Below are 71,283 nucleotides of genomic sequence, written 5' to 3'. Positions count from 1 at the left end.
CATAATGTAGTTGTTTCTGTTTCCACTTTACCATTTAGCTCGTCTTTCTGTGGCTCTAGACTGTTCACTGAAATCAGCTGACTGTAGTGCGAGTGGAAAAACTGATTAGTGGGCTGCTCCCATGATTCAGATTAGCAGGCAGACTAACGATTTCAAGGAATTGGACTACTGGGAACCAGTTTTTGATTTACATCCCTGGGTGCTTGATTTTATACACCTGTGACTGGAACACTTGAATTCTTGCCCAAGAATACTCTGACATGCAGACTGGATTGAGCCACCCACCTCCCAGTTAGTAGATGATCTGCTCTATGTCCTGAGCCAGTTTAGATAAGCAACAACCTTACTCTAGCCCCTTTATCAAAGCCTTATCAAAAGCCATGAGCAGGTATTCATAGTGTCTAATAGGTGAATTAAAGGCTGTTTCCACTCATCTTACTGCTTCACTTGAACCAGATGCTATACAATCCCCAAGTCCAATTAAGTACAGCTGGAGGATGATGAGAAAGTGCTCGTAGTGCTTCTAAAGCTGAACTGAAGTCTTGTTCTTTTTAGTCTCCACCCAAGGGAGAGTGTCAAGTGTTCTCTGACTGTGAGGTGTCCACACTTGAAAAAGACCAGACTTTGAATTTCACTCAACTTTATTTAGACCAGCTAGTTTGATAGCTGGTAGGTAGCAGCAGGTAAAAAACCTTTCAACACAAAAATAAAGAACATTTCATTAACCAGTAACCATTCAGATAAATTACATGCATTACACAGAAGATGGATGAAATAACAAAATACACTTCAGTAAAGCCATTTACCATGTGGTTAACTGTGTTAATTTAACTGTGGTTCTTAAATATACAAAATGTGTCTTCTTTGCATTTAACACTTTTTATAAACAATTGTATTTTAAAGTATACATTTTAGAGTTCACAAACATTTTAATAGACTTTAACTAAGGATTTGCTTTACAAAGAATTATTTTCTTTAAATCAAAACCTAACATTTATTCACTAGTTTTACGATCCACCCAAGGATTTGGGCGTAACTATTTTTAATATTAAGTAACATAAATATGTGGGAACACTAACTGCACAAACAATTTATTCAAACTTATACATTTTTTTTTGTCAATATAATTTTTTAAACTTAAATGCAGCAACTATTTCCCCAAGCGTAAAACATTTGCACAACTGAGCTTCCATAGTTCCAAATATATGTGCAGCAAATGTGAGCTCAAGAGCTTACCGATAGCCCGTCTTGTTCAAAGTCTTCCTCACAGTGGAAAAGTGGATCGTACTTTGTTTGCTGTCCTCTCAGTATGTCGCACCCGGGTCAAATGACTGCTGCATGCATTTTATGGTCTACTAGGCACGCCAGCCCTTGATTGCTCTAATTCAGCTCACCTGGCGGAGCGGCGCGCACCAGGCCGCGCTTAGTTGTAGATTGCACACAAGGTCTAATCAGCGGCCACGCGCAAGCAGCAGCACAGAGCAGGTAGTGGGCAGGAGGAGGAAGAGAGGAGTAACAGCCACACCTACTAGGTCAGTGCGACAGAGAGGATTACTCCAGCTGAAAGATATTAAGATATGTTTCCATGGCTTCTCTTTAGTGTAGCGAGTAAAAGCCACAGAGTAACCGCTAAGGGCCTCTATACTACTTGTGCAAACTTTCAGGCCCAAAGCTCTTACAGGAACGAGCCCAGAATAAATGGGACAAGAGGGTCAATATCAGTCAGATATGTTAAAAATTATTATTTTAAAAGAACACAAAGGGTTTGCAAAAGGCGTAAAACATCAAAATGGGAAGGGTCACTAATGACCACAAGAGTCTTATTGGTGCCAGCAATGCAGCTATCACCTGAGGGCTTGCTCTACCCCGGTGGTCCCAGATGCTCGTTGCTTTAAAAGAAACAAATCCACCCCAAATAAATACGAGCCCAGCAGAACACTAATCGCATGCACTAAGTGTTTTAGTTCAGGCAATAATCGGTGGCACTAAAATCACTCTTAATAAAACATGTTCACTGCAAATCCACACGGAGCACCTCTAAAAGTCCTAATTCCCCTAAGGAAAGAGCCCATCTCAGGGATTGCACATTGCCCGACTAATATTGCACCAGCCCAGTCGAAAATAAAAAAACAAACCCGGCATAAAAAAGTTTTAAAAGGTGACCCTGCTAAAACCAAAAACGCAACAAGGAGGAAAAAACAGTGACAAATTCACATGTGCAGCCTGCCCTGCAGGAGGCAATACAATATAAATTAGATTATAGTGCATAAATACATTTTTTTTTAATGTCAAATATATTAAGTTAACATACCTCCAGCAGACAACTGTATTTGCTGCACACCTGGCTTATCTTGGCTTATCTTCTAAAATCACTACTAAAAACATAAAATACAATAAACATCAAATACATTTCAACAAATTTAAACAAAACACTAAAAGAAAAACAGCCTGTACCTTGAACCTCTGCTGTAGAGGTTTAAAACAACAGTTTGTGTAGCAGACAATTAAAACTTCTCAGGCTCTTCACCTACTCACACAACCATTGTTCACAGCCGCTCGTCAGTGGAAATAAAGAGCACCTGCTGCTACTTCCTCTTTTATACCCTCCATTGGGTCCCCTGGGTCCTAAAGCCTTCCCCATTACATTAGGAATTAGGTTGTACGATCAACTACTGGGAAGCAAATCAGTAGATCAGTCATGTGGCTGATGTGGAGGTAAAGAGACTGTTTTGTTTTACTGAACACCTCTCCCAACCTGGAACCACTGTGAGGTCTGGTCGAGGGGTTTTAGGAAGAGTGGGATCCATGGGAGACTCTTGTCAAGGTTCAGACACAGGACTTGATTAACAGTTGTGCGATGTCGGATTTGCAAAGTATGCAGACAGACGAGTAAGTAACCAAAACTCTTTGCAGACACATGTTCACAGGTTCATAAGCAGGCACTGGACACTGAATCGTTATGAGGCAAAAAGGGTGTTAGATTTGTATTGTTTATTGTCATTTATGCTTAGAAATATTTACTCATACATGCTTAGAAGTATATAATCATTTGTAGATTGAAAGAATGTCTCATCCTAGGAGGTCTGTAGCAACTCTGTGTAGCATGAAGAGGGGGGTGCGTTCACTCCTCTGCAGAGTGTTCTGGCATAGATCAACACCTCCTAGGAGAGGTCGTATCTTCTCTGGCTGATATATGGTATAGCAAACACACGGAACAAAAGGCTCTGACTGTTTGAGTGTCAGAGCCTTTTGTTCAGATGGACCGCTAGACTCCTGGCACCAGCTTTGGGGAGTCTTCACAGGGTCACATCTTGACCCCCCCCCCCCACACACACACACACACATACTTACACAACGCTTACTTACTTATGGTAAATGGCCTGTATTTATATAGCGCTTTACTAGTCCCTAAGGACCCCAAAGCGCTTTACATATCCAGTCATTCACCCATTCACACACACATTCACACACTGGTGATGGCAGCTACATTGTAGCCACAGCCACCCTGGGGCGCGCTGACAGAGGAGAGGCTGCCAGACACTGGCGCCACCGGGCCCTCTGACCACCACCAGTAGGCAACGGGTGAAGTGTCTTGCCCAAGGACACAACGACCGAGACTGTCCAAGCCGGGGCTCGAACCGGCATCCTTCCGATTACAAGGCAAACTCCCAACTCTTGAGCCACGATCGCCCCGTGGCTTAGACTTAGTTCCTCCTACGCCGGGCGGCGCATCGGGCAGCTAGTGATCTCCATCGATGTCGGTCAGCAGCGACTGCTTCAGCTTTGTCCCAGGCAATGTCGACAGTTCTCAGATTGTCCATGAATGTTTGACGCCATGTAGTCTTTGGTCGGCCTTGCTTTCGGTTGCCAGTGCGTGGACGCCATGTCATGGCAATCTTAGCTGGGCAATGAGGGGGTAGGCGTAAAATATGGCCCGCAGAGCGGAAGCGCCTTTCTGCAACAACATCGGTTAATGGGCGGGTGCCTGCTCTTCGTAGGACCTCCTCATTTGTTATTCGGTCCCGGTAGGAAATTCTCAGGATTCGCCGCAGGCCACGTTGTTGAAGCACGTTCAGGTGTTGAATAATTGCACTTGTTGAGCGCCAGGTTTCACTAGCGTAAAGTGCAGTAGGGAAGAAAGGGAGGCTGTTTTTTGCTTGTTTACGTTATTGTATTTTGCACAACTCTGTTGCTTGTGAAGCTCGCACACAAGAATTTCACTCACATGTACTGTACCAATGTACCTGCACATGTGATGTGACAATAAAAGTGATTTGATTTGATTTGATTTGGAAGACGATAGAGTTCAGTAGTCTGATCTTGACCCTTACATTCAGGGAGGTCGAGTTCCAAATAGGTTGGAAAGGTCGCAGGACACCAACTGCCTTCCCTACTCTGGCGTCGACATCCCGATCAGAGACCCCGTCATTCGAGATGATGCTGCCAAGATATGTAAAATTCTCCACCTCTTCAGCACGTTGTTGGTTGATCATGACAGGAATGCGGGCACGTGCATAGCCAACTCGGAGTACCTTGTTTTTTTTGGCGATGATTCTTAATCCAACTTTCGTCGCCTCCCTCTGCAGGGCCGCGGTCAACTTTTGGAGGTCTTCCTGAGTTGAGCCCAGCAGGGCGATGTCATCTGCGAAGTCCAAGTCAGTGAGAGTACGTGCTTCGTGCCAGGGCACACCGATGCCAGCTTGGTCAACTGATCGTCGCATGATGAAGTCAGTTACCAACAGGAAGAGGAAAGGGGATAGCACGCATCCTTGTCGGACGCCAGTATTGATCTTGAAGAAATCTGTGCAGCCGTCATCCGTCCGGACGCAGCAACGGGAGTTGGAGTAGAGACAACGAAAGGCATCTACAAACTGCTGAGGGACTCCACAACGCACAGGCAAGGTACTCTTTGTGTGTATGTAGACGTCATATGTTAATGAACCTCAATAAAAGAGCAGTGTTATCTGGGAGCGGACGAGAGCAACTGGGATCAATCGAAGGAACGGCGTTTGTCCAGTTCTCTCCCGTGCACGAGAAACTACTACTGCCTACTTGTGTCTTGCTTTTGCTGTGTAGTAAATTGTCTTGAACGTTCCAGCGAATAGGTTTAAGCTACAAACCTATCAAAGGGCACTTGGGGAAAAACGCTTCAGAGTCTCTGAGCTGGGTTCTCTGCAGCTTGAGGTCAGTAAAGAGCATTAACGTTCTCATCATCCTCCTTTTTCCTTTGCTGTGACTTGGCTTGGCTTCTGTGAGCAAACAGGTGAGCGTGTGCAGGGCATGGAAGTTTGTGGACACATTCGTAGAGAGCTTAAACTGTCCGTGGTGTTGACAGTCTGGCCCTTCGTGTTGATACGTGGATTCTGCCAGGTGAAGGCTGATGCAGTACTTATGTTTGATGTTAATGGTGAGGCTGAAGCTGTCATCTGATTTGGAGAATTTTTCAATGCTGGACTGAAGCTCACAGTTGTAAGTGTCAGTAAAAGTGTGGTGCTGCATGGACAGAAACATTAAGATCTGGACAATTATGGAAAAGGGATCCAAGAGCTGTCCTTTGTCCTGAACCCGAGCTACCATACTATCCTGAAACAAGTATACTCATCCAGGATCTGCCGCAGTCCATCATGACTCCCTGTAACAAACAGATTGACAAAGATATGTAGGACTCTGTTTATTTCACTTTTCTTCTATCTGACAGAAAAGGTCATATCCAACATTTCTTGTTTTACTTTCAGCAGGTCATGTTCAGGACATCCATCCATCCTCTGCACAGGGTCGCAGGAGGGCTGAGGGTTCACCATAGCAACACAGGGCTAACACAAAGAGCCAGACAACCACTCATACTCACATACACACCTAGTTTACAATCAGTGATTAACCTAACCCCACTAGCAGCATGTCTTTGGACTGTGGGGACTTTGCTGAGCTTCCAAGATCAGACTAGATCAGGCCTGCTCAGGAAGGTTTGGCCATAAGCTGGGGACCACAGACACCATTTAGGGAGTCAAAGAAAGATTTTGATCATGTGTATCAGCATATTTCTGCATTGGTCCACTTTGTGACTAAGCACAGAGTCCAGCATTTGCTGACGCTGGCACAAACTGCTGTTTGGCAGTAGAAGAGGGGTAACTTTGATGATGTTTCTCAGTCATGATAACCAGAGAGTAATAATAAAATTGATGGTAGACTGTGGAGAAGTCCAAGATTCAACTGAGTTTGCCAAAATAGGACCTGTTGTAATTTATCAGTTAACACTCGTTAAATGATGTTAATCAGGCGGATTCATATTCTCTGATGTGTGTTCATGGGTTCAGGTCTCTCTTTACTCCCAGGGGACTTTCTGCTTAAATAAAAGTTAAATGAATGAATAAATAATCACTATTATTAAAGCTAAATAATTTCCTAATTGAGCATAACATTATTCTTTTGATTTCCAACATTAATATAAATATATTTTAATGTCTAATGTCACTGATGATAAGAAATAGTTTTGATGTGACCAAAGACTGATGTGTTATTTTCTTCTTTTTTTTTCAAATATGATGACAACAGTTACACGTGTTAGCATCCAGAAAGAGTCAGGAAGGTAAGGGCATACTCAAAAATATCCGATGGTTCATTAGACTCTTTATTACTGGCACAAATTCAGTCTCCTGAAATGCTCTTCAAATCTACAGCACGTACTTGTTGCTTCACAGCAAATCGGCAGCACTTCCTCCTTATCAGCATGTGAAAGGTAGGTTAGAGAACTGTCACATTCTCAGCTTTGTTTCTGTGGGTGTGATTACAGAGGATTTCAGCAGCTGTGGAGACAGATTGAGTGATGCGAGAGCTGACATTTATCAAATATTTGCAGATGCTTTAACTGGTGAAGCCACAAGCTGAACTTAATTGATTTTGCCGTCTGGCTCACTGCACCGTGGAGCTCAAAAGACTAATCCCCACCATCCTGTGGAATGTGTGTGTGTGTGTGTGTACTTTTGTTTTATCCCTTTAGTTTTTTAGCTGCAGTTTGGTTACACATTTGCACCAAAACATCTTGGTTTGGCTTTAAACACACCACAACCTTCTCTGCATGTTACAAGCTTCTCCTCGGGGTCCCCTTAAATCATCAACTCAACAAAAGCAAAATGAATCCATAGATGATAAGCTGGAAGGTGAAACATGTTTGCTATTATTCCCAAGTAACAGGGTTGAGAACTGTGTGTGTAAAACTGACAAGTCTGCACATCAGTTAATTGTCACAATAATCTGATGGTGCAGCAGCAGGTGTGTATGATTCTGGAGAAATCCACCGTTGCTAGTTTGTTGCAGAGCATGGCCGGAGGTTTTGGAGAAGCGAGAGCGAGATGAGCTACAGGAAGCACCTGCCGTGGAGACGGAGACAATATTCTTTTCAAACTGTGTTAAAAGTCATTGTGGTTTTGATTTGACGTATGCATGTATTGTATCAGATGACACATGAGGGGGCGTTAACCCTGATGAATCAAAAGCAATCTGAAGTGTCTTTTTGGGCGGAGATCTACAGCTGATGTTATGCAGTGTACATCTCTCCACGCGTGTTCATTAAAATCATCGTTTGACTCCACCCGGCCGTATCAGTATTGTTATTTGGATTACCTCCTGTATCCCTCCTCAGTATTTGAACCCTTAACAGTAGATAACACTGTAAATAAAAACACTGTCTTGTAAATATTAACATCATCTAAAACACAAATCAGTAACAGTACCTCACAACATTTTTATGCAGCATTTCTGTGGAGCAAGTGACTGCTGGGGAGTGTAAATGCAGACAGACCAGCTCTATTGGTCATCTTGTGCTTCTTGGTATCTTATAAAACACACGACTTTAAAAAGTCTTTAAAAAAAACTAAAATCAGAACTTTCTGATCACGTTTGGTTTTTGTACTCTTTGTCACACAGTCCCATAAAACATCTGAGGTCTGATCCACGCTCATTCATTTTCCTTTCTAAAGGTCTGTGTCATGTTTCTCTGACCGCTAAGAGACAAACAGCTCAGGTTATTTGTTGTGATTGCCTCGAGTTACAGAGGAAGTCAGTAATGACAGAGGAGGACGAAGAGCAGGCAGACCTACAATAAAGCAAACATAAGCTGAGACGTCACACCTGGTGCTAATAAGTAACTGTGAGAAATGTTCATATCTGCACTGATATCTGTCTCTCCTGCTCTTTAAAGTTTTACTGTTTCCGCTGCAGTGTTGGCATTGTCATGTAAAAAGTGTTGCATGTTACTGGTTATTGTCTGAAAAAGCTGCGTTCTTTGAATCATCCCCAGAGAAAGTCATTAGTTACTTTTGGCTTATTCTGTTACACAGCTTGTCACACACAGTCACAGAACACACAAACTCCTGGGTACAGTCGCATAAACTGACACAAGTCTTCATCATCATGAGGACACACGCCACCCCAACCCGGTGCTGTTACGCTGAAGCAGAAAGCACACACAGTGACTTCTGCTGGGCGCTCACACTTACAGCCTTTCTTGCCTCCATGCTACTAGCTGCATGTTAGCATGGTGTCCACAGATGCCTGCAGAGAGCCAGTGTTGTGTTAGCCACCATGGGGCATTCTTTGTGGTCGTGGTACAGTTTGTCTCACATTCATTCATTTTTCCTCCACGTGAGAAACAGACTACTCCAAGCACACTGTTTCTTTGATATAAACAATGTGACAAGTTTCAGTATGCTTTAAACACCAGGGCACTTTTTATACCTATTCTGCACAAGAAGAAGGAGAAGGAGCTCTTTACACCTTTTATATAGGGTTGATTACGTGAAGGTTCAAAGCTGGTTCAGACTGGTGTGTGTGTGCAGGGTCCAGACTACAAGGCTACTAATAATTAGTCCCTCTTAGGGTTGAACTGCAGAGCCTTAGCAGGGGTGGGCAACTCCAGGCCTCGAGGGCTGCTGTCCTGCAGGTTTTAGATAACACCCTGGGTCAACACACCTGAATCAGATGATTAGTTCATTCCCAGGCCTCTGGAGAACTGCAAGACACGTTGCAAAGGTAATTTATCCATTTGAATCAGCTGTGATGGATCAGGGACACATCTAAAACCTGCAGGACACCAGCCCTCGGGGCTTGGAGTTCGACACCTGTTCCTTAGAGGGTAAAGGTGCAGTAAGGTACTTTATGTTTTTGTATGTGAGTGTATGTTCTGACTCCTCTTCACAACCCCACCCCCCGGGTCCTTGTGATTTTGAAAAGATAACAGTCGTTTATTATATGACTTGATGATTTTGGGACTTGGTAAGTATAAGGAAACAGAAACTGTGTGCAGGTTCTCAGTGCATGTCTTTGATCCTATGTCAAGTTTAATCAGCATCGTCCTTGAGTAATTAGAAGCAATCAGCTCCAGTGGAGTTAATCACACACGGCTGAGAAGATAGTGGATTTACAAGAAGAAGGAGGGACTGAGGAGGGGAACAGAGAAGAAACACAGCTTAGATCATTACCCATTAGTGATTTTGATGTTTATATCCCTGAATTGGGTAAATTCTACTTCATAGAAAGGCTTCCACATCACACCATCAGGTGTGGTTGTTGGTTATAAAGTAAAACATGACAATGCAGAGAAAAACCTGGTGCTGCTGGACAAACACGTGGTGCTAATTCTGTGTGGGCATGTAAACATCACTGTCTGTGTTTGCTTCTCCAATTCCAAAAAAGCTGCCATGTCATGTAAAATGTAAATTAAATCAATATGCTGGGATTTCCAAATGTCCACATTTGATTCACAACAGAACGTAAAAACCATTTTGAAAAGCCCCACCACCTGGCTCTTCTGGACTCTTCTTCTGTGAAGACAAGCAGTTGTTATAGGTGTAATATCATCCTGCTGAAATACCTGTGAAAGATGTGGATGGCAGCAGAAGTTCAGACATACAGGAACAGGTATTTCCCAAATGTTATCATACCCCAAAGAGACAAAAATCAAATCAAACATACTCCATACTCCACCTGGGTTGGCTGGCAGACTGTTTACTTAGCCTGATAGGGCGAAGGACACTGTCTCAGCTGAACTCTGGACACACACACACATACACTTACACTGAAAAGCACGCACTCATCCCCCTCCCTTTCCAAACGCCTTCGATGCTTGTTTCCTGCGGGGGAAGACGGCGGGTCTGCGTGCCGCGCTGAAATGGTAGCGCTGTGTAGGACGACTGCTGTGTTCCTTCGGATTACCCCCCCACCCCCCTATCCACCCCTGTGGCTTGTCACGTGCTCTAATGTTGTGATGTGGACATTAATGTGCTCTCTGTGCAGAGGAGTTTTTTTTGTTTCCTGTTCTCATGCTGTCCTCCCATAGGTGCCCAGCGTGAGAAGAGGTCTCTTTTTTTCCTCTTGTACTTTTTCCCATTGTTGTGTAATTTTTCAGTGTTTTCTCTGCAACGCTGCCGATCTCCGACTGTATTCCCATGTGATGTCTTTGTTGTGTGTGTAAGTCGGGGGGGGGGGTCCTATTCCTCTGCGGGGCAACCTGCATATGGCCAATAAAGCATTCATTCAATTCAATTCAATTCAATAATGTTGTCAGTCCAAGCTCGTTATGTATTAATGATTTTTCATATAAGGTTTATGGTTTATGTTGTGGAGTTGGGTGTTGATACTGGAGTGCAAACTGACCGATGGAAGATGGACAAGAAAAGGTCAAAGCCATCAGGTCCTCGGTTTGGACAACAGAGAAAAGAGGAGGAGAAACGAGCAAAAGACTCAGGTGAGCAGATGTGTCTTTGGATAACGGCAGGTATTATGCATCCTGAAACAAGATAACATTCATTAGCAGGGATAGTGATACACTTCTGTTTACCTTTATTTGCCACTTAGCTATGATACTAAACAGTAGACAGACAGTAGACACTGATGTGGCTTATTGAATCTTTTGGACTGAGTGCATTTACAATTTGTGCATGTAAATGGAGAGTCCTCTTCACACACTGAGGTCAATTATGGAGTTCCACAGGGTTCAGTGCTAGGACCAATTCTGTTTACATTGTACATGCTTCCCTTAGGCAGCATCATTAGAAGACATAGCATACATTTACACCGCTATGCAGATGACACCCAGCTCTATCTGTCCATGAAGCCAGATAACACACACCAATGAGGTAAATTGCAGGAATGTCTTAAAGACATAAAGACCTGGATGGCCACTAACTTTCTGCTTCTTCATTCAGATCAAACTGAGGTTATTGTACTCGGCCCTGAAAATCTTAGAAATATGGTATCTAACCAGATTCTTACCCTGGATGGCATTACCTTGGCCTCCAGTAACTCTGTGAGGAACCTTGGAGTCATTTTTGACCAGGACATGTCCTTCAACGCACATATTAAACAAATATGTAAGACTGCTTTCTTCCATTTGTGCAACATCTCTAAAATTAGAAATATCCTGTCTCAGAGTGACGCTGAAAAACTAGTTCATGCATTAATTACTTCCAGGCTGGACGACTGTAATTCATTATTATCAGGAAGTCCTAAAAACTCCCTGAAAAGCCTTCAGCTGATCCAAAATGCTGCAGCAAGAGTACTGACAGGGACTAGAAAGAGAGAGCAGATTTCTACTGTTTTGGCTTCCTGTTAAATCCAGAATTCAAAATCCTGCTCCTCACATACAAGATCGTAAATAATCAGGCCCCATCATATCTTAATGACCTTGTAGTACCATATCACCCTATTAGAGCACTTCGCTCTCGCTCTGCAGGCCTACTTGTTGTTCCTAGAGTATTTAAAAGTAGAATGTGAGGCAGAGCCTTCAGTTTTCAGGCCCCTCTTCTGTGGAACCAGCTTCCAGTGTGGATTCAGGAGACAGACACTATCTCTACTTTTAAGATTAGGCTTCAAACTTTCCTTTTTGCTAAAGCATATAGTTAGGGCTGGACCAGGTGACCCTGAATCCTCCCTTAGTTATGCTGCAATAGACGTAGGCTGCCGGGGATTCCCATGATTTATTGAGATTTTCCTTTCCAGTCACCTTTCTCACTCACTATGTATTAACAGACCTCTCTACATTGAATCATATCTGTTATTAATCTCTGTCTCTCTTCCACAGCATGTCTTTTATCCTGTCTTCCTTCTCTCACCCCAGCCAGTCGCTAGGGATGGGTACCGATATCCGGTGGCATTGTTCTGACATAACCAGACCGGTAGTAACCAGACCGAAAAGCAGCGCACATTTCGGTGCTTTATTTTGGTGCTTTTTTCCTGAGAAGTCACACACTTTGGATTCTAGCCAATCATTTTACCTTTCCAAGGATAGTAGGCGGGCCCAGGTACGTACGTTCTTTTAGAGCAGAGCTACAGATTAAAAATGCCCAAGGCGAAGCGGTCAAAAGTCTGGCTGTACTTCACAGCAAAAGATGCAAACTCAGCAGCCTACAACAAGTGCTTTAAGGTGATACTTTTTAAAATGAGGTAACACCTCGAATCTGATGAAACACCTGGTGACGTATAGCTTTTTTTTAAAAGTTGAGAAATGCACCGTATTTGATACCTTGCTGCGAGACCTCACACCGAGCACATCTACTGCGGTTGTGGTGCCTGTTATCGGACCCGGAGTTAGCAACATCTCCCAAGAACCCGAAGAGGAGAGTCCTGGCCCCTAGCCCTGCCAGTGAGAGTACATTCCAGAGTCTTTTTCACTTTTAGTTCAAGTAAATAAGTTGGAGTATATTTTAACACGAGTATCTATACTTCTGTATTTCTGCCACCTCTGCTTAGGGGCAAAGACAAGCCACTGCGACTCTACACCACCCTGGTAGTGTTTTTGTGTTTTTTAATGGATGCTGGGTGAAAGTAATAACAGCTCATATTGAATTTAGTTTACATTTTTGCTTGGCAGTGAAAGTTTGCTGGTTCAATTCCAGTTGGAGACATAAATCTCCTTTGGGGTTGCAACAAGAAGGGCATCCAGCATAAAGATCTGCCAAAACAAAAATGCAGAGCTACCTGATGTGGCGCACCCTCGTGACAAGCGATTAGCCAAAAGTACCTAGATAAGTTGCTAGATCGAGCTAATATTGGTGATGTCTCACTGTTACCACTGCTGGAAAACTAAAAGAGAGACAATGATCCAGACCTGTCATTGCCAAAGTGATATGATGGTCATATGGCTACAAAACATACAAATGAACAAAACTGTATAACCATGTGGAGAAAAATGGAGCACAAGGTTAGCTCAAGCAGGCCAAGTTTTTATGATAAGGCCAATCTAAAAGCCAGTTCACCTCAGCTGCTGGTAAATCCATGTTTTTGCATCTCTGTTTTCTGTTTCACTGTTTTGCCTGTTTAGCTTTGGGCTTTGTTTCTTTTTGATGCTTGATGACAAAAAGTAAAAGACAGATAAAACAGAGTGGTGATGAAAAGCAGTGTGGCACCATTTTTGCAGTTTGTAAGTGTCTTCAGTGATGGAGCTGAAACTAAGCCAGTTTAGAAAAGTGTCGGAGCAATGTTTGCATGCACATTTTTATTAGTTACAAGTGATCCCAACATGAAGACAAGGTCGACCTAACAACAAGTGATAAAGTGCACTTGTGTGCAAACAGGTGCACTGTTACAAAGTGATTATTTAGAACTATAACTTTATTAATTGTCACTTTTATTTGCAAACGTTTGTATTGTTACAATTGTAACACCTGGAACAAGCTAGCTCTTAGCTTATAAGCTAGTTCTGTTTCAGGCCTCATTCTTAAACAACATGTTGAATACAATCTTCTTTCCACTGCACACGTCTTTACAAAATGATCCACACATTTGATCAGGCAGATTTCATGACATAACCCTCACAGAGATTTCTGTCTCATTCTCTTAATCATGTGAGACAAATGATTTAACCACTATGCTATAAGTTAACAAATTCACTTTCTCAATTGTTTATTTAAGCTGAAAATTTTTAGCCTGTATGTGCTGTGAGCCTATCGTCTTCATTCCCCAATTTAACTTATATTTTTGTGGGCTGTCATGCCAAACTGTATCTTATTCTTATCTTAAGTTTACCAAAATGCCAACACACACACACACAGACCGGTACCTACACACTGACTCTGGACCCTGCAAAACCGCAGAAAACATGAAAAACATGTACAGAAAGTCCTTAAACATGAGGTTATCCCAGCTGGGTCCCTTTCCCCTACCAGGCACCTCAAATCCACTCTCACACAGACTCAGGTGACCTCAGAGGCCACATCTTGGTGGAGTGGGGCAATGTCTCACAGAGTTCCCAGTGATGGTAACAGCATTTTTCTCATCCTGACTCACACGATGAAGCAAGGGTTAAAAAACCCTTATGGCCACCTTCTATTGCAAATGGGGTTTAATATGTGGGAATGCCCAGCAGTCAAAGTGTTCACACTGTACACAGCTGTATAAGCACCAGACACACTGCACAGTAAAGCCAAATACACCCAAAATGCTGGTTGGGACTCCCCACGGGAGGGGTCACATCGCTATTTGCCAAGAGCATTGTTGCAATCAAGCAAAAAAAAAAAAACACCTAAAGAAACAGCTGAAAATGAAACTGGTAAATGAAAAAAACCTGGAAGAATGGTGAAATAACAACATGCAAACTAAACAATAAGACACACTACCGGTTCTTCCCCAAGGAGGAGACACCTGAAGTGTAGCGGCCTCACAGATTGTACTGCAGCCACACTGAGCACATCCCACTGTAGTGTAACCGTGAGGGCAGAGACCTACAGATGGACACCTGAGGAACATGCAGCCAGAATCAGCCTGCCACAAACTGAAGGCCCTCTGTCAGGAACAGCAGACACTTTCAGCTGTGATACAGACTCCATACTAGCAGGGTGTGCGCTGAACACAACATGCAGCCTACCTTACTGTTGCTTCGGAAAACCCAGCTTCAGGATGGAAACTGGCAGATCATCGCCAAGAGAGTGCCACCCAGTGGTCGACCTGCAGGTGAGAGAGAGAGAGAGAGAAGGCACACAACCTGATTGGCTCTATTGTCGACGAGACTTGTGCTTCTCCTGCACAGGTCAAAGTGTCTGCTCTGGAACATCTCCATAATTCCTGTGGTGTTTGGCTCAGAACAGGACTGTGTAAGCATTTACAGTAACACATCGTTTTTGTTGCTGATGCAACTGTTACACAGCGTTTGAGTGCCAGAACGTTGCTCCTGTCAGTGAAAGGGAGCAGAGAGAGCGTGTAACTGCAGCTCTCGGTCTGAGCTCCTCTTTCTGCAGCGCCATCGATGTGAAAAAGGAAAATGACAACAGATGTGTACAGCAGTGTGTAGAGACATTTGGTGGAGAGAGAAATCCAATTTAAGTGTGTATACTGGAGATGCATTTTAACACCAGGTGTAAGTGTAATCCGGCTAAATCGGAGCAGAAATACTTGCCAGATATGACACACATGCTGGTGCCAGTTGGAAAGGAGGCTGAAGTTGGAGAAAGAGGGGATATCGAGGGATCATATCCATCCTTTTGTTATTCTGCAGCTGATCCATTTTCTGCTTTAGTCAGAGAGCTGGCAGCCACAAGCACAGGAGGGAAGGCTCCAAAGGAGAAGGAAGAGCTCCACCTACTGGTGGGAAATGTGTGAGCTTTTGCAAACACATGTACACACACATACACACACCTAGACACTTATAAATACAGCACTATCTTCCTCTCTTGACTATTTTGCATTTTAATTGCACTTGCTCACCATTTTCCACACAAACATCTTTGTGGGTGCACACACTCGACTCGCCCTCACTCACAGCTGTGCAGCAGGGGTCAGGCTTCCACCCGCTCCGTGACAAACATCCGAGCAGCTCTGTTACAGGAACGGCTCCACAGCAGACACAGCGCTCAGGTGCTGCTGATGCAGCGCTGCATACACACACGCACACACATGCTGCAAAGACACACACAGACACAGACACACACGCTACATACACAGACACACAGATCCTGCACAGACACGCACATGCTAGACGGACACACATGCTACACAGACAAACACACACACTGCATTGTAGGTCCAAAGGTGCCGAGCTAGAGTTTGTGTTACTGTAGCTTAAAGGAATGTTTCTTGGCAAACAGCATGACACTGTAACTCAGGTGGGAGGTGTTGACGTACACACACACACACACACACACACACACAGTGTGTGAAACAGATCAGTCATGCTGCTCGTGCAAGAGCTGCACAGCACACAGTATTGCTGTTAAAGACGCAGGGATCAGTCCTATTCAGCCGTCCTCTCTTCATGGAGAGGCGATAGCTTCCAGATTTCTGCTGCGGCCACCACAACATGGATCCAGATTGGTCTGCTCTCATTCCCAGAATGTCCAAGCCAGTGCATCGTCACGTTTATGCAGAAGCTGACAGTTGGTGGCAGTGCATGAGTCACTGGGTCACAGCATTAGTGAGACAGGTCTGGGATCCAGCCTGCCATTTCTGAACATGCAGGGTTGTTCTTGTGATCTCTGACCAATTGTGACCAAGCTTCTGTAACCCCACACAGCAGGTGAAAAGCATCAGAATGGAAGAAGTGGCTCTGCATCCCCCAAGAGGAACTGTTGCTCACAAACTATATGTATCTATACAGAGATTTATTTTCTACGAGACCAGAAATACCACAAGGTATGAAAAAAGATTTAAAAGGAATACAGAGCACACACTCAAAAATGGAAAAAAGGTGTTTAGACCAGAAGATATACGGTCACAAGGACTCTGTGGAGTCCTATAACTAACCAAGTCCACCTCATGGGTCTATAGCTTCTAAAAACTAGCTACAGTAATGTGCATCACTCATTTAAGAGATGGAATTGTGCTCATGAGTGAAGATAGAGTCCTAAGAAGATGAAAGGAGCACTTTAAGGTGCTGCTGAATGAAGAATATGAGAGGGAGAAGAATGGATGGATGGTATGATGGACGGTGTAGCACAAGGACAGCTGTCCTAAGTACGAGGGATAGTTGATGATCCACACCATGGAGGTATGAGAAAGAGCTGCTGAAGCTGGGCTACGATGATGCTCACCATGGCTTCATGCTGAGAGAGAGCAGATGTGATGTTTTCTATGAGAGTGTTTATGGAGGTTAGAATTTGAAGCCTTTTATTGTCATTAATTTAATGAATAATGAAATTGCAGAGCAGCTCCACCTTCAGATCCGCGATAAGTTCAGATGTCTTAAAAGGAGCGATAGAGGACAGAACCTGGCATCTCAGTGCCACGAGGGTTCGTTGGTGCTTTGCAAAGGCTGGATAGATGGCAGAGAAACTGGCATCCCGGTGCCGGAAGGGTTTGCTCCTGCATTTTGCAGAGAGAACAAAACTGTGAAACTGGCATCCTGGTGCAAGGAATGTTTACTGCTGTGTTTGCAAATGATCGATATGGAGAAGAAGACTGGCAGCACGGTGCCAGGAACGTGCACTGGTATATTTTGTGAAATACGTTTATATATGCAGGGAAATTGGTATCGACACCTAGTGGCTGGCATGGATCAGTAGTCAGCAACATCAAGGAACACAGGAAAACAGAGAAGTGCCAGAGACTGAAAGAACAACTGGAGCAGATGTGGAAGATGCCAAAGCCCAAAGTTGTGTCAGTGGTGACAGGAGGTGTCCCGATTCGTGATTGGGGTGTGAGACAAACGATGGTTGTCTGGCTCCTCCAGATGCTTCCTGTAAACTTATTCATGGCCTGCATCATTAGTTGCTAAGCAGAGACAAAGCAAGATGTGTTTCACCTTTACCCTAGAAATTATACTTAATGTCTATGTGTATGTAAGCATGTTATGCATTCATTCACAGCACTCCAAGTCATTTATTCAATATATCAGTTCAGACCATAACGCTGAACGAAGCTTTTAACCTTCACAGGACTGAGTGCTTAACTCTATCATGAGCACAGATGCAATGTGTGTAATAACATGATTGAAACTATATGCGTAATATATTGAATAAATGTTTTCATCAACTGCCACTGCTCAAAGCTTAATAAAAGGATATAAAAGAAAAAAACATATTACAGAAATGGGTCTATTATGGTATGTTACAATGTACACGGTATGAAGTATGTTATGAATATGCTATAACTATAAGTATGTACAGGCTGTAGTGAGTACAAGCTATGAACAGGATATAAATATGAAATAAATAACTTTACAGAATCTGAGATATACAGCTATACAGAAATGGGAACTATGCAAGTTGTAAACAGTTGTAGGATTAAAAATTATCGAATGTACAGAATGATTATTTACACAGAGCTATACAGTAGTGCAGTTAAGATAAGTGAGGGTGTAGATAGTTTCTACAGAGGCTATATAAAGTGCTGGTGGTTGTGAGTGGTGGTTCAGTCCATGTTATTATTGTGTGTTTGAGGGTACAGTTGTCCATTGTGGGTGTGTGTATGTTCAGTCCATGTGTTAACGTGGGTCAGATGTCAGGAGGCAGAGTTCAGGAGTCTGACAGCTGTGGGGAAGAAGCTGTTCCGGTACCTGGTGGTCTTAGTCCGGAGGCTCCTGTAGCGCCTCCCAGAGGGCAGGAGGGTGAAGAGTCCATGTGATGGGTGACTGGGGTCTTTGATGATTTTCCCAGCCCCTTTCAGACACCGCTTCCTGTAGATGTCCTTTATGGCAGGAAGTGGTGCTCTGGCGATGCGCTGGGCAGTTTTAACTTCTCAACCATGCAACACATCCCTGTGGCCAGTGATGTGGAAAAGCTTTTGCAGCTGGTCGTGTTGTTTTAGTCTCATCACTGTTTCTGAAACTGATGCAGACAGAGCTCAGGAAAGCTGCTGGTCGCCATACGTCTGTGTGCCAGAGGCATGGCTGTTCTGTAACTGTGTCACACTCCTACAGGACCAGTGGAACTACATATACTGTGTCTTTCAGTTGTCTCATGTATAGTATCAGTGAAATGTCCCTTTATGCCCAAACATGCATGTCTGTAAAGCTTACATTTTAATAGCTTACTGCAAATGTATGCAATAAACACGCTCAGTTTGAGCAGAATCATAATCAGAATCATAATCAGAATCAGAATACTTTATTGATCCCTGGGGGAAATTATTTTTTGTTACAGTGCTCCATTTTAAACCAACATTAAGACAAGACAGACAATACGCTAACTAAGAATAGTACAATATATACATATATATACATACATACATACATAAGTCACTTATAAATAAATAGTTGGAAAAGAAACATGTGTAGCTGTAGCAGCAAACAGTGTGTTAAGTGGATGCGTTGTACAGGGAGATGGCCACAGGCAGGAAAGATTTCCTGTGTCGTTCAGTGGTGCTTTTCGGTAATCTCAGTCTCTCACTGAACGAGCTCCTGTGACTGACCAACATGTCATGGAGTGGGTGGGAGGTGTTATCCAACATTGATGATGAGCCTGCCCCCCACCCACCGTTCACAGGCAGCAACCCAACAAGGTGCTCATGCTGCATACACAGAGATTACACTAGCTTATCGAGTCCTAAAACACACACACACTTTCAACACTGTTTGGATGTATCAGGCAGATATTTACTGGGCAGATACTACCCACAGTCACACACACACACATCATTACACAAAATGTGTTTCACAAAAAATCGAGAAATCAAAAGTGTTCAAAGTGGAGACACAAAGAGATAAAGACACACACAGATACCACTCTGCTGTTATTATTTAGCTGATGGTCCATTATCTAACCCTGTGTGTGTGTGTGTGTGTGTGTGTGTGTGTGTGTGTGTGTGTGTGTGTGTGTGTGTATAAGTGCTCCTTCACATTACAGTGCTGCTACATTTCCTGCACACACAGAAAAGACAAACCCACAGATAAAGCAGCTATTGTCGCAGCCGTAATCCAAGTGAAAAACATGTTGTGGTGTTGCTGTGATACAAACAGGAGCATATTGTCTTGACAACAAAAGGCAGCCTTGTGAGCGGTGGAAAGAAAAGGGAAGCAGAGCAGCGATCCACAATAACATTATTGTAATGTAGGAGTTATATCAACAGTGTTTTTCTTCCAAAGCCTCTTCAACAACATACTCATTGCAGTAACCTAGATAAGTGGCCGTTCTGTTCCTTTAATACTATCAATACATAAACAGACGTGTTTGTAAGACACAAAGAACTGTTTAGCACCATGGCTAAATGCAGCCTAAGCCCACAGCACCATGGATGCCCTCCATGGACCAGTGTCACGAGCATCCCTGCACACCTTTCTTTCCCTGGCCACTCCCACCAGCCCCGACCATGTGACCTTATCAAAGTGGCTGATAACACTAAAACTTAACAAGAAAAAAGAGCTGTTTACTTTCCATCCGATGTATCCCAGACTATGAAGTGAGCATTGTTAGAACATTATCACTTATGAGTGGCCATAATGTGTTGACTCATGTAAGTGAGAAGACAGTACAGATATTTTTTCACACACATGCAGTCAAGCAGTTGGCAGTTACTGAAAATATGTAAAACAAGTATGTGATTACTTGCAGTTATCACAAATGTGGGAGTGAGAACAGACCTGCAACCGAAGACCAAAGTAAGAGACAAACCTGTTGTGTGTGGGAAAGTTAAAGTTGAAAAATGGATCGGTATGGAGAGTAAACCGAACATCACTCAACAACAAGGCTGAAGTTCATTCTCACTGGCAGTCATTCTGTGGTGTTTCGGGTCTGGTCAACACGTTTGCTTAAAAGGCCTACATCACACACTAAGTACCTGCTTTTTCATTGACAAACAACCGCACTGTGTCTTTATCCACTGCTAACACTGCAGACTCGTGCTGGCTGCTGCAGGCTTTTCTATAACCTCCCTTTTTCTTCCACTCAATCAATGGGTACATTTTTGGATACTGACAAATCTTTCCACTGGGTTTAAACCAAACAATCAGTGTGAGATTGGAGTGCAGACTTTTACCTTTACCTTCAGGTAAAGCATCAACATTTTAGGATTTACAATCATTTTTACACACAGTTCCTATTTTCAGGGAACAAGCAGTTTAATGACCTCGTGATTTAATTAGAAACACAGCATTTAGAGTTTGTTTGAGGCAGTCAGTGACACCAAAGCACTTCCAAGTATTAGAAACACTTCCTAAAATGGGTTTACATAAAAATGGCTGTAGTTTCTAAACACTTTGTGCACTAACTTTGTTTAATCCCTTAAATTAAAGCTCAAAGTCTGCTCTTTAATCACAATTAGATTCTGTTATGTAGAATCCACTGGTGTGGGGCACGGATACAAAACTCAACAAAAAACTGTCATTGTCTTCAGACCTAACCACCTAACTGTACGCCTTTGTAGTAGTTCAGCACAGAGCTATTATCATAAGTTTTCACTCTTAGCCTCACAGGCTGCTTATGGTTCTGTAACTCGTGCACATGTGAGGGGAACCGCAAATAAACCGCATCTCAGATTAGTGCTGAGCAACTGCTGATTGTCTCTTATTTGTCAGATATGTCCGTTGCAGTGGTAAATGGACTACTTTTCTACTCTCCCAGAGTACTCAAAGCGCTCTATACAGCGTAGATGGACTGGATGGATTGATGAATGGCAGTGTTTGTAGTTAGTTTGTCACTGTAACAGTAACTGTTGCCGTTTTCAGTCCTGAACTGTTAGTTAATAAGTCTGAGTTTCTGTTTTGCTCTCTTGTTGTTTCTGTGTATGGACTTTTTCTGTGATTGTATTTTCAGAGTCCTTTCCCCTCTGTCTTTGTACCACACTTGAGTGTCTGCTTGTTACCTACAAAGCACAGGAAAACCTTAGAAATGCTTGTAGAAATGGACTGTTAGATGATAACAGATAACAAATGGGTAGTATTATTATGAGGAGTAGTATGTAAGATCACTTTCCCTGTGACTGAGAACTAAAATGGTAAATGGACTGGTTCTTATAAAGCGCTTTTCTACTGAGTGCTCAAAGGGCTTTACACAACTTGCATCATTCACCCATTCACATCCATTCATACAAGCATTTCTAAGGTTTTCCTGTGCTTTGTAGGTAACATTCATATACGTACATTCATACTCTGATAGATGCATCGAAGAGCAACTTGGAGTTAGCATATTGCCCATGAATACCCACCTTGTGATTAGTAGATCACATACTCTACAGCCACAACTGTGCAGAATGTAGAATTACCAACATGCCTGTGTCTGTTTGAGTGTGGAGAGGAAAGAGGAGCCCCTAGAGAAAACCACATTCACTGTCCTCAAAGAAGAGAAGCTCATGGTGATTGTTAGAATCAGCTCTCACTTAAGAGCTGCTTTTAATGTGCCAGACGTCTTTGCACTCCTGTGAGCGTGGGTAGAGGGAGACGACCCTGGGCTGGGTAGTTCTTCATCTGATGAAAAAAAGGTCAGGAGCCACTGCTCGTGTGATAATATATATATATAATACTATGTAAAGGTTTTGAGCCTGCCCATATCTTTTATATGCTGCTATAACAAATCGGTCCAAGATTTACTGAAATATGTAAACATGCACAGAAACACAGCTAGTATCATTCTTATTCAGTTTCCTTATATATTATAAAGAGTTTGAAAGTGAATATTTGGTGTGAGCAGCTTTGTTGTCCGGCACAGTCTGAACTCCTGACTCCAATCTTGTCTCAATTCTTTTACCGGCTTCTAAAAGGACATTTAAAGCTCTTTGTTAGATGTTTCTGCTTTTTGTTTTCTTCTCTGTCCGGGTGATTCCACGCTGCTTCAATAATGCTGAGGTCTGGGCTCCAGGGAGGTCAATCCATGACTCATGGTGTTGTTATTGTCTTTCTTGGAGCCTATCCAGCAGTCATAGGGTGAGAGGCAGGGCACAGCAGGGTACAACAACGGGCTGTCGTGCTGTTGCAAGGCTAACACAGAGAGGCAGATATGCATTCACACAGGTAGCTGCAGTACTCAGAGAGGACTCAGAGGGAGAACATGCACACGGTGTACAGGAAGGCTTCGGCTGACTGCTGGCTTTAAATACACGATCTTCTTATTGGACCCTTTTTGCAGTCATTTGTCAGCAAACACAATGAAACATAACTTGAGGCTCTTTGTAGTTTGAATCCACGTTTGCTGATTTATGGCCTCCTTACTAATCATATATAATGTTTTCCTTTTTTATGTTCTGATGCTGTGTTGGGCTGCAACCTGGTTTTCCTTACAGATACATGCTGTAAAAGCTGCAGTGTGGCCATATCTCCTCCAGGGGGCTCTGTGTGGTTGCCTTCCATATCAGGGCTCATTACTGCTGTGGTTAGCTGCAGTAATGTGGTAAGAGCTGGAGCCTACAGTGCACACGGTGAACCTCTAGGTGTCACCCATTGTCTAGTTGTCAAGGCAGAGGGGAGGGAGGTGTCTGTAATCTACCCCCCCCCCCCCCCCCCCCATGAAAATTCAACCATTTGGGGGTTTTAGCAGCACCTAGTTCCACGTGCGTCTCCAGCACATTTCTGCCTGCCACCACATCTAAGCTCGGTCTCTTTTTGTTGTGAACTCGAGTGGCTCTGAGACTGATGACAGACGGGCTTCTCTGTTTCTCTGAGCTCAGACTAAATTAATCCTAAATGCTTCCAGACATTTTATTAGCAGAAATGCTTCTAATATGAATAATAAAAAGTGAAGTTTCCTGATGCTAGGATCAGTAACTGAGGAGAGCAGGTGGCTTTACCCTTCATGAAATCCATTTTCAGTGTATTCTCTGTGTTCAGAGCCTTTAGAATGTGTGCTTTGTCACTGTGCTGACATGTTGCGTATGATTTTTCTAATCACTAAGACTGAAGCTCATTCTTTCACTGATTATCAGCTGATGTTGATGCCATGTGAGCAAAAAATAATTGCTAACTAGTACCTGAAATACTCCATAATCCATACTAATAAAATGATAATGCACTGCTGCGTGTGCATTTGTTCTGCTGGTATTTGACGACGCTCCACTGCAGAGGTGAGATACATACATACATACCAGCGTTTCTGATGCTGTGTCCTCATGAAGACCGGCTGTTAGCTTTATTAACATAACATTTTTTAAGAAAATGTTTGAAACACAAAAACTTGGGTAAGGAGTGGAGTGAGATAAGGGCAAGAATTAAAAGAAAAGTAGAGGTCTGCTTGGTTTTACTCAGACAAGTCAAGGTTACACAAAAGCTGAACGAGGAAGAGTAAAAATGAGTTAGTTCTGAAGTCTGCCAACAAATCTGCTGCCTATAAACTGAAGTTATGAACTTGACACATGAAACAAACTCAAAATAACCAACCTAGCATACAGAGCACAACTAGCTGGCTCATCAGACAAGTGACAGACTAACAACCTGATTACCCCACATAGAATCAGAATCAGAATCAGAATCAGAAAGGGTTTTATTGCCAAATGTTGAGCAGGTTTACAACATTAGGAAATTGCTGCGGTGCTTCAGTGCAAACATACTGTCATAAAAATATAAAAATAAGAATAAGAATTAAAAGTGCTAAGTGGATAGATATATACATGATATATACATGAGTGCAGGTGGTGATCAGTGCCAAACATGGAATGATGCAGTGAACACAGCGTAGGGTCATGTGTTAGTGGTGGGAACAGTCATACGGTTATTGTTCATGTGTCCGACAGCAGAGGGGAAGAAACTGTTCTTATGGCGAGAGGTTCTGGTGCGGATGGACCGGAGCCTCCTGCCTGAGGGGAGCAGGTCAAACAGACTGTGTCCAGGGTGAGAAGGGTCAGCTGAGATCCGAGCTGCACGCCCCAGTGTCCTGGAGGTGTACAGGTCCTGCAGAGATGGGAGTCTGCAGCCAATCACCTTCTCAGCAGAGCGCACAACACGCTGCAGTCTCTGTTTGTCCCTGATAGTGGCTCCAGCGTACCACACGGTGATGGAGGAGGTGAGGATGGACTCGATGATTGCAGTGTAGAATTGCATCATTGTCCGTGTTGGCAGGTTGAATTTCTTCAGCTGCCTCAGGAAGTACATCCTCTGCTGGGCTTTCTTAATGACGGAAGTGATGGTGGGCTCCCACTTCAGGTCCTGAGTGATGGTGGTACCCAGGAAGCGGAACGAGTCCACAGAGGTGATGGGGGTGTCAGTCAGGATGATGGGGGGGAGTGGGGCTGTGTGCTTCCTGAAGTCCACAATAATCTCCACTGTCTTCTGGGCATTTAGCACCAGGTTGTTGTGGCTGCACCAGGACACCAGACGTTCAACCTCCCTCCTGTAGGCAGACTCATCCCCGTCCGAGATGAGTCCGATAACGGTGGTGTCATCTGCAAACTTGATTAGCTTGACAGACTGGTGGGTGGAGGTGCAGCAGTTGGTGTACAGGGAGAAGAGCAGAGGAGAAAGAACACAGCCCTGAGGGGAGCCGGTGCTGATGGTCCGGGAGTCCGAGACATTCTTTCCCAGCCTCACATGCTGCTTCCTGTCCGTCAGGAAGTCAGTGATCCACCGGCAGATGGGATCAGGCACATTCATCTGGGAAAGCTTGCCTCGGAGATGGTCTGGAAGGATGGTGTTGAAGGCAGAGCTGAAGTCCACAAACAGGATCCTGGCGTAGGTTCCTGGGGAGTCCAGATGCTGCAGGATGAAGTGTAGGGCCATGTTGATGGCGTCATCTACAGACCTGTTGGCTCTATATGCAAACTGCAGGGGGTCCAGGAGGGGGGCCGTGAGGGTCTTGAGATGGGAGAGAACTAGGCGCTCAAATGACTTCATGACCACAGATGTCAGAGCCACGGGTCTGTAGTCATTTAGTCCAGTGATCCTAGGTTTCTTGGGGACAGGGATTATGGTGGAGGACTTGAAGCAGGCAGGCACATGGCATGCCTGCAGTGAGGAGTTGAAAATGCCAGAAAACACTGGGGCCAGCTCGTTTGCACAGTGTCTGAGGGTGGCAGGAGACACGCCGTCTGGGCCGGGAGCTTTTCGAGCATTCAGACTCTTAAACTGCTTCCTCACATCTGCTTCATGAATATGAAGAGTTGTGGTGGGAGGATACATATTTTATGAGGTTTTTTTACTCAGAAGTAGGCTACCACTGCAGGACTTGGTTGTGCATTAGCAACAAAAAGTTTAATTTGAGCCTGAGAGGGTTAAAAGAAGGGAACCAATCAGAGAGGACTCCGTGTTATAACTACGAAAGCATGGACAGATGAAACAACAATCCTAGTTTCTCGTCAGCACCAGGGTGACAAAAAGTCAGCATCCCTTTTAGACTGCAGTTAAACTGTTACTTATAAAGCCATCTCTAGACCCAGCGGTCTTAGCTGCTATAAAACTACTCTCTACTTGGAGTCTTCTCTCACCCCCATTCTCTGCGACCTGCTGGAGCGGGGGGGCTAGGAGGAGGAGTTGGCCGTCCGACTGCGGTCTGGAGTGTGGGGCCTCCCTGCTGCTGTGGAGTCGGGGCGGTCTGCCTCCCCCCACCGCAGGGAAAAGGGTAACACCCTCAGTAACTCCCTCAGACATCGGTGCGTTGGTGGTTCTTTGTGTCCGGGGATGGGCGTCCAGGTACACACCGGCTCACTCCTTGGCGGCCGCTTATCGGGGCCTGGAGCCTGGGGCTCGCTCGGGCCACTTCGGAGGTGGGGTGCCCCCGGCCTCTCGGCCTGGGGCTCGGTCACTCAGGCACGGCTGGCTGCCGGCGGAGCTCACGGGCGCGTCACTGCAACCCCCCCTGGCTTCTGCTCCGCGGCTGCTGAGTGAGCCCTCATCTGGGACTCTCCTCAGCTCTTTCTGGGACAGTGGCGTGGCTGCCCCTCTGTTGGTCTTCCTTGGTCTCTTGTGTTCTGGGGGCCTCTGGATGTCTGGAGTTTTGATCTCCTCCATACCTGCTTCATGCCCTGGAGGACGGGGCTGTGGCCCCCCCACACCCTCTAGCAGATCATTACATGAAGGAACCTTTTAAAAACAAGCGCGTCCATGCTCACAGGTGTACACACGGGTGATCACACCCACAAACTACACCCTTTTTGGCTCCTACCTCAAAGCACACTGTGTTCTGTTGATCTTATGTGCTGCACAATAATGTTTAATATTTAGTATTTACTGTCATATTCCCATATATCATTGTGATGTTGTTTATTCTATTACTCTTGTTCTCTTCTGCTTGTTTTCTTTTTTCTTTCTCAGCAGGTGATCCAGGTGATTGATATATGCATTTTTTTTTTCTGCCCGTTCTATTGGTTTTTGTATTTTGCCCTTCTCCCCCGTCCCTCTTCTCAGCTGTTTCTCTTTCCCTCTTTCTTTCTCCCCTTCTTTCCCCCAGTCAAGTCTGTCCCGTATTCAGTAAGTGAAAATAAAATAAACAATAAAAGGTGAATCAAATGGACCATTACGGCAAGGCTGGGATGGTCAATTTGGTAAAGTAAATCCGTTGGGCATCTTTCTTTGCCTTTAGACAACAATTCTGATGCAAAAGAGCCAAACGGGACAGGCGCAAAAAAAAAACAAAAAAAAAAACTACTCTCTACTATAATCAGCTAACAGATCATCTGCAGAGGAATGGTTTATTTGAAGAGTTTCAGTCAGGTTTCAGAGCTCATCACAGCACAGAAACAGCTTTAGTGAAGGTTACAAATGATCTTCTTATGACCTCTGACAGTGGACTCATCTCTGTGCTTGTCCTGCTAGACCTCAGTGCAGCGTTCGATACTGTCGACCATAATATCCTATTAGAGCGATTAGAACATGCTGTAGGTATTACAGGTACTGTGCTGCAGTGGTTTGTATCATATCTATCTAATAGACTCCAGTTTGTGCATGTAAATGGAGAGTCCTCTTCACACACTGAGGTTAATTATGGAGTTCCACAGGGTTCAGTGCTAGGACCAATTCTGTTTACATTATACATGCTTCCCTTAGGCACCATCAGTAGAAGTCAGCATACAAATGTTTCTTCTTTGCTCACTATGTGTTAACAGACCTCTCTGAATTTAATCGTGGGTTATTAATAATCTCTGCCTCTCTTCCACAGCATGTCTGTCCTCTCTTCCTCTCCTCACCCCCAACCAGGGTGAGATGTTCACCCCTCCCAGTCTAGTTCTGCTCAGGGAGTTTTTCCTTCCTTCTGTTGCCAGCTACTTGTTGTTTGATTGCTGAAGTGTCACTCTAAGGTTGTAGGATGTTTACAGTATAAAGCACCTTGACGTGACTGTACATAGATAAGAAAAAATGTATTCATTTAAACAATTAAGCATGCTGATTTGTACTGCCATTCGATTGATGGGTCAGCATTGTTTGGTTAAAGAATGAAAGAAGAAAGGATTGCAAATAGAATTTGGAGGGTGAATTATAGCTGTAGCTAACGTGTGGTGTGTACAAAGTCTTGAACCAAGCAGATGGTGGTAATACAGCTAAATGTTTGACACAACTCACGTGACCTCAGCATCCACATGGACCCCACAGAAGTCTGTTTCAAATATAACACAGGTAAGATTAAATTATTGAACAGTACTCTATATATTAGAGGTTGTGTTGTCATGTAAAGGAAAATGAATATGTTGTGTACAAGGGTTGTTTGCAGATCACCCGGGTCGTCATCTGCACTGATAAATAATCCTGACAGAAGGACGTTTACAGCAAATCAAATCTAGTCTGAAATACGTCTCATATTGAAAGGAATGACAGTAAAGTGGATTTCATTGTTTTCTATCAGCATGTTTGGTTGATCCAGTCGACTGCAGCCGTTCCATTTCCGCTCATCCTCATCTTCCTGGGAAGAAAGCGGAGCTCTAAAAATTCCTGCTGTGCAACAGAAAATGTGACCCAGACACCTCGGTCGGGTTTGTGCATTATTTTATTTGTTTTTCAATCCCCTGCACCAATAATCCACAAACACAAGTGTCTATTAACTCAGTATTATATTAATGAATACATATTATAGTGACAAATAAAAAATAATCACAATACAAAAGAGCCATTTAAATATGTCGAATGTCAATCGCATGTCAAAGTCTTGATTCAACGTGTACTCAACATGCATTTAAAATATAAAAATAGACTTCTGATTACAATTATATACATTTTTTATAAATATAAGTATACAAATGTATTTTCAAAATACAAAGATAAATACAGTCACATTGTGTACCTTTTTTTTGGATATTTAGCATTCACAAAACACAATTATTAAAACTGAAACACAACTTTAACGACACTTGCAGGTCTTGTTTTTTTCTTTGTTATTTCCTTTTCGGTCTTTTTTGCCACCAACACACCCTCACCTTCATTCTGCACTGAGGGGGCGGGGAATAAACAGGAAGTCTAGCTCTGCCGAACATCCTGTAACAGTTTGTTGATCTCAGCCACCAAATCACTGGCGTCCACCAATTCATGCCGGCTATCGCTACGTTTGCCCTGAAGGTGACCGAGCACCGAGTCAAAATCGTCCTCCTCGTAGTTCTCTGGGATCTCCTCCATGGCTGGCAGCCACTTGGAGGAAGGCCCAGGGAGCGGCGCCGACACCGGCACCGGGGGAGGCTGCACCAGCGTGGGGCTGACCAGCGCTGTAAGCAGAGGGCTGCTGTGGGGCTTGTTCTGGGGGCTGTTTTTGGGCGCCTGTGAGCCCTTGTGGCTGCTGCTCTGTGAGCTGAGCTTGGTGCTTGGTTTCAGCGTGTGGTAGCTACCGCCCTGGTGGTGGCCAGATGGGCCTATGCTGCTACCTGGGTTCTGGAAGTGAGTGTTAGCAGCCCAGGCTGCCACTCCCTGTTGGTGTACAGAGGGGCTGGGCTTGCCGGGCAAATGACCCCTCCTGCGATCTAAAGATCCAGTCATCGGTACGCCCATCCCACTCAGGCTAGTCCCCTTCTGGTTTTCACTGACCTGGACATATGAGTCCAGGCCCTGGGGTATTAACCTCTGAAACACGCTGCTCATCTCTGAAAGCAAAGACGTGGTCCCACACAGGTCTTCGTCTGCGGCCTCGTTGCTGCCGGCACCTTCTCCCCCTTCGTCTTCACCGTCCTCCCCAACGAGGTCCTTGCCAAAGGTGGAGAAGCTCTGGTTCCGGGCGGAGCCGGTATCAGTGCAGGGCTGCGGGGTCTTTTCTTGAGACACGTCACTGGCTTGGCGGGCTTCTTCCCCGGGGATGTAGAGATTGCTGCGGTAGTCAGAGGAGGCTGGGGAGGCCAGGGGTGGCATCCAACACTGATCAGAGTGACCCAGAACGCGGCACTCGTCTGTGCAAAGCCTCATGGCTGCAGAGAAGACAGAAGCATGAGTAATCATGAGTGAGCTGCAGCCATATGGTCACTCTATACAAAACTAAACCTGCTTGTGTTTTGAGTCATTTAAAGATAAACCTTTTGCTAAAACCTAAACAGGAAAGTAAAACTCACAGAACATGGGTTTGTTTCAATCCTGATAGTACACTCAGGACACTGAAAAGGTTCTCCACAGAACTGGTGGGAGAGCCTCTCTCTTTCACTGTTCATCAAACTGATCATCAGCGAATGTGACCACCGTCTAAACCATTTAGCCGTGTGTTAAGCTACCATCTATTAGAAGACTGAACAGGTGTGGCCTTCATGTTTGCTCACAGGTGGGTTTCTCAGGATTATTGTCGGGTCTTTACATTATGAGATAAAGTGCTTTGAAGTGACTGTTGTTGTCATTTGATGCTATGTAAATCAAACTGACTTGCTACTAAGGATGGCTCTACCTGCTATTGAATTAACACCAAACGACTCACGGCCCGGTACCGGTCCACGGCCCGGGGGTTTGGGACCGCTGCCATAAATGAGGTCATAGATTCTTGTAGAAACATTCTCTTCCACATGACTGTATGAATATACACAATGCACAAGAAAATAAGTGCATACCTACGGGCCTACTGGTGATATTTACAATTTCAAACATAATAGGAAAAAATGACTTCAAACTACTTTCAAAAGCATCCCATAATGTCCTGTGTATGTCCATATTTTATACTGTAAACAGGCAGAAATGAAGAAGTCTCCATCCAGCTAACATTTGCCTGCCCGTCCTCAGGTGTTTCTTTCTTTTCATGCTTGGCTGTCTCTGGAAATCTGCCCTAATTAGTCTGAGAGGCTCTTTGCAGGAGCTCTGCCGTCTATCGTCCAACGACTTCACCACAGAGAGACGATTCAGCCGGGCCGATCAATGCCTATTACCCATTCAAAATAACTCCTCCTTTAAAAGCCCTGCATTTTTCCCTTTCAAGTCACTCTTTTCAATATTAAATCTTCAAATAGAAAATCTCTGAAGAATAAATTAGACAAATCAAATATGCCAACTTAAAGCCTTCATTAAAGGACTGCGGTGCTTTTCAGTGACGCTGTTGAGGGACTTCATTATCCCCTCATTAACATGAAAGGAACATTTATAATACATCTTAGAGCGGATGAAAAGTGCATTTGGGTGCAGTGGAAGGATGAAAACAGTGCGGGGGCAGAAGCAGATTGGCTACCTCGCTGATGAAAGGCTAAAAATGAAAGATTTAACCCGAGCGACTGGTGTGTGAAAACAGAAAAGGAACAAAAATCCACGTCAAACAAACATTAACCTCCTAAGACCCAAACGCTTTCATGCCATGCACGTTTAATTCCTCTTTGCTATTTGGGCTGATGAATGTAAAAATAAAGAATTTTTTACCTGATTTTGTTTTTGACAAAAATGAGATTCACATATGAGGACATTCGTTTTAAATTTCAACAGAACCATGGCAGTATAATGTCCTTTTAACTGGATATCAGGCTCTTGTAGAGCAAAATTTAGTATTTTGGTCTAGACAACCTAAAATGTGATGTCCACATATGTGGACGCAGGTCCTGGGAGGTTAAATGAGAGCCTCCTGACTAACTGGGATTTACTTTTCAGAGAGGACTGAGGACAACATGGTTCGCTGTGTGTTTACTTCAGAGACTGGATTTGATCAGTAAACCAATTCAGCTTCTATTCCTGCTAAGAGGAGGACGCACGATCAGTGAACGTCGGTGATCGGACTGACGCCTACGATTTACAGGAGCACTCTGGCTTTGTGTGAAGCAGGCACAGACCAAAGGAGAAGAGTCAGAGTGGAAAGGAGACATCCAGTCAAGCTTTGAAAACACTGCGTTGTACTAATGCCTTCGTATTTAAGACAAAGTTCCAGTCATCGGCCCCTGAGGAACGTCCCCAGGCTGATATCTAAACCTGGAGGAGTAATCTATTACTGTTACATGTGCCTGAATAGGTCTCCCTGCCTGTATGTAATGACACTGTTTACTCAGTATTCGTGCTAAATATAAAGACGTGATCAGGCTGATCAGCAGCGCTACACAGAGGTCTATTAGAAGTAAGCCAGCAGGGTTACTCATGTACAAGAGCTTAAAGGCAGTACAAGTGTTAAATAAAGGTGAATATTGAGTAAAATGTGCAAGTACTGCTTTACTGATGGCTCTGTACTACAGCTGTGTATTAGCTGTGAAAAACAGAGAACCTGTCTTCTCCATCTAGACAAGCAAGAAACAAAGCTCTGTGTTACATCCAAGGGGGCGGGGGTTAAGGCTTCCACACTGAGTCATAATAACAGAGAGCTGACTTTATGCTGCAGTGGACCGGGAGTGGGAGGTGGCCTAAGCATCCATAAGGAGAAAGGTGAGCCTAGAGATGTAACTGTGCTCTTCAGGGTTTAATCATGAGCGCAACTCTGAGCCGATTGCATAGCAACTCTGCGCCTTGTGGCAATTAAATGCCTCCGTTTCATCAGAGCAAGATAAGAGCTTTGGTTTGGATGGCTGGAAATGAAGGTTTGAAGGTGGGAAAAAGCAGAGCGCCTAACGAGCGGAGCTCCTCTACAAAGCTGTAAAGAAGGGGTGGGAGGGAAGGAGGAGGCGTTAGTGATGAGATTGTCTGCCCGTCTGAATCGACTTTAATTGGGATGTAGCTCAAATGTGGTATTAAGTGATGGCTGTGTGGGAAGCTGGCCGGGAAGAAGCAGCAGCTCTGGGAGAAGAGGGATGGCGTGATAAAAGATGCTGCAGAAGCTTGCAGCCTGTATGATGTTAGCCAAGACACGGTGAAAGTTTTACAGGATGTGACGGAGTGTACCCTGCTCAACTAGCATGCAAACCTGTCACACATGTGATGCCAGCATGCAGAATACTTCACAGTCAGTATGGTCACTACAAAGTGCTCATTCTTCCTCGTTAACTCAGCTGTAGAGAGGAGGGACCGCCCAGCAACATGACGGCTCAACAACCTCATGACAGTGTCACTCACAGTCCTTCAAAGTCAATACATGTGCAGCTTATTTTTTTAGTTTCAGTTTTTTTTTATTGTTTTTTCTTTCTCCAAAACGAGCTCTGACATGAAAGATAAAGATATGGACATGTACTGATAAATGATCAGAATTATAATATCTGACTGTCTGAGCCTAAACTGAATCAGTGATAGAAATCAGTAAGGATCCCGGCCCTATTACAGCTGTCTATAGGCCACAGTATTCCCAGCATCCCACAAATAGACTCATGTCTTGGTAAAGTGGAAAATTCATTTTAGTTTTTAAGGATGATCTAAAGGACCTCCGACTCCACTCTAAAGAATGGGGGCAAAGTCAAAAATCCCATAATATGCAAACCAGCACAGTAAAGTTTGACTTCAGGTTAAAGGAGACTCGGACAAAGACGATGTGCTCCACAGTTTTTCATATGAAGCTCTGTCTGTTTAATCATCAGGCAGTTCCTCTCAGCTGTGGTCCACAGAGAACACCATGACTACAAATGACTACAGTGACGTATGAGAAACTCAAGCGTTCTTTTAAAATTGACTTGAAAACCTCTTTAATAGGGTTAATATCTTTACGACCTAAAAGGAAAGAAAATGAGCACTTAAATCACAAATCAGGTCTTGGCTAATTAAATTTTAGTAAAAATGATGTGATTTGTTGAGAGAAATTAGGCGGTGGTCAGTGGAACCAGAAAGCATCAACCATCGAGGGCTGGACTGGTATAGTACATGGCATGTTATTAGTATCGGTGGTATAGAGAATGAATTGAGGGTGTAGCACAGTTCTCATCAGATGACCTCTAGGTGGGGTTGCTAAGCAAAGGTTAAGCAGCTCTGGTGTTGCCCAGTTTGAGCCACGTTCAAAGAGTTTGTGACCCATGGAAACATCAGTGAATGATGACTCATATGCTCTAATGAATTTCCCAAATTGATGTATTGCTTTAATTCATTTGAATAAATAAATCGACCAACCATGCAGGCCACAGACTGCCAGCTACCATAATTTGCTACATTTTATCATCTCATATGAAAAGAAGCTGAAAGTGTTTGTGTTTAGAGCTGTTGGCGTGAACCTCCAGGAACACTTGTCACCATTACCTGATAAATCACCAAAAATATAAATATCCCTGTAGCTGTTAGATCAGCAAACCAAGAATCTGCATGTTTAATGGATACAGTTCTTAGCAATTCTACGTATAATTATTATAAGAACAATATCAGAGTGGTGGATAAAGCTGAGCAAAATAAAGACTGAAGCTTGGCTTCATATCTACCGAGGGCAGTGCACTGTGATGTACCTGCATGTGCTCTGTGCTGGCCATCAGGGGCATATATCTCAGTAAAGCCCTCACCGAGGAGCCTGTCCATGGGGGACTCCCTGCCGGGCTCGTAGTCGCTGTCCCCGGCCTCACTGTCTCCCCGTCCGCTGTCCTTCAGACTGAACTTATCCATCTCATTCAGGGCATATCTGCAAAAAGCCAGAAGCAGATTTGATACATGAATTACTGCCAATAATATTAGCATGCTTATGAAGACACCACACTGATGAATAATAAGGTTCACTGAGAGTGCTCTGCAGAAGGGTTTTAACATAAAATTATGCAGATGTGAAGTTATTGAGCATATAGTTTAACTCCAAAATCGACTGGACCAGAACAGAGCTGAGAACAGTGGAAATGTTGCACTGTGACATAAGGAGGAGCTCAGAGGGCTCTTCCTCATGTGTGCCTAGGTGTGCCAGCACACAAAGCATCGTTCACGCATGTGTTACCTGTAGCTTCTGGTGTATTTGTTGCCTCTGAAGCTTGGCCGTGGCTGGTACTGGCCCTGATGAAGCATGGACAGAAGCTGTGAGACTTGCTACAAAGCCAAGAAAAAAAACAAAAAGAAAGGAAAAAAGACAAAATAAAAGGGAAAATGAAGAGGGGGAAATGAATGGAGTCAACAAGCAAGGCCACAAGACAATGTTTGGGGGGGGGGGGGGGGGGGGGGGCTGAGGGAGTGCATGACTTTGTGATGGTCAACAAAAACACGACACGTACAGCTGAACAGAACACGGGAGGTAACCCCGGTACATGACAAACCACGTGCACGGCTTCAAATGAAAAGGTACTGTAAGTATAAATACTTCAAAGTATTACATGTAAATCAGGTTTACATCAATCCCATGGACATTTAAAGAAAATGAGTAAACCTCTCACCTCTACAGGAGGAGTGGCGTGGGCCAGCTCCAGAGCAAAGTTCTCTTGCACATGATTGGAGGAGATGGTGACGAGGCTGTTCAGTGACTGGCGGCTATGATGGCTCTGCCTGCTCCCCAGCGTGCCTCTCTCAGGTGTAGGGGAAGGGGAGGGGGAGCGCGGGTGTGCACGCACAGGTAAAGTTCCATTGACGGTCGGGACCAGGGTGATGTCTGCCTTGTGGATTTGCCTGGCGGGCTTCTTAGGGTGGTTCTGGTAGCTGTTCTCCGCCACGCGACAGTTGTAGTTGTGTCTGGGGTCTTTCTTCTCACGGCTGCAGCGGGCCGTCGCAAACATCAGCATCACGATGAGCAGCAGAGCACAGACTGCACCCAGAGAAATGATGACAATGAGGGAGAGATCCAGTGAGGCCTGGGTGGAGCCGGTAGGATACAGAGAGGGGAGAATGTCCATGTTCTCCTGCACAGAGAGCCTGAGGAGGGCTCCTGTGGACAGCGGGCTGATGCCTCTGTCCTGCACTTCCACCCTGATCTCCATTATGTCCCGCGGAGCCTGCTCCAGACTGGCATTGGTTCTGAGCTCACAGCGCCGGGCATCCATCACAAACAGCCCATCCTCATTGCCACCGATGATGGTGCAGCTCACCTCTCCGTTGGCACCAGCATCACGGTCTGTGACTTTAAGGGCGGTGATCAGCTGACCCGGGGATGCATACTTCCACACGGGAAGCTCAGCGGTATGATTCCGGAGTGAGGGGGAGTGAATGATGGGCGGGTTGTCATTTTCATCCAAAACAGTCAGATGGATGGAGGCATTGGCCGACTGCACGGGGTTTCCCCCATCACGTGCCTGAACAGTGAAGGCGATCCGGCTGACATCCTCATGGTCAAAGCTGCGCAGTGCATAGATGGCACCATTAGAGGGGTCGATGGTGACGTAGGTGGAAATGGGGCTGTCTTGTACCACCGTGTCTATGATGGTGTAAGTGACCTGACCGTTGGTGCCCAGATCTGGATCTGAGGCCACCACTGTCATCAGGTAGGCTCCAGGAGAGTTGTTCTCTGACTTAAAGACCTCGTAGCGGCTCTTCTCAAAACACGGAGGATTGTCATTTTCATCCAGAACCTGGACGGTAAAGTGTTTGATGGTGGAAAGGCTGGGGGAGCCCCTGTCCTCAGCTATGACCGTCAAACTGTACTCTGACCTCTTCTCACGGTCCAGTGAGACATTAGTGAGAATCATATAGTTCTTCTCGTGGGTCTTCTGGAGCCTGAAGTGGCCATGGCCGTGCAGCCTGCACACCACCTCCCCGTTGAGCCCTCCATCAATGTCATCAACACGCACCAGAGCTATGAACGTGTCCACAGGGGCCCCCTCTGAAATGTAGGCCACCTCCTCTTTGCCAGGTGTCATCAGGTTAATGTTTATCTCTGGTTTATTGTCGTTGACATCCACAACTTTGACCACGATTTTGCAAAGTCCAGGAATGGAATTAGGGCCCAAGTCCTGAGCCTGAACATCCAGCTCGTAGGAAGCACCGGTTTCATAGTCCACCTTTTTAATCAGAGTAATGTGGCCGTTTTCAGGGTGGATCTTAAAGGTCTCCAGGATCTTTGGTGAGACATGACTGCTGAAAGAGTAAACTATTTTCCCATTAGTGCCCTCGTCAGGATCCGTGGCGTTTAAATCAATAATCAGAGTCCCAAGGGGAGAGTTTTCTAGCAGATTGATTGCATAAGCCTGTTCGTCAAAGGCCGGGCTGTTGTCGTTGGAATCCGAAATACTGATCTTGAGCAGAGTGGAGCCAGACTTGGGGGGCACCCCGTTATCCGAGGCCGTTAGCTGCAACTGGTAACTGGCCTGCACCTCCCGGTCCAGTTCTCTCATCACCACCAGCTCTGCGTACTTGGCCCCGTCTGTCCGGGTCCTCACGTCGATTTTAAAAAAGTTGTTGGCTGTGAGTGAGTACGTGTGCAGAGAGTTCTCCCCTACGTCCGCATCCACAGCGCCGTCCAGCGGGATGCGCGTCCCCACTGACGCGCTCTCGGAGATCTCAATGGGGACGATGGCGCGAGCAAAGTGCGGAGAGTTGTCGTTGATGTCCAGGACTTCCACTTCTACGTGGAACAGCTGCAGGTACTCCGTGGGCAGCGTGACCACGTCGAATTCAATGGAGCAGTTGGAGTTTTTCTCGCAGAGCTTCTCGCGGTCGATCCTGGTGCCGATGCTGATCTGTCCGTCGTCCTCGCGCACGGCCAGCAGCGGCGTGCCGCCCAGCTGCATCACGCGGAAGCGAAAGCTCAGGGAGCTGGGTAACTTTGGCAGAACCGCGGACACGTCCTCCTTCAGCCGCGCGATGACTGTGCCCACTTTCTGCTCCTCGTAAACTTTGTATTTCAGAGTCTTCCCGCTGGCGCCGTGCACGAGCGCGAGCAGCAGCGCGAGCTGGAGTGGAGCCGAGGACCAAACGGTCGCTTTTCTTTGCCTCCTTTTTGCCCCCATCTTCTGCGCTCACACCGAGGGATGACTTCCACAGAGGGGAGATCACGCAGTGGAGAACACGAGTGTCCTTAGTGCGACATGTTCGTCCTGGGAAAACTGCACGAGACACAAAGAGAGATGAAGAAATAAAGAAAGTCGTTTCGTGGGAGACGAACACACACAAACTGCGCCTCTCTCCTCGCAGACCGCTCTGTCACACTTCCACATATGCTCTGAGTGTGTGTGTCTGTGGCTGAGGAAGCTCCCTCCCACTCTGTGTGACTGAGAGAGAGAGAGAGAGAGAGAGAGAGAAGTCAATGTGTGCGCGCGCTAGTCTTTCTTCTCGCGCCCCTCTCTGCGCCCGCCCCGTCTCTTTTCCACACAAACACTCCTCCCTCCTCCTAAATCAGAATGGCCTCCTTTAAGCAACAGGAGTGCGGGTCGGGGGGAGGGTCCCGCTCCCCCCACCGCAGAAGTGTGTCACAACAATGGGCCGGAGCGCGATCCATTCGGCTCAGCCTCCGTTAACACAGTCGCACACTGACGGTCGCGCTTGTATTGACAGCGCATGCCACCTCTTTTGTCGCGTGCGGCTAAAACACCAACTTATGGCTTTGAGGACAACAACGAGCCAACACGCCGAGCAGTTACACCCAGTGTGTTTACCACGGCTGCGTTAGATCACATTATAGATCATCATTATAAGGACAGGGCACAGTAAAGTTACGAATCTGTCCTTATAATGCAGTAACACACCGTGTGTGTGTGTGTGTGTGTGTGTGTGTGTGTGTGTGTGTGTGTGTGTGTGTGAGAGAGAGAGAGAGAGAGAGAGAGACAGTCTCACACTGATCAGTTACAAAGTATCATGGATGCACATTAGCCACTGTAGTCACGTGACTGAGCACTAAAGTCTGTTTGTCTGAACACGACAGTCCGTCTCTCAGTCTGTGTGTCTAATCTTTTCAGAATGCATTCTCACAATCACTGAAAGTGTGCTGACCCCCCAGCTGACCCCACAGGTGTCCCTTGACAAAGCCCCACCTCCTCTTGTTGCTGCAGAGTTCAGTGGAGGCAGAATCTGCAGCTCCCCTGATCTCCATCCTGAGCCGAGCCTCAAGCAGCCCAGCCTACAATTAGCATCCATTCAGAGTGCCTGGTGACAACGAGCTGAGCTCAGACCAGTTGAGAGCAGAGCGTTCCCAGCTATGATGGTGCCAGATTATTATCAGAGCTCAGTAATGACGGGCAGTGGTCTGCTACACGGACTTTATCTTGATGTCATGGCTGCTGTGTGAGTGAAGGAAAACACCAAGATAAGTGTGTCTTTTCGTTCTGAGGTGACACCACAGAAACACCTCCACACCCCACAGTGTCGCAAAGCCCACAGTACAGATTTGGTCCATTTGATTATTCACACAGTAATGAGCTGCTCACACTTCTGCGCACCGGAGCCACATTAGCACTGCAGTCTGTCCGAGGCTGGATCTGTGACGGACTTCATCGCAATCTGACATTCCTGTGAGCGACCCGTGGGAACAGGCTCTGCACTGCCATCTGCCTCTGAGCAAACACATGGACACCAGCTCACACACACACACACACACTGACCGACCCAACACCCATGTAGTATTCGGTTTGCAGATGCTGATTGTCAACAGACACATCTTAGAAGCTCTAAGCACTAATTTAGTTTTCATGCAGCGATGCTGTGAGCCGCTGAGACTGCATCGATGGCCTGAACTGTGTTTAGTTCCAGGTTCAGACGCAGAACACTCAGTGAAACAAGCACCAGGGTCCCATCTAACCCAGAAACTTTCAACCAAGCCTCAACCAACAAACTCTGCAGCACTTATATTTAAATGCGATGGACAGGTTCAGTCATCTTTATAATATAATATAATATAATATAATATAATATAATATAATATAATATAATATAATATAATATAATATAATATAATATAATATAATATAGACGGGGGTTGGGTGGCTGCTGGAGGGTCCTGGGCAGCTCATGTGCAGCAGGCTGTGTGATGGGGTGGATGCAGAGACTTTGCCCTCAGGGACCATAACATGAGTGAAAAGAGGGTGCAGCACCTTTGTCATTGAAATGAAGCAGGAGATCCCCATGACAAAGGCTGCGGAGCAGGTGGAGCAAGCCCACCCCCACTCATTCCCATAGAATGAGTGGTGCAGGGGGGGTTAAGGGTGGAAGCTGGGAGACGTGGGGTGATACTCGGGCTTCCTCTGCTTCTATTCAGCTGTCGGGATTTTCCCCCAATTTAGATGTGAAGAAAGTTGGACTAAGACTTGATGGAATGAAGATCAGTGACACGCTCGGATAATCTGCACCAGAACAGCCGTTGTGTCGGGAACAACCAATCCCGGTCATTTACACTGCTCTGTGCAGATATTCAGCATCGCTCCCATGTGGGGGTGTTTGGGGGTCTCGGCATGCGTCGGGAGCATTGTCAGGGCACGCGAGCATCTGCCACTGTTTCATTACCATGCTGTCAGATCGTGTGAGAATGAATGGATTTGGGCTGGAGGAGAGGGGGGCTAGGAAGGACCCTGCCTGCAAGTCAGCTGATCACCACTTCCAGTGCTCTCCAAAGTGTGAGCGCTGGAGACTAACCTAATGACAGGAAGTCGCCTGCAAACTCAACACCAGCAAGCACAGATGCTTGTGTCTGACACAGCAGTACACAACACCGGGACCATCACCTACGACTTTACAGAGTTAGAGGCAGCTGAGCCGAGCTTTGCAGAAAATTCCACAGTGTCTGAAACACAGGATGGTCCATCCAGATGCACGCGTCACAACACGTCTTCACAGAACTTCATCAGAACTGCACACAGAGCCTCGTGTGTGTGCAGACAGTTTCAGCACACACTGACAGCAGTGACTCATCAGGTTTCAGAAGACACACATAAAGTACTCCAAGTACTTGGTACCAGTACTGTACCAGTTCCAGTTTCCCAAAGAGAACCTGATGTTTCCGTGTTACATGTGCACATGCAGTGCTTACAGAGACAGATCTGACCTCAGCACTTTGTGCAGTTAAGCAGTTAAGCCAAAATGTTTATGTTCACGGTATTTAAAGCAGAGGAGAAATCCATAAATCTAATCCTAGGAGACTAGGACACTTTGGACACTTACCATGTCCAAAGTGTCCAAAAGTGTCAGGCGGGCATTTTCCACCCCGTGTTTAGTTCTATCATTTTGATTTTTGGTGTGATGGTGGATTTCGTTCATGTGGGACAAACCCAGAGTCCAGAAGCAGCTGGAAGAGCTTGGTCATGACACCTCCAAGGTGAGTGGGCCTGTCCTTCATTGTGACTGGAGAGTGTGAGGGACTGGGGCTGCTGGGAATCCAGTCTTTCTGGGGTTGCTGTAAGTCGTTGAATCTGTTATAGAACATGCTTCACTGCTCTGAAAATGAGGTGGGATCAGAGTATTTAATTTGGCTGTGCTCAGGTTCCCACCCATCAGGGTGCTGAGCCCAGGCCAGGCCTTTCTTCCATTCCCTGCTGTAAACTTTTCTCTCCACTTTGTTCTCAAGTTGGATTTTGTTCAGCTTTACTTTCTGTCTAAAGTCCTTAAATATTCCAGTTTATTCTTATTTAGGAAAAACTTCAAGGCTTTTTTGACCCAAGGTGTATTATTTGGGTCCAACCAAACCTGCTTAGACGAGGTAAGAGAACCAGCAGAAACTATCAGGTAGAAAGAATCTGTGTTTCTGAAAAACACATCCCAGTCAGTCAGTTCTGTGCAGCCTCCCAGTTCCTCAGTTGACTCATTGGCCCATATGTTGATGGTTTTGGTCTACATATTGTTCAGACTGTAATGATATCCTCTTACTTTAGGTGAATATCTGATGTTCACCAAACCTCATATCTGACTGCATTTTGAACAGAGGCAGGCTAGCTGCTTCATGATTGAAGAAGGGAGCACCTGCGTGAAGACACTGAGCTAATGGCGTGCAGGTTGCCTTCTATGTTTAATGCACAGACGAGATTCTCTCCTTTACTTTAATAGTGGAAAGAAACTGAAAGTGAAAACTTAGTGCTGCCTGTGCACAGCTATGTCTCTCCATCCTGGGATTTTCACTCTGCTGCACAAATTCTTCTCTGATGAAAACGTACAAGTCGGTCTCTTTTGCTGTGTCCTCAGCCCGCTTCGTCAAGCTCTGCAAGTCAGTCATTTCCTGTGTATATCATGCACTGATCGTCCACGGGGAAGGCGCTTCCTTGTTGCGTTTTGACTGTTTAGCAGTGTAGCTGCAAAATCACCCATATAAAGGATGACAGAGTGTGTGGTCAGCTGTGCAAGTCACAAACTGGGTGCTTTCATTTGACATCTTCTCCATCAGAGCCTGCTGGAACAAAGAGCTGGACACTGATTAGAAACTTTAGACTCACGGAGCAGGAGCTCGCAGTGTTGTGTGTGTTTTCACATGAATACCAGCAGCACAACCTCAGACTGGGACAAAGGTGCTCCTTTCTCTGAGCCTATACAGTGATGTTGTAGACAATAGTGTGCTTGTTTTGTGTTGCCAGCTTGGCTTTGGCCTTTTACTGTTCTGACATAATGCTCAATACAGAAACGTGGACTGCATAGATTCAAATGGAACCTCACCCAGACGATGAGCCTGAGTGTGATGCCTCAAATGATCACACATTTGATTGGTGTAAATTTTTTCTGCACAAAATGAAATCAGATCCTTGCTCACGTGGCTGAATATGTGTAAGCCACTGCCTACTGCAGATGAACCTGCAGCAGGATCTGGGTTTCAGTCTTCACGCAGTCTTAGTCGTCCCTGTGTCTGTGCTCATGTTTACAGCTATGCAGGTAGAATTCACTTGTGATTCCAAGCTATTTTTTCTAATGCACCAATAGTAATAAATTAAGGGAACGCTTGCACCATTTCCCCTTTTTTAAAAGCTCCATTACATGAGGGTATGAACATGTCACCAGAGGCTTGCCTTGCAGCAAGGTTTCTGGTTGGCGCGGGTCTTTCTGTGTGGAGGTTGCATGTTGTGCCTTGATGGGCTGCCTCCAGTTTGTTCACATTGTCAAGGATGCGAGTCAGGTGACTTGCCATTGGCCTCTCCTGCGATGTAGGTGAACTACTGAATAAAGGGATATTTGGTTAAATGTGACTTGTATTTCTCATCTCTAGTCTTACCGATCACTCTCAGCTCTTTAGAGTACATTATACTCACCGACCAAAACATTCCTACTACAGTCCCCAGAGGCTTACCGACACCCTTGGTTCCTGTGGCTGACTGCAGGTGTGAGACACGTTCTTTCTGTCAGTCTTCACAAAAATGGAAAAGTGCTCTTTCCTGTTTTAAACAACTTTAAAGAGCTGCCTGAACTCTGACCTTCTTTAATATCAGATCCCGTATCTGCAGTGGACTTGAAAAGTGTACTGTGGGCACATCTGAACAAATAATAGACCATATGGACACAGTGTTATCCTTGGATAGCAAAAGCAAACAGAGAAAGGATGCCTTTATACCGCTTAGCGTCATGTGAGCACCGTGTTGTGTGTTTAAATGTCAGTGCACAGCAGACAGAGGTGGTTACAGAGTAGGTGCTGAGGCCGCGCGTTACAGGAACAAAGATGGATCCTTCATGTCGACCGGACATACGCTGTAATTACTGCATTGTTGACATCACAGGTCATGACGTTCCTGCTCTGATGCTGTAAAGCCCGTTAGCCTGTCTGTGTGACAGCAGAGCTTGTTTGCTCTTCTCTTGTTCCTGAGCAGCTCTGATTGTCTTCACTGGGATTGCCGAGCCCTCCATAAAGCCCGCCTCTACCTGTGGCGCAGCCTCGTTAACTGCCCCCCAGGATTCCATTCACATTTGGAAGCTTTGAAATCGCTCCTTGACTTAGTAATGGGCTCTCCCAGCTGTATACAAAGCACTTGTCTTGTTAGGCCTGTGCTCTGCACCGCCACCTTTTACCATGTTGACTTTCTGTGAGCTTTGAAAAGATCCTTTCAGATATCCTGTCCTGCTTTGAAGAGCAGCTCTCACAAAGAAGAAGCCCAGTGTCGAATGTTTCTGGGATGATTTGGCCATCGCAAGACAAAGAAACAGTCTGCATTCATAGGCTCTGTAACCAGAAGTTACAGATTTTAAACACTTCTTGAAGCATTGAAATATTAATGAGCGTTTCATCCACACTGTCTGCAGGCAGCAATTTGTCATCGACTCCACTTTGGAGCAGTGCTTACAAACAAGCACAAAGGTATCTGTGTGCAGAGCTCTGCTACAAAGGCTAATTGACTGCTCTCCTCAAAGACTCGAGATAGTCTTACATTTCAGCATGTTGAGGATGATCAGAGGTGGGTGGGGAGCTTTCCCAGCGTTCGTGTTGTGACAGAGCCAAAGACTCGCTCTCTGGTGGGCGCACGCCTTGCATATGCTGCTCTGATACCTGATCGCTTGTTTTTAAGACGGCACAATAGCCTCTCCTGGTTTACGCCCTCCTTTCATATATCAGCGCTGGGAGAAGCCAGTTGTCGTCACAGTTCTAAACTTCAAATGCTACCTCTTTGTATCACTCATCTCGCCACACCCAGCATTTTACCCACTTCTTCTCCAAAGGCAGTATCTGCCAGATGCTCAGCAAACCCCTCTTCGTTGCTTTTGATTCCCTTCAAAGCGTCTTTCTTGGAGTATTTGTTTAGTGGTGATCGCAAAAGTTAAACAGTTGTTTCTCTCCTGACAGAGCTTCCCCTCTCACGAGTCACTAAAACTGTAGTTTGCTCACGACCCGTGAGAGTGTTAACTCATTAGGATCTTTTTCAGACGCACACGTGCTGCAGCAGACAAAAGAGACGTGTGTGGGAGCGAGGAGCCAACAAAGAGCTCCTATGTGGCTCAAGTTGAATATTTACCACGTGCTGGGCCAATGGGTGACATATTTTTGGGAGTACTCATCTATTAGACTGAAGATTTACTACCCCAGCCCCCCAGCCCACCCATCAGCCCCCACTTCTTCTTTTCCATTTGTCTTGGCAGATGTGAAGCAGGCGCTGGCCTTTCAGTCTCTCTTTCTCTTTTCCATTCTGCTGTGGGGGTTGACTCTTTCGTACTAAAGTGCCATGTGTTCTTCATTTTGGGGCCATTTGGATGGAAATTCTTAAAGAGGCCTGGATCAGCGCCTGTGCTGTGCTCTGGGTCTGATGGTGGTGTGCAGCGGGGCAGTGTTTGCTACTGGAGGGGCCATCGTGGATTAGTTAATACACAAATGTAACTCGCTAGACTCTCATTTGTTACCGCACAGCTTTTACAGTAACCAGTATAGTTTCCATTTCAGTGCAGCTGTACTGTTCAGTAGAACACCAAGTGTATGTGTGTGTTTGAAGGGGGTTATTATATTTGTTTTATTGCCCGGCCAGCTTCACCGTGTCGTTAATAACTGCACACAGACGCGGACATCCTCAGGATCTGTCATCACTGCAGAACTCACTTTTACCACGTTAATAAACGCTCCACACACTGAGCAGCACTTGTGTTTACCATGGTGGCCCATAGGGAAGGATCTTTTACAGGCCAGTCCTGATGTGCTTTATCTAAACACATTCCAGCTTTGGAGGAAACTGCGAGGGCTTCATCATGTAAACCTTAGAGGCTCCAGTACTGAACTCAGCGTGACCTGCTGCATCTGCTCCAGCGTAACTCTGCATGAAGTTCTACTCAAAGCCCCCAAATCCAAGAGACACCCAGCATCATCATGACCTGAGCACAAACTGATGTTCCTACAAGTTTGTGTTTTGGGGAAGAAATGGCTCGTGCGCTCTAATCCACTGGTGGGGTTTGAGTCACTAAGTGAAACAGACACGAGTGCAGGCGGCAGCAGGTTTTAGAGGTGCAGCAGGGACAAAAAAGCCTGAAGGATGGCTGAAAACACAATTTTCTCCTGGCATCAACTCATGTTCTCCACTACTTAGGGATGTACACAGCGACAGGGCCGGCGATAAGTGTGTGTGCGTCTACATGTGCCAGCACCTGTGTGCTGATGCAGAGGGACACATTAAAAGGAGCTCGCGAGTGGAGCTGAGGTCCACAAGCAGTGAGCAGCACCTCCCTCCTGAATCATTCATAAGAAAGTCCACACACGTGTAAAAACACTGTGGGGTGGGGGAGGAGAGCGAGAAGTCGAAATGTCAGACAGCAGCAGTGCTTTGTGTGGTCGAACAGCACAGAGCCGTGTTAGCACTCGGGCTAATCGACTGTTAATTTGAATCAGAGCTTTGCGCGGGATAAAAATAACTGTGAGGAAACACCCTAATGAACTGATTTGTGCGACGCGCTCGCTTTGCCTCTTTTTCCGCATTCATCCCAGCGGATTTATTAATGAAATCTTACGGCTCAAACAAATCCAATACTCGGAGGAGCAGCTCTGAGCTGGAGCAGAAGCATCTCTTTGCCTGGCTGTGTTTAGGCTAATCACAGAGCTCCCTAATTACTTTGCCAGCGTTGATTTCCATGAGAAAGCTTCAGTCATCAGTCACGACAACTTATTCATTAGTCTTGCCTAAAGGATGGCCCCTCAACTGCTGCCTCCCCCCTCCCCTTTCTACTGCCTTCATTCCTAATCTACTCTTCCTCAGTCTCTCTCTTTGTCCTGTTAGAAGAAGAAGGTGCGATACAGGGAATAGCAGCAGATTCATGGAGCGCAGCTGTGCAGCAGAAAAGTCTTTCAGGTCTTTGATGCCAAACTCATTTTTGGCAGCCGCCACTTTAAAGTGAGGAGCTTACTTACAGTTGATTTTAAGGTTGAAGCTTGATGGCTCGGTGCTGGTTTCACACACAGCGTTTCCACAGCCGTGGAAGATCAAATCAAGAACATTTGCTGTTTTTTGTCCACATATAAACTGTTTCATTTGCTAGTGAGCCATTTGTTTCACTGTGTCAGCCCAAACTCCGGTCCTTCGGACTTTGGACCTGCTCGTTGTTACTCAGCTTGAATTTCACTGATATTCACGAGTTTTAGTGACCACACCTCTTTGTTACATTTTCTTAAGCTGTAAACTGTAAATGTAACAGAAACAGGAAGACAATCAATGACACTAGTTAAGTACTGAGCAATGAGATAAGAACAGATTATATCCCTGATGTGAGTAGTTAGATTTTAACTGTCATAACTCGACAGAACTGTGGGATTGTACACTCGGTCTGTCCTTCACTGTTTGTCCTGTGGACGTCTATAAATGTTCAACTGAAAAAGCTTCAGCAGTGACATCATGTAAATCCACTCACAGCGCTGCAGGTTTGAACCGCTGTGAGGAACCGATCCAGAAGCAGAAACATTTCAGTCAGAAACACTCTTCACGTTTCAAAGGGACTAACAAGGCCAGTCCCACACTCAGACCACATCTCACTGCATCTGCTGCTTTTCCAAATGTGTGACACGTGTGGTGACATCAGATTTATGGCCACCCAACAGGTTTGACACAATCCTCCATGTTCTCTATGAAAGCTCACCCAGCGTGCTTAGACGGGACTGGAGTGGAAACCTGTCAGTCATCTACTGGTCTGTACTGGTCTGTGCTGCACGATGGTGTCCAGACTGAACCCCAGTCATTAGCACAGTGTTAGAAACTAACTGTAAATGCATGTAAAGCCCTGTTAGGTTTGAGCGTCCTGCCTGCAGCACAAAGCAAGGAGCTTTCATTTATAGCTGATGTGATTCACAGCACCCGTGTCAGTGTGATGCTAACTGCTGTATCTTCAGTTGGGGCCTTATGTCAGGGCCTGTGCTGAAGCGAGGACAGTCTGGTGTCTGCACCTGTTCCTCTGCCTCAGATGTTCTTGCACTTTACTCGGTGAATAGCTGCACACGCATGCAGATGAATGACAGGCGAAATCAGTCAATCTGCTGATGCGTGACAGTTGGGGCTGCTCAGCGCCTCAGCGCTCTGCTCCTTACCTACAGATGTCCACCAATCCTTCGCCCTCCCCCAGTGTGTCAGCATGTACAGATGCTGATCTGTCATTGTTAGAGGCCAGACGAGAGGCTGCGGTAATAAGCCCTCTCCTGCCTGCCCCTGCTCCCAGCCACATGACTTTTGTTGGGAGTTCAGGCTCCTTTGTCAGAGCGCAGGTGACCTTTGACCCTTAAGTCTCCACTAGGGATGAACGCTATTAAAGTCTAACTCGGGTTGTCTCGTGAGTCCCCATCCCCCAGCAGACATGCTTGAACACAAAGACACTTGTGTGCTGGCAGGGATTTCTCCTCCTTTCTCTCCTCCTTTGTGGGAGGCCAAACCTCTCGCAGGTCATTAGTGCACAGTGTGCTGAGACTAAGAGAGCCTCCTCCTTTAATTAAGAGCCAAAGAAAGAAGAGCGATGGATGCTGGAATCACAGCAGAGGAGAATACGCCTCACCTAAGCTTCTCCAAAATGTGGCTGTATCCATTACTGCGACTGCCTCACAGACACACAGCTGAGTGCTATTGTATTTCCCCCCATTAGCATTAACATTGTAGCAGCTTCCTGAGGGATATCATGCATTATCTTAGCTGATAACAAAAGCATCATCATTACCAATAGGGAAGCACAGGGTTATTTAAAGTTTTTAGCATGAGAGCTTCTTTTTCAGAAACCTCAGAGTTTAAAGACACAGAGTGGTTTGTTTTTTTTACTCTGAGCCTAAGAAGGAATCCAACATGTTAGAAAAATGTACGAAAAGAGATGAAAGTGGGAAATTTAGCTGGATGAATATTGATGTGCAGCCTATTTGGAAATTACCCTACTTTCTCCACATCAGCAGCAACAAAAAACAAAAACAATACTGACCTTGTTTTTTTTCACACAGTTCTCTCTAAAACCTTTTAAATACAAAGTTTTGCTGTTTATATGTTTTTAGATTCAGTGTAGAAACTGAACATGAATACATGTATGCTTCATCCTGTGGTCTGTGTCCAACATTATTAGTTCAGTGTGTGTGTGTGTGTGTGTGTGTGTGTGTGTGTGTGTGTGTGTGTGTGTGTGTGTGTGTGTGTGTGTGTGTGTGTGTGTGTGTGTGTGTGTGTGTGCGCGTGCGTGCGTGTGCGTAATAATATGTTTTTGTCCCTCGGTCGTCTGTGCGCATGCACATGAGTTGGCATGTTTCTAATATAAAGGCTTAGTGCTTTTGAAACCCTTCTCCCCCCCCCCCCCCCACACACACACACACACAGCCTGTTTAACAGTATGAAGTGCTGTCACACTGCTGCATGCAGAGACACTATTTCATTTCCAAACTGAGAGCGCTGGTCTTCATCATCCTGCCAGTTTTCCTCCTGCTGATAGACAAATGTTCCTGGGAATCTGAACTAGCCCAGTAATGTTTATGAAACTATCACGGAGCTTTGGGAGCTAATTGGTGTGTATTATTTGGACATCCTATTGCATCACTTCCTTCCCAAACAACTGTAAACTTGGATGTTTCCCATAGTTAAAGTCGTAGTCTTTGTTCACTTGGAATTCACTAGAAAAACTTCTCCATGATTCAGACTTCAGAATGATCCTCATTCATCTCCGTCTGGCAGCCCCTCACTTCACCCTGTGCTTCAAACTGTTTGAAGTTCAGTTTATCCTCATGCAAGCCCAGCTCTCTTCTGATTGGCTGACCCTCACAGGTTTGAACAGCAGGTAGATGGGCATTCTCTGTTTAAAGGAAGACTGTTGTCTCAGAGATGATGTCACGTGAGCTCACACTGATGGTAAATCATGGGTTGTATATGTCTCTGGTACCTTTTCACAGTTACTCCGTGTATTTTGTAGACTTTTTGGCATTCACCATAACTTCCACCTCTGCTTTTATTTTGAAAATTCTATGCCACCTTTTTATCGCGTTATCACAGTCACAAGATTTTCAGATTACCTGGCGTCTCAGGTGGTATGGACACGTGTAGGACTGAGGCCAGTGGACTTATTCACCACAGTTTAACACAGTCTAGTTAAAAGTGAAGGGAGAAGCCGTGCTCTGAACACAAAAGCAAGACAGAATTAATGTGTGTGAACGAGCGCAAGACAGGCAGTTTATCTCACTCTGCTCTTTCTCCTTCTGTTTCCCTCCACCCCCACCCAGCACCTCCTCCTTCACCTCCACCCCCCGATGTCCCAAAACCACAGTGGACCATTCCACATCACTTGAAACATAATACCTCCTCTGCCCCACCCCCACATCTCTCTCTCGCTGCAGTCTGAGGGAATTCAGAACAATCAGATCCTTTATACTAAATACGTGTCTGAGCCAAACCCCCAGCACCTCCATGCTCCTGTCGCTGCCTCACCTCACTGTCTAAACAATCACAGACCAGGCAGCACGTACAGCATCTTACAGCATCCACAGAAATGATATAATCACATAATAAAGCATGTTTAGATGGTTAATCTGTCTGTTATGTGAAGGCTGTGTGCAGGCAGGAGTAGTAGTAGGAGGAGGACCCAATGTGCAGACACTCGGGGACGGAACGTGAACTCAAAAAACTGAGAATACAAAATAACCTTACGCAGACAGACCACACAGCAAGATAAGGGTAGATCGCAACACCGACAAACTGAAACACAGGGCTTAAATACACAGAGGGAGCAATCAGGGAATGGGTAACAGGAGGGAAACACAGCTGGGGCAAATCAGGCTTAACGAGACAAAGGAAGCAAAACCAGACGCATTTACATGAGACACGGACTTTCAAAGTAAAACAGGAAACATAACACAGACTGAGCTTACAGACACAGACTCACAGGCACTACAACAGAGGGAACAGAGATGTGGGACCAGGGCAGACACAGACACTGACTGGATACGGGGAGACAGCAACTAAGGATTACACAGAGACATAAACCATAAGACAGAACTCTAAGAAACCAAAGACTAGAAATGATAAATAATATAATAAACTCAAAACCATCCTAACACTGTCTCACACAGATAAATAAACGGCCATTAACCGACTGACCTTTGCTAGCCAACAGCAGTACTAAACCAAAAACATGCTTCTCTTATTTTTGTTCTTTTGCAGTTGTAATGAAATGATTCATTGTAAATGCATAAATGTAATTAGTGTTATGCTAGCATGCCTTGAAGCCCTTGAATGATCTGCAGCACCCGGCTGACTGATTATCAATGGAGGCAAGGAGACGCTGCAGGGCTCACAAGTACGCCACCACAGCCACAGCAGCCACAGCAGCCTGGGCTTTAAATATCTATATGAATTAAATGTAACCCTATACACTTGTTACCAGTGTTGGTCAAGTTACTTGAAAAAAGTAATCAGTAACTAATTACTGATTACTACCCCCAAAAAGTAATCCCGTTACTTTACTGATTACTTATTTTCAAAAGTAATTAATTACTTAGTTACTTAGTTACTTTTTAAAAACACGATTTACAACCTGAGTAGGTGATAAAGTGATAGATCTTTCAGCCCAATTCTACTCTTTCTACATAATCCATCATACGAAATGTAATCAAATGGAAAAGTCTCTTTTTAAAACTTGTTTTATCAGTTTTAATCTTTTAACTTTATGCATCAAGCAAAAATGTAATTATCTGCAACATTCTCTAACTGGAATAAATTAGTTTAATATTTAAACCTATTTTCTGCACATTCCAGCACATAAAATAAAATATTTTTTGTGTTTACACTCAGGCTTTCAAATAGATGCAAGTAAAACACAGCAGAAAATAAATAAAGTCAAAGACTCAGCGGTCCTGTTGCTCTATTTTCACCTGTAAAGCAGGAGTGGGGTAGGCGGAGGTTTACCCTGTGCAGGTGTGCAGCGGTCAGTGGAAGAATCCGCGAGTTTCTCTGTGAGTTTCCCATTACGTCGTAGGTACTCGGTGCTTGCTTGGAAGTTTAGGGTTTTTTCACTGTAAAAAGAAGTTTTCTTCCCACGCACAGCGGACACTAATGTTTTTGTCACTTTTTATGGAATCAAACTCAAAGTAAGGTCAGTACTTCCACGCTTTAAACGCTGCACGCTCATACTCTCTCCCACAATCGATATGTGATCCATTGTTGATCTGCACACAGCTGTTGTCACGAACGTCGCGCTTGCTTACGTCACTGTCATGAGACACTCACAAAAAGTTACGGTTTTAGTAACGCAGTAACGCAGCTTTCCTACGGGAAAGTAACGGTAATCTAATTACCGTTTTTGCGATAGTAATCCCTTACTTTACTCTTTACTTTAAAAAAGTAATCAGATTATAGTAACGCGTTACTGCCCATCTCTGCTTGTTACAATGAGGGAAACAATCAACAGAGATCAAAACTGGTTTGGGTGTTAGTAATCCATTTCCATTCCTTACAGACGTCCTTTCTATCGTGTTTCGGAGCTTTGAGCGGCTATTAGAGGAAGTGCAGTGTTGGGTATTTCCTGCCCAGCAGCCTGTCATACCTGAGACTTTCAGTGATAGTTCAGAACCTGAGCTGGACCTTTCTAAACATGGCGTCGTCAAAAGTTGTCAGCAACTGAATTTTCTTAATTGTGTTATTTTATTCTAGTTCAGCTTCCAATGAGATTGTACTTGTAAAAACGTGCCGTGACACAGTGTGACCTGTGATGTCTGAGTTGCATCAGACTGCGTTCTAATAACTTCCAGATAAACTTGTTTTGCCATATTTACTCATGGCAAAGGCACAATCACATTCCAAACTTAAAAAGGTAAACACAAAGATGTGCACAGTTAAAAGCAGCCGTACACTGAGAGTCTATTATTGAAGAGTGCAAGGAAAAGAGCAAACAGGCACAGGAATGTGTTGGACCCACATGGTTTAATTAGTGTCAGAGTCTCTTTCCTTTTGTCTCCCAGTCTGATGTCCCAGCTGTTTGCTTTATACCTCTCCCATCACCACGCACTGAGTTTTCTTCATCCTGGAAAGCACTTTGAGCCTCAGCCTTGAACCAAACCTTCAGCTGCAAACACAAAGAGAGAGTGAGAGAGTATATGTGTGTGTGTGTATGGGGGGGGGGATTGTGCCATATTCAGCAGAAAACCACTGTAAGCCCAAGGGATGCCCATGCAGCAGACATGAAGCCGTAGCACAAATGTAAAAGAAAAAAACTGTTTTGGAGAAAAAAAGAGGAGGAGGAGGAGGAGGAGGAGGAGGAGGGCTGCGGTGGGAAAATATGTGGCTCCTCTGACGCTGTCAAACTGCAGCCTCTCTGCTACAAAAACACTCTGCAGCGCCACAGAGTTTGGGGACTACAGCTAGTCAAATATTGGTTTCGAATGATGTAAGGAACCTGCCATGCTGCCAAGCCACAGTAAGCACTCAGCTCTGGAGACCCAGACCCAATGCATCTGCAGGCACAGAAACACGGCACTGGCTCCCACCAGCACTTGTCAATTCACAGAGCAAGAAGAAAGGAAATACTGCATTTGCTTGAGTGTGGGTCCCTGAAGGTAGCTCGTCTTTCTGCTGCTGCTCTGTCCCTGTGTGGGGCTGAGGAGAAAATCAGGTTTCTAAAAGGGAAATACTCAAACTCAGTGCCACTGCAGGGGGCTGATTGGGTTCTCAGTGAGTGCCAGAGACTGGAGTAAGACTTGGCCAGCTGATGAGATTCTTGGCTTTGAGAACTGACTTTCCACTGTGTTGCTGCTCCAAGCCTCACTGTAGTGCTCAGCCCCCTTTTTGCCTTGAAGATTTGGATTTAAATTCAAATCATCAGCTTCCATATAAAAAGAAAAGATGAAAACAGAAAGCTTTTCTTTTCAGGGCTCCTTTTTGGATCACTCAGTGGTGCGGACTGTTGTTGTTTTAGCTCCATTTCAGGATAGAATTGGTACACTGTGCTGCTCCGTGATCTATCACTCTATTTAAACTGCATCCCATGATTCAGTAGCTTGTAGAAGCACATTCCACAGTAAAACTTAAAGTGATGATTTCCTGTGTGACGTCTCTCTCACATCACTGTGGAGAAATCTTTTACATTCTGGATTCAGTTTATTGAGTTTTGCAGCCGCTCTCTTAAGGTCCCAGCACAGCGTTTCAGTCGGGGTGAGGTCTGCAGTTTGGCCCAGACGAGCACCTTGATTCTTTTCAGCCATTCTGTTGGAGAGCTGTTGCTGTGCTGCCACGAGCCCTGCGGTGCCTGAGTCACACTTTGTACTCTGGACTCTTGTGTTTCAGGAGTTTTACTGGTTGGTTTCTTTCTGTCTGTATCCTCTGATATTTGAATCCTGCTCATGGTTGACATCTGCTCAACTTTAAGTTGTTGAGTTATCGGTTTCTTTTACTTCCTCAGTCTCCTTTGTGTCTTGTTTTCAAGTCTTAGGGTGTGTTCAAAAAGTAACTGCTGTCTCCTATTCCTAACCTCTTTTCTTGACCTCGATAAAAACATCAAAGTGTTGCTAAGGGCTGAGGAAAAGAGAAGAGTCGTACACTGAGAATTGTCCTTCCATGATGGTTCCTCCTCTTCCTCTTCCTTCTTGGGTTTCTACTGCCTGAGGCATTCATTGAGCATGAAGACTGTTGGTGCCTGGGCTGTGGTGCTGACACTCACCAGTCCCCGGCCCCCTTCCTTCCCCTTGCTTAACCCTTTAGAGCCGATCGGAGCGGACACGCTCTGTTTTGCGTAACTACGTAAGCTAGCGCAAAAATTTTTTTTGCATATGAAACCGGAGGAGTTGTACTTACATCTTATGCCACCAGCTTGTCCTAGGTCACGGTTTCCTTCCACATAAAGCTTTGCAAAAACTGCATAAAAAGCGCTTGCAGGAACAAAAACATAATATTCCAGAAACACGCTTTGCCGATCCGATCAGCTGTTCATAACACTTCCTATGTTGGAATAGACGTCAGCACGAGCTTTTGCATTTCCGCCATTACCTGCCCGAAACCGGAAGTGACGTCATTTTCGCGGAAATGTAGTCTTTTTTACCATCAGGGCCTCAGGGCCTATACTGGTCTTTTTAAAAGTTATGTTTGACTTTATGACTTTCTGTGTCGTTTCTGGGATGCTTAGGACTCATATTGCACTGCTGGAAATAGTGTATTTTGATGCATATGCTGCTTTTTTGCAAATTTGCATTATAATATTTATTTTCGTTTTTCCTGCAGTGTATAAAAATTGGTGTATTTCAAAAATAAAACTATGAAGACACTCAAAATAAATTTCCTGTTGTTGCAGACTATTTTGTGCAACTTTTTTTGTATTTACAGTTTTGAGGGATAAGCCTCTTAAATTTCTCTAACTAGAAATATATGTTAAAAAAGCAAAAACGATTTTCAATTTTTTTGTAGTTTATTGCACTTTTTTGCAATTTATGTAATTACTATGCACTTAATGAATACATATTATTAAAATCTGGGCTATAATGGTTGTATTGATGTATAGCAACTTGAAATGCTCCCAAAAATGGCACCACACCATGTAAAAATATAATATAAGCTCTGGCGGACTTGGTTCTATGGTAGGTCTTAAAGGGATAAAGTCTCAGGGTGCTGGACTTGGGGTGAAACCCTCCATGCATGGTCAGGAGCTTCCTGGTCTTGATGTTAGTGGCTTCTATCTCCTCCTTTGTCCAGCCTATTATCCCAGCTGGGTACCTGATTACGGGCAGGGCGTACGTGTTGATGGCTCGGATCTTGTTCTTACCATTCAGCTGACTCCTCAGGACTTGCCTGACCCTCTGCAGGTACTTGGTGGTTGCAGCTTTCCTAGCGGCCTCTTCATGGTTCCCATTCGCCTGTGGGATCCCCAGGTACTTGTAGCTCTCCTCTATGTCTGCAATGTTGCCTCCTGGTAGTTCGATCCCCTCAGTTCTGACTACCTTCCCTCTCTTTGTTACCATCCGACTACACTACAAAAGGGGTGGTGTGATGTTTTATGTATAGAAGAGTACTCTGACCTAAACCCTAATTTAAGGTAACTGAACAGTGGTTGATGATATTACGAAGAGTCTAACCATTGAAATGCATTCAATGAGATTTAAGAGTATAGTTTTGATTTGTAGTTACAGAACACCCAGTTCTTGTGTTGAGCAGTTTATCATTACTGATGCCATTATTTTTACAAAAATATATATACGAAGAAATTATATTTTAATTAACAGCAGATATTTTTAATTTAATGTTCACGTTTGGTCTCTAAGCCCTTGAAAGTACTACACTTATTAATAACATTTTTTGAATATAAATGTTCAAGTAACAAGTGGGTTGCTTTTGAGTGATGTAAGTGATGATCTTCCAATTTTTTAAAAACATAACACAAATGTTAAGTGTCTGATGTGAGTGCACCATCTATAAATTTGTCAGAATAAGATCACCAGACAGAATTGAGACATTGAAGATAGATCTAATAAATCAATACTGGCATGGGGTATATAATGATGACCCTGGTCGAGCATAAAGTGCATTTTTGAGTGTATTATTAGAATTATATAATAAACACTGTCCAATTAGAAATGTGGACACAAATGGAGTCTATGTGCCTTTGTACAGTAAACGAACTTCGTAAAAGAAGTTGAGATTTGTACAATTTATGATTCAAACCTTTAACATATGTAATGAGTCTTTTCATGAAAAATTTCCTAATAATATGAAATTAGCAAAGGTAATTCCAATGTTTAAAATGGGGATGAGGACTGTATGCATCATTATAGAGCAGTAGATCTCCTTCCTTAGAGAAATTGTGAAAAATCTGATCTGTTTATTGATAAGTATAAAATATTGTATGAGTATCAGTATAGTTTTCGGAGAAATAGAAATATTACTTATGGGAGATGCTTGAAGAAATAACCGAGGTCACTGAGAGTTATCGATTGGTATTTATCTTGACCTACAGAAAGCTTTGGATCCAGTAGATCATAGTCAGTTAATAAGGAAATTAGAAAGATGTTGAATAAGATGACTATTCCTGGCTGAAAAGTTGTTGTAGATGATTATGAATCAACCTGGAAACAACATGTTCGTTATATTATATGTAAAATGCCAAAGTTATTAGTTGTTCTTTATAAAAGTAAAGCTTTATTAGATTAAAATGCTCTACACTGAATTTACTATTCACTTATTATCATAACTGCACCATGACTGTGTCATAGATACTAAAAACCAATGTTGTAAGGTGTAAATGGACTGTGTCATTATTTTCTTATTACTGAAGAAGTGTCTCTATTCCCTCCCTGGAAGCAACACCAGGCTGCAGCACACTAAAATAATCTCATTCAGCAGTAATATGCATTAACCTGCCTATCAGATTTAATTGCTCATTATCTGAAGGTTATGCTGTTCTGGACCGCTCCGGCCCACTTTAACCTGTGGCTGTAATTATGCATACTGGTTCCTGATGTGGTTGTGCATGCCTGAATTTGTTATGTAGCCTGCAGAGGTGGCCTGTGCGTAGCTTATTATCATGTAGGATTCCCTCTGTTTTAACCTGTTAGTTTGTGCTGGTAGAATTGTGGGCATTATTAAGATCAAACTTCTGTGGCCCTGATGAAAAAATCAGCACAATGTTAGTGGATTACTCACAGAACATTTTATTCATATTTTTGTTTATTACACACTCACACTAGTTGTTACTAGTTGCTAAAACTGTTCTTTCATTGATGTACAGATAAATCACAAGATTAGGAGCTGCTGTTGAAAGGCAAGGCACCAAACTGCACAGATGTAATGTAGATATGCTATAATGTCCGGTCTTACTGATCACTCCAAGCTCTTGAGGATACGAGTCACATTTTAACCACATTTCAAGCACATGATCAGTTGTGGCCCTCTTCCTGATGTACTCATGGATGTTTGTTAGCATACAGTCTCAGGGTGCTGGGCCTGGGGGTAAAACCATCCATACTTAGTAAGCAGCATTCTGGTCTTGATGTCAATGGCTTCTAGCCCATCTTTTGGCTAGCGTATAGCCCAGCAGGGTATCTGACAACCAGTCAGGTGTAGGTGTTGTTTGCCCCTATCTTGTTCTTCCCAGCATACGCTGCTTGCACATGCCCAGAACAGCTCACCACGAAGCACCCAGGAGGCATCCTACTCAGATGCCCGAACCACCTCAACTAGCTCCTTTCCATGAGGGGGACTACTTGCTCTACTCTGAGCCCCTCTTGAATTGACAGCTTCGCTTTTGTGCACAGCTTTCTCTTCACTATGATTTCTCGCTACAGTGTCTGATTCACTTATTTTGAAGGAGTCGTGTGTTCTTTGTTCATTGTATTTAGTTTCACTTCCCTTGTCCTGTCATTAGGCTCATGTAAGTCAGCTGTTCATTGTGTACAATGTACATTGTTCCTCTTCCAGACACTAAACCAAGGCACAATGTACATTTCAATTCCTTTAATTTTAAATATGTTTATATTGTCTATCCTGTAAAATAGTCAGATATCTATTCATATTAATGTACAGAATTCACCTGCTTGCTGCTACTACTGCACATTCACCCAGTGTATATACTATATGTGTATATATATATATATATACATATATAATGTTCTTCCTCTACACCCCCCCCAATTTTTGCACATGTCGAGGAGCGTGTCAGGCTACATTTCACTGTGTGTTATACTTGTATAACTATGCATGTGACAAATAATAAAGAACCTTGAACCTTGAACCTTGAACCTTGTTCCTCCATGTGTTCCCACTTCCCCTAATCACCTCCTGTGTATTTAAGTCCTCTGTTTTCAATGTGTCATTGGCAGGTTGTCTGTTGTCCTTTGTGTCATGTTTCCAGGTTCTGTGCTCTAGGTATTTTTCTCTCCATGTTAGGGTTCATGTTTTGGGTTTCTATGATATCTTAGCTCTCCCAGTTTAGGTTATTGTTTAGTTTCTCCTCTGCCTTTTGTTTTGTAATGTTTTCACCAACCTTAACCCTTTAGAGCCGGTCGGAGCGGGTACGCTCTGTTTTACGTAACTATTTTTAAATCCCGGTAGCTCTGCAACCACGTAAGCTAGCGCAATATGTTTTTTTGCATATGAAACCGGAGGAGTTGTACTTACATCTTATGCCACCAGCTTGTCCTAGGTCACGGTTTCCTTCCACATACAGCTTTGCAAAACTGCATAAAAAGCTCTTGCAGGAACAAAAACATAATATTCCAGAAACACGCTTTGCCGATCCGATCAGCTGTTCATAACACTTCCTACGTTGGAATAGACGTCAGCGCGAACTTTTGCATGTCCGCCATTACCTGCCCAAAACCGGAAGTGACGTCATTTTCGCGGAAATGTAGTCTTTTTTACCATCAGGGCCTCAGGGCCTATACTGGTCTTTTTAAAAGTTATGTTTGACTTTATGACTTTCTGTGTCGTTTCTGGGATGCTTAGGACTCATATTGCACTGCTGGAAATAGTTTATTTTGATGCATATGCTGCTTTTTTGCAAATTTGCATTATAATATTTATTTTTGTTTTTCCTGCAGTGTATAAAAATTGGTGTATTTCAAAAATAAAACTATGAAGACACTCAAAATAAATTTCCTGTTGTTGCAGACTATTTTGTGCAACTTTTTTTGTATTTACAGTTTTGAGGGATAAGCCTCTTAAATTTCTCTAACTAGAAATATATGTTAAAAAAGCAAAAACGATTTTCAATTTTTTTGTAGTTTATTGCAATTTTTTGCAATTTATGTAATTACTATGCACTTAATGAATACATATTATTAAAATCTGGGCTATAATGGTTGTATTGATGTATAGCAACTTGAAATGCTCCCAAAAATGGCACCACACCATGTAAAAATATAATATAAGCTCTGGCGGAGTTGGTTCTATGGTAGGTCTTAAAGGTTTAGTAAACTGCTCGCTTTCTGTTAACATTTAAGTCTTTGTTTCATGGTGTCCGCGTTTTGGGTCCTTTTCATAATACATACCATACAGTCTGCCTCTGCCAGACTGTGACAGTGTGAGCTGGAGGCCACCACCTGATGAAGACAGATGAAGACAACATAACTAACAGAGGCACGTCATCTGCAAAAAGCAGACATGAGATTCTAAGGCCACCAATATGGAATTCTTCCACCACCTGACCACCAGCATCTTGGGTGCTACTGCTCGAGGGCTGTCACTGCATTTGTGTAGACAGGAACGGACTTGGTCCGCTGGTGGAGGCATACAACAGCAAGAGCGTTATCAACTGCAGAAAACTCCTGTTGATTGTAGCTTTAATACTAAGAATGACATTAATTGTGGACTATTTGGATAATCTATATTGGACCCAATGGCCAAGTAGTCATTCTTATTACACTGCTTTGACATTTTCATGAACAGTTAGGGCACTGTACTGTAGATTCTCTGCAGACAAGTAGATGCAGTTACAAAAAACAGACCCCCACCTTACTGATCTGATGAGTCATGAAGTAGTACTATATGACTACCTTATTGCCAAACTTTGGCTTTGGCCTAATTCGATTCTAGTTACTGATGTACACAACCCCTGATACCAAACTGATCTAATTAGATTTAGTACCCTGGGTGCACAGAACAATTTTTCCCCCTGCAATACTGATACATATCTTCCAATCATGATTATGTATCCAGTCATGGATATGGTGGTAGTTCTTTTTGTTTTATCTAATTTGTTTAGCACTGTGTATCTTTATTCATAGTCAACAGAATGTATGGATGAGGAAATAAAAGGAAAGTTATGTTGACTGATTTAAGGCCCCAACTTTCCACTACCAATCAGTTTGGTAAGTCCCTTTAAAATTCAAAACATTCAGAACATATTGTTTCAAGAAGGCTGCACATCATCTATTAGACTATATTTAATTATACTAAGGGATAAAATCATGAAGAATTATATTAAAATTTCATTTTACACACACACACACACACACACACACACACACACACACACACACACACACACACACACACGGGTTGGATAAGTAGAAGAAAATGGATGGATCCTTCAAACCAAATTGGGTCATTGGACTAATGACGGAAATGGATTGCATTCAAAGAAAAATGACTAAAAAAAACGGATGAGCAATTAAATGGCAGCAGGACCATTAAAGAATTTTCCATTCCAGTCCAGTGTATACTTCTTCCCACTCCCTTTCAACATGTAAATTAATCAGAATGTTTTTTTGTATGTAATTTGTATAGTATTTTTTTTCTCTCTTATTTCTTTTCTAAATGTACTTGTATATTGTTCACATGTTGAAATAAAATTACCAATCAATCATTTTTCATGTTAAATGCTGCACAAAGAAAAGTATGCATCAGACTGAAAGACGACAACAAAAACAACACACAACACTCAAAGTGCTTTCTACTACAAGTCTCATTCACCCAGTCTCTCAGACACACACACACACACACACACACACACACACACACACACACACACACACACAGCACTTTTATCTATACCACGGTCTCACTAACAGTCACATCCACTCGGTGGGGAGCTTAGCGTTCGGTATCTTGCACAAGGATGCTTCGACATACAGACTGGATGCGTCAGGGATTAATCCTCCAAAGCTCTGACAGGTAGACGACCTGCGCTCCCACCTGAGCCACAGAACCTCCACAGTAACAAATAGTGGTATAATGAATTGTTCATTTATCTGAAAGTTGGTAGTTAGAGCCCCAGTGCCTCCAGTGCACATGTCAACGTGTCTTAGGACAAGATACTGAACCCCAAATTCCTCCAGAAGCATTTATTGGACTGTAATGATGCGCCCTGGCAGAAGTGTTTGACGTAAGCGAGTGCGACGTTCGTGGCAACAGCTGTGTGCAGATCAACAGTGGATAATATAACGAGTGCGGGAGAGAGTATGAGCGTGCAGCGTTTAAAGTGTGGAACCACTGAGTAGTGTTGGACTACTTTGAGTTTGATTCCATAAAAAGTGACAAAAACATTAGTGTCCGTTGTGCGTGGGAAGAAAACTTCTTTTTACAGCGAAAAAACCCCTAAATGTCCGAGCAAGCAGCGAGTGCGCCACCACAGAATGGGAAATTAACAGACAAACTGCCGCATCCTTCCGCTGACCGCTGTGGCACACCTGCACCAGAGCACACCTCCGCCTGCCCCATACAGGTGAAAATAGAGCAACAGGACCGCTGAGACTTTGATTTTATTTATTTTCTGCTGTGTTTTACTTGCATCTATTTGAAAGAGTGAGTGTAAACACCACAAAAAACTATTTTAGTTTTTTTATGCTGGAATATGCAGAAAATAGGTTTAAATGTTCAACAAATTTCTTCCAGTCAGAGAATGTTGCATATAATTTAATATTTGCTCAATGCATAAAGTTCAAAGATTAAAATTAATAAAACAAGTTTTAAAAAGAGACTTTTCTATGGGCTCAAAATGTGGTCATAAATATTTTGTACTTGTAAATTGGTTTTGTACTTGTAAAAAAGATTTGTGTATGTAAAAAAATTTGTGCGTGCATAAAAAAGATTTGTATGTGTAAAAAAGATTTATGTGTGGACTTAGCCCAAAAAAACCCCTGCAAGTTACAAGTACAAATTTTGACCCTATTTTTCTTCCTTTAAGCTGATTGGTCAATGTCATGTCAATCACAAATTAAACAATCCAATCAGAGAACAGATGGGTTTGGCTGTCGGAGGGGCGCTTTTTTGAACTGCAGGTCCTTGAAGGGTAATCTCTATATAAATATCCGATAGCAGCTAGGTCCCCTTACTTTCAGCAGCTGTTGAAAGGATAAAGTTGTGGTATGTCAGTGGTTAGAAATACCATTATTACTTTAGGATTAGTTTAACACAAAGTCAAGGCTGACCCGGGACCATTGCTGTGAGTCACAGTGCGCAGCATAAAAGTCCTTTCACATCGGACGCAGGATGTGCTGCCAATGCTAATTGCTAACTAAAAGCAAAGGATCCAGAATTTGTTGCTGGCTGCTGGGCTCTGTGGGTTTTTGCAGCAGCTCAGCTCTACCTGTACTAGATGCACCTGCTCCTTGTCGTTTTTATCGCTGACTTTATGTGAACTACAAGAGTTTGTGGGTTTTTTTTTTGCTAGTTCTTCAAATGTTCAATAAAAACATGTATGCTAATTCATAACGAAGAAAGCTTTGTAATGAAGACTGTCATTTCCAAAACACTGCCCCCCCCCCCGCGTCCGCAGCGCTGGTGAAAAGGCTGTGGAAGTCCCTGTATTAAACACGTAGACCTGTGACACAAAAATCACCAAACTCGGACGACCACAGACTGTTTTCCTTCGTGGTGATGAAGGAAAACGCTGGGTTGGCATGTAAAAGGGCATTCATTCCCTTCAAAGACCTGCAGTTCAAAAAAAAGCACCCCTCCGACAGCCAAACCCATCTGTTCTCTGATTGGATTGTTACATTTGTGATTGACATGACATTGACCAATCAGATGAAAGGAAGAAAAATAGGGTCAAAATTCGTACTTGTAACTTGCAGGGTTTTTTTGGCTAAGTCCACACAAATCTTTTTTACACATACAAATCTTTTTTACACACACAAATCTTTTTTACACATACAATTCTTTTTTACACACACAAATCTTTTTTACACACACAAATCTTTTTTAGACACACAAACAAATCTTTTTTAGACACACAAATCTTTTTTACACACACAAATCTTTTTTACACACACAAATCTTTTTTACGCACGCACAAATCTTTTTTACGCACACACAAATCTTTTTTACACACACAAATCTTTTTTACACGCACAAATCTTTTTTACACACACAAATCTTTTTTACACACACAAATCTTTTTTACACACACAAATCTTTTTAACACACACACAAATCTTTTTTAGACACACAAATCTTTTTTACACACACAAATCTTTTTTACACACACAAATCTTTTTTACGCACGCACAAATCTTTTTTACGCACACACAAATCTTTTTTACACACACAAATCTTTTTTACACGCACAAATCTTTTTTACACATACAAATCTTTTTTACACACGCAAATCTTTTTTACGCACGCACAAATCTTTTTTACACACACAAATCTTTTTTACGCACGCACAAATCTTTTTTACACACACAAATCTTTTTTACACACACAAATCTTTTTTACACGCACAAATCTTTTTTACACGCACAAATCTTTTTTACACACACAAATCTTTTTTACACGCACAAATCTTTTTTACACATACAAATCTTTTTTACACACGCAAATCTTTTTTACGCACGCACAAATCTTTTTTACACATACAAATCTTTTACACACACAAATCTTTTTTACGCACGCACAAATCTTTTTTACACACACAAATCTTTTTTACGCACGCACAAATCTTTTTTACACACACAAATCTTTTTTACACACACAAATCTTTTTTACACACACAAATCTTTTTTACGCACGCACAAATCTTTTTTACGCACACACAAATCTTTTTTACACACACAAATCTTTTTTACACGCACAAATCTTTTTTACACATACAAATCTTTTTTACACACACAAATCTTTTTTACGCACGCACAAATCTTTTTTACACACACAAATCATTTTTACGCACGCACAAATCTTTTTTACACACACAAATCTTTTTTACACGCACAAATCTTTTTTACACACACAAATCTTTTTTACACACACAAATCTTTTTTACACACACAAATTTTTTTACGCACGCACAAATCTTTTTTACACACACAAATCTTTTTTACACGCACAAATCTTTTTTACACACACACAAATCTTGTTACACACACAAATCTTTTTTACACACACAAATCTTTTTTACACGTTCAAATCTTTTTTACGCACGCACAAATCTTTTTTACACACACAAATCTTTTTTACGCACGCACAAATCTTTTTTACACACACAAATCTTTTTTACACGCACAAATCTTTTTTACACGCACAAATCTTTTTTACACGCACAAATCTTTTTTACACACACACAAATCTTTTTACACACACAAATCTTTTTTACACACACAAATCTTTTTTACACACACACAAATCTTTTTACACACACAAATCTTTTTTACGCACACACAAATCTTTTTTACACACACAAATCTTTTTTACGCACGCACAAATCTTTTTTACACAGACAAATCTTTTTTACACACACACAAATCTTTTTTACGCACGCACAAATCTTTTTTACATACACAAATCTTTTTTACACACACACATCTTTTTTACGCACGCACAAATCTTTTTTACACACACAAATCTTTTTTACACACACACAAATCTTTTTTACGCATGCACAAATCTTTTTTACACACACAAATCTTTTTTATGCACGCACAAATCTTTTTTACACACACAAATCTTTTTTACACACACACAAATCTTTTTTACATATACAAATCTTTTTTACACACACACAAATTCTTTTTACACATACAAAACTGATTTACAAGTACAAAATATTTATGACCACATTTTGAGCCCATACTTTTCCATTTGATTACATTTTGTATGATGGATTATGCAGAAAAAGTAGAATTGGGCTGAAAGAGCTATCGCTTTATCACCTATTCAGGTTGTAAATCGTGTTTTTAAAAAGTAACTAAGTAATTCATTACTTTTGAAAATAAGTAATCAGTAAAGTAACGGGATTACCTTTTTGGGGAAGTAATCAGTAATTAGTTACTGATTATTACATGTTAGTTTTTTATGAGAAGTATTCATTACAAACTGACATGTAACCCAGTGAGTTTTACACGACTCAGTAATGCACTTCAACATTGTTATTGCTGATTGTGATTCATCATTACTCTGACTTGAGCAAAAGTAAATCAATAATAAAAGACAAATAACATAAATGTAAGAATAAAACCACAAAGAGTAAATTTGAGGGCCCCACTGGCTAGGATTAACAAGCCCCGCCTTCCCCTGCTCTGTACCCAGTGTTGCCAATTTAGCGACTTTGTCGCTATATTTAGCGAGTTTTCAGACCCCCTTAGCGACTTTTTTTCCAAAAAGCGACTAGCAACAAATCTGACGACTTTTTTTGGTTTTACTGGAGACTTACTTATGACGACTTTTTTCAGAATCAGAATCAGAATCAGAATACTTTATTGATCCCTGGGGGAAATTATTTTTTGTTACAGTGCTCCATTTTAAACCAACATTAAGACAAGACAGACAATACGCTAACTAAGAATAGTACAATATATACATATATATACATACATACATACATAAGTCACTTATAAATAAATATTTGGAAAATAAACATGTGTAGCTGTAGCAGCAAACAGTGTGTTAAGTGGATGCGTTGTACAGGGAGATGGCCACAGGCAGGAATGATTTCCTGTGTCGTTCAGTGGTGCTTTTCGGTAATCTCAGTCTCTCACTGAACGAGCTCCTGTGACTGACCAACATGTCATGGAGTGGGTGGGAGGTGTTATCCAACATTGTCTTTATCTTGGACAGCATCCGCCTCTCCGACACCACCTTGAGGGAGTCCAGCTCCATCCCCACAACATTGCTGGCCTTACGGATCAGTTTATTAAGTCTGTTGGCATCTGCGACCCTCAGCCTGCTCCCCCAGCATGCAACAGCATAGAGGATCGCACTGGCCACCACAGACTCATAGAAAATCCTCAGCATTTTCTGGCAGATGTTGAAGGACCTCAGTCGCCTCAAAAAATAGAGACGACTCTGGCCCTTCCTGTAAAGTGCTGTGGTGTTTTTAGCCCAGTCCAGTTTATTGTCAATGTGTACTCCAAGGTATTTATAGTCCTCCACAATGTCAACACTGACCCCCTGGATTGAAACAGGGGTCAAGTGTTTCCTGGTCTTCCTGAAGTCCACGATCAGTTCCTTGGTCTTTGCCACGTTGAGCTGCAGATGATTCTGCTCACACCACGTGACAAAGGAGTCGACCACAGCCCGGTACTCTGTCTCATCATCCCTGCTGATGCATCCAACCACCGCAGAGTCATCAGAAAACTTCTGAAGATGGCAGGTCTCTGTGCAGTGGCTGAAGTCTGTGGTGTAGAGGGTGAAGAGGAAGGGGGAGAGGACAGTCCCCTGTGGTGCCCCTGTGTTGCTAATCACCTTGTCAGACACACACTGTGGGAGACGTACATATTGTGGTCTTCCTGTCAGGTAATCAACAATCCAGGACACCAGAGAAGCATCCACCTGCATCGCTGCTAACTTATCACCCAGGAGGGTCGGCCTGATGGTGTTGAAAGCACTGGAAAAGTCAAAAAACATGACCCTCACAGTGCTCGCCGGCTGGTCCAGATGGGTGTAGACACGATTGAGCAGGTAGATGATGGCGTCCTCTGTTCCGAGACGAGGCTGATAAGCGAACTGAAGGGGATCCAGATGTGGTCTTACTATGGGTCGCAGCTGGTCCAGGATGAGCCTTTCCAGGGTCTTCATGATGTGGGAGGTCAGTGCCACGGGCCTGTAATCCTGGGGGCCACTGGGACGAGGCGTCTTTGGTACAGGGACGAGGCATGATGTCTTCCACATCACCGGGACCCTCTGCAGACTCAGACTCAGCATAAACAGTTTATGAAAGACTCCACACAGCTGGGGGGCACAGGCCTTGAGGACAAGGGGACTCACTCCGTCTGGTCCAGCAGACTTGCCTGAGTGAAGTCTCCTCATTTGCATCTCAACCTGGTATTGAGTGAAGGTGATGGGTGGGGGAGGGGTGTCAGGAATCTCACAGGAGGCAACATGTGAAGAGAGAGGCTGGCACAGTGGTGTGGCTCTGGATTCCAGGCTGACTGCAGGTGAGGTTGTGGGGGTGGGAGCAGACACTGTGGTGTCGAATCTATTGAAAAACAGATTCAACTCGTCGGCTCTATTCTCACCTCCCTCAGCTCCCCTGCTGTTGGTTGGCCTGAATCCAGTGATGGTCTTCATGCCCCTCCACACCTCTCTCATGCTGTTCTGCTGGAGTTTCCACTCCAGCTTCCTCCTGTAATTGTCCTTAGCCTCTCTGATCTTGTCCTTTAGTAACACCTGGACCTTCCTCACCTCCTCTTTGTTGCCCCCTCTGAAAGCCCTCTTCTTGTTGTTGAGGAGGGCTTTGATGTCCTTAGTCACCCACGGCTTGTTATTTGGGTAACAATGAACAGTCTGAGCTGGAACAATGGAGTTGGTGCAGAAAGTTATGTAGTCTGTGATACACTCAGTAAGCCCATTGATGTCCTCGGCGTGAGGCTCACAGAGTGTTTCCCAGTCGGTCACCTCGAAACAGCCCTGTAGTTCCGCTATTGCCTCCTCTGACCACCTCCTAACAGTCCTGGTTGTCACAGGTTCCCTCCTCACAATTGGCACATAGCGGGGGGTGAGGTGAATCAGGTTATGATCTGACCTACCAAGTGGGGGGAGGGAGGAGGAGCTGTATGCATCCTTGACGTTAGCATACAGTAAGTCTAAAGTTTTCTCTCCCCTGGTGGGACAGTCCACATATTGTTTGAATGTTGGTAGTGTATTGTCCAGTGATACATGGTTGAAGTCACCCGAGATCACAATAAAGGCACTCGGGTGCTGAGTCTGTAGCCGAGCTATGGCAGAGTGGATAGTGTCACATGCAGCTGTGGGGTTAGCAGAGGGGGGTACATAAACAGCCACCAAGATGACGTGAGAGAATTCCCTGGGTAAATAATACGGCCTGAGTCCAACAGCACACAGTTCAGTGTCCGGGCAACAAATCCTTTCTTTGATTGTTATGTTGGCAGGGTTACACCACCGGTTGTTAACTAAAACAGCAAGCCCACCTCCTTTCCGCTTACCGCTAGCGATGCTGTCCCTGTCCGCCCGAACAGTGTGGAAGCCTTCCACGGAAGCATTCTCATCGGGAATGACCTGGTGCAGCCATGATTCGGTGAAACACATCAGGCTACACTCTCGGTATTCCCTCTGACTCCGTACCAGTGCTGAGAGCTCGTCGATTTTACTTGCCAACGATCGCACATTTCCCATCACGATAGACGGCAGACACGGTTTAAACCTCCTCCTCGCTTCGAGCCTCCGCTGTCTCACCGTCACCTTTTTTCTTCTCTTCTGTCCTTGACCTCTGCATCCCCGATGTGTTTTCCTCCAAATTTCAGCTGGTACTTCTGCGGGCACTTCTGCGGGCCTGGCCAGCGAGCCGGCCGGCATCAGGGCGATCAGCTGATCTCTGGAGTAAACAGTCCGTGCGTGTAGGAGATGTGCCGCGGTCCCGTTCCATGATAAAAGTAACAGTTCCACGGCCACCAGAAGAACAAAAACTCTCTCAATCCACATGATTGAGTAAGAGATAGAAAACGGAGGAAAATACAAGTCAGAAAAAAAAAAGAATACGTAAGAAAAAAGAGCTAAACTAAGAGAAAAGCAGGAGCGACTGTAACAGGCTGCACGCTGGTTGGCGCATGCGCACTTGAGGCTTTTTGACTTGAAAGCGCATATCGCTCTTACTCTCAATAAGCAGCGGTGCTGCCTTGGGCACCTCGCCCGTTCCAAAGCGCTCACGGGTGGAGGATAGTCCTCCCCCAACTGCTATCAGGGCAGAAGATATTCACACCTATGTGTCCAAACTGCAAATGAATCGCGTATGAGCTGCTCCCACACTGACTGTAACTCAATTCTTTTTACTCTTATGCTGTTTTGTGTTATCACAAAGTTTAAAACTACTTATAAACACACACACAAAGTAACTCCACCAGAGTGTCTATTTCGGGTCACTGTTGCCGGTCCAAGCCCTGGTAAAAGAGCAGGGTTGGAATTGTGACATTAAAAGAGAAAAATTGCTAAAAGAAATTTACAGTTTTTGCCCGTTGCTTGAACACCATGAACCCATGCCTAGACTAAAGTAACACAAGTTGAAGCTTTTGTTACCATACCTCAAACACATGTACCCCTACCTTAAACAAAAGCGCTGCTTTGCACCCCAGTTCCAATTATGCAACACACCTACTCCTTTATGCAACACACATGGTCCTGCATGCTACACTCCATTTCATACATAAGACACTTCGCTCACAAAATGAAATTTCAGGGTGCCATTCGGAAAACACATGTATCCAAAATACAAAACACATCGGGTAATTGCAACCACTCAAATACACACCTGAAAGCACTTACTTGCAAAACCGAACACCAATTAGCCAACTACAAAAAGCCCTCAGCGTAGCCATTTCAAGAACTTTGCAAGCATGGATGGAGGGAGAGCAAGAGGAAGAGGAAGAGGTAGAGGAGGAGGAGGAAGAGGAGGAGGAGGCCGAAGAGGCCATGCACGGACCCATATTTCTGATGAAATAAGAGCAACTTTGGTGGACCATGTCATCAACCATGGCCTGACTATGAGGGAAGCTGGGCAGAGAGTCCACCCACATCTAAGCCGCTTCACAGTGGCATCTGTAATACGAACATTCCGACTAGAAAACAGGTATGTCTTCACCTCCATACCTTCTGCTCTACTCAGATGGTTTTATAGCACTGTTCTACAGTATATCACATCACCATATCAAGTGTACGGGGTGCTAATGCTCCTTTTGCAGCCAAAGGGGCTGATTCCTTATATTGAAGTACAGTGTTGTACAGTGGATGACACAGTACATACAGTAAAGTACTGTAAGAAAAATAAGCAAACCAATGACAATATGTGGTTGTATTTCTCCAGAATGACTCGAAGACCTTCTGGGGGAGGACGGCAACGCCTGTTCACACAACAGCAGGAACTTGCCGTTGTGGACCTAGTGAGGGCAGACAATGCCATCCGTCTCCACCAGCTATGACGGAAAATACTTGCAGACAGGCGAGTGTTCAGCAACATAGACCATGTGAGCATCACCACCATCAGACGCATCTTGGGTAAACACAGCATCACCATGAAGCAGCTCTACAGAGTCCCATTCGAGAGGAACAGTGACAGGGTCAAAGGACTTCGAGCTGAATATGTACGGGTACGTGTAACTGTCCCTTACATTTACAATAGAGTATTGGTGAAGTCCAGTAGCAGCTGAATATGTACCATATCAGTACCACATGGATCTATTCTGAGAGCTACACAGGTACCTGTGTGATGGGGTGAGGGTGCTGTATGTGTAGCACTGTAGTACAGTGATATGTTCCCCTTTTTTTCAGAGGATCATGGCCATGGATGGAGCTGCACAGCCTCATGAATACATTTTCATTGATGAAGCTGGATTCGACCTGAGCAAAGCAAGACGACGGGGTCGTAATGTAATTGGCCAAAGGGCAATTGTGCACGTCCCAGGGCAGCGCGGGGGAAACATCACATTATGTGCCGCCATATGCCTTCGAGGGCTTCTGCACCATCATGCAATACTAGGTCCATACAATAGCCAACACATACTCACATTTCTAGATGCTCTCCATGATATAGTTGTACAGAACAGACCAGATCAGCCCAGGTTTGTGGTGATATGGGATAATGTCAGTTTCCATCGGGCTGCTCTGGTCCAGGCCTGGTTCTCCAACCACAATCAATTTGAAGTGGTATACTTGCCCCCTTACTCACCATTTTTGAACCCTATA

The 71,283-nt window shown here is 44.1% G+C and overlaps 1 protein-coding gene across 3 annotated transcripts; it reads right to left on the bottom strand.

Annotated features, from left to right (window-relative positions):
- Nucleotides 1-28,736: 28,736 nt before the first annotated feature.
- On the bottom strand, nt 28,737-38,173 carry pcdh18b (protocadherin 18b). Of its 3 annotated transcripts, none has more exons than XM_085414100.1 (4): nt 35,386-38,173; nt 34,956-35,044; nt 34,537-34,652; nt 28,737-30,153 (listed from the first exon to the last, which is right to left on the bottom strand). In XM_085414100.1, the coding sequence occupies exons 1-4, from the start codon at nt 37,885-37,887 to the stop codon at nt 29,222-29,224; spliced, it is 3,639 nt and encodes a 1,212-aa protein (XP_085270226.1). In that variant the 5' UTR covers nt 37,888-38,173; the 3' UTR covers nt 28,737-29,221. The 3 variants fall into 3 exon arrangements, with proteins under 3 accessions (XP_085270226.1, XP_085270209.1, XP_085270217.1); XM_085414083.1 differs by having other exon boundaries at nt 34,483-34,652; nt 35,386-38,170; XM_085414091.1 differs by having other exon boundaries at nt 34,483-34,652; nt 34,956-35,011; nt 35,386-38,170.
- Nucleotides 38,174-71,283: the final 33,110 nt, after the last annotated feature.

The sequence above is a fragment of the Rhamphochromis longiceps genome, linkage group LG2 (genome assembly GCF_057381845.1).
Source record: "Rhamphochromis longiceps isolate RC_006_pf linkage group LG2, R_longiceps_female_GT1.1, whole genome shotgun sequence".
Taxonomy (NCBI): Eukaryota; Metazoa; Chordata; class Actinopteri; order Cichliformes; family Cichlidae; genus Rhamphochromis; species Rhamphochromis longiceps.
Note: the sequence above shows the minus strand (reverse complement) of the source record. Positions and strands in the feature narration are given on the sequence as shown.

Coding starts and splice junctions, on each gene's coding strand:
- pcdh18b (XM_085414083.1), bottom strand. CDS start 37,887: ATGGGGGCAAAAAGGAGGCAAAGAAAAGCGACCGTTTGGTCCTCGGCT. Junction 35,045..35,385: donor ACGCCACTCCTCCTGTAGAG/GTGAGAGGTTTA, acceptor TTGGCTTTGTAG/CAAGTCTCACAGCTTCTGTC. Junction 30,154..34,482: donor CCAGCACAGAGCACATGCAG/GTACATCACAGT, acceptor TCTTCTCTGCAG/CCATGAGGCTTTGCACAGAC.